We start from the raw sequence: 72,089 nt of genomic DNA on the forward strand, positions 1-72,089 counted from the left end.
GGGCCCACATGGCTTGCACGGCCATGGGGTTCATTTGATGGACTGTTTGGATACCACATGGCCATAAATAAAGGAAGGAGAGAGAGAAACACCCACCTCAAGATCTTCCCCTTCAACTTCTACCATTATGCTCTAACGCCCTTACGAAGCTTCCTCAACGATGGAGATGATGATATAAAGGTTGGATTGGTGAGGATCTAAGGTGGAAGATGGTTGGAGCTTTAGGATGGGTTGGACGTCCATGGTTCTTGCAAATGGAGAATGAGGAAGAAAAAGAGAGGGAGAGAGAGATAAGAGAGAGAGAGAAGTTATGGCTTGTCATAATGATGTAAGGCTATCATAAATGCCTAGGTAAGAAGAGGTGTTGACTTAAGAGGATGAGCCATTATTACTTGTGTGAGGACATGACACCTAAGGAATGGTGTCATAGGGGTAGGTAGGTCCCACAATGTGAGGTCTACAGCCATTATAATGTGCGAACCATAACTTCTGATCTAAGCGTCGCGTTGACACACAAGACGTGGCATTAGAACCGCGGTGACGACGCGGTCGCAAGGGTATAAGTTTCGAGTTGAGCCGACTTTGATATATGGGACACGACTCATGATCGCTCGCAAATGCTAATAAAAGATGGCGGGTCGTCGAAATTCGACCGGGAGGACTGCGGAAGCCTACGAAATGGTACGAGTTAGGATGTGGGTCTTACACTAGGCATGTTATATGATGATGATGTACTCTCCTCATATCAAGGATGGTCCTACATGGCCTACTCATATCAAGAATGGGCCTAACGAGGCCTAAGGGAAGGTCACAATGTGGACATTTAACCATCATTGTCCATCAATGTGGACATTTAACCAACTTGTTCCCAAGGGGTGGCCCTCATAGGGCCAAACATATAGTGGGCCCATGACTTCACACAAGGACCTCATACACAACATAATAGGCCACGTACAATCTCAGTGGGCCTCATACAATCATAATGGGCCTTATACAATCATGATGGGCCTTACATAAGGGTCTTATACATCACAATGGGCCACATCGCATGGGCCTTACACATCACAATGGGCCCCATCTCATGGGCTTAATATACATCACAATGGGCCCCATCGCTTGACCCTCAAATGCATCATAATGAGCCTCATCATATGGGCCCAATATACATCACAATGGGCCTCACTAAATGGGCCACAAATACATCACAATAAGGTGGGCCTTGCACATTCTAAATGGGCCTCAAATACATTGCAATGGGCCACTTCCATGGGCCTCAAATATATCACAATGGGCTGCACAAGTGGACGGCATAGATGAAACACGTACAACATGGTGGGCCCTGCGTTCACATAGCAGGTGGGCCCTACATCCATGGCCAGATGGTGTGGATTTATAGCACATTCATCATGGAGTCCCACCGTCCAACAAGTTGGAAGGTGAGGATATACAACACGTGCATCACGTCCTAGAAATGGATGGACGACCTAGATATAAATCACAAACATCACATGGGTCCCATCTTACAGATGGTGCAGATAATACCCATACATCATGGCCATCCCACACGGCAGAAAACAGATGGACGGCGTGAATATACAATATATACATGAGGTGGGTCCCACCGTTCAAAGGGCTGGATCGTGTGGATGTACAATACATTAGCAAGGTAGGCCCCACCTGTCCAGCAAACGGACACATACATCGTAGGTGGTCCCCACTATCCAGACCACTGGACGATGCGGATATAAAATACATAAATCAAAGGTGGACCACCTCCACTACTAAAATAGATGGACGGTTGGGATATCACATACCTCGGGATCAGACCCACAAAACTTGTTGACATCAATACAACAACTATGTAGATGGTGGGGTTCATATATATGGATGGTTTGGATATAACCCATACATCATGGCAGTCCCCACTGTCCACGTGGATGGTGAGGATACAACACTTACATCATGCAGGGGCCCCATGTGTAGGGTCGGCCCCATAATCCGGATGTGGACGGTGTGGAATAAATCACACACACACACACACAAATATATCATGTTGGGGACCCACCTTCCATGGACGGATGGTGCTAATAAAGCACATATAACACGTGTGGGCCCCACAGATGGACGACATGTATACAACACATGCATCAGGGGTAGGGCCCATCGTCTACAGGTGGATGACGTGGATAAAACACGTACGTCACATGGGCTCCACCATCCAAGGTCTGGACGGTGGAGACAACACCATCAAGGTGGGGTCCACACGTAGCTAAGCTGATATTTGAGTTTTCCCCTCGTCCAGATGGACATGGACGGTTGGGATATAATGTATATCTCATGATGGGACCCCCTGAACATGCTGACGTGAATGCACCAGCAGCTGTATGCTTCGTGGGACCCACAACAGATGGACGGCCTGGATTTCATGCATGTGGCATGTGGGCCCCACTGCCACTGACCAGCATGGGTAAAGAACATACATCAAACGGCCCCTCCACCATCTAAGGTCTGGATGGTGGAGATGTAAGGAACATACATCAGGGCAACCCAAAGAGCTTGTTGATGTTGCACAACGGCGGTCTAGCTGTGTGTGGTGCTCCAGCCAATCCACTTCCAGGTGGGTCCACATGTGTGGGATCCACCAGTTGCATAGATATTTATATTTTCTCTTCATCTGGGCTTGTCCAGACGGACAGGCCCGCAGGCCTACCGCTGGACGATCCAGCAAGGTGGGCCCAACATATGGATGGCATGGATATAATACATACTTCATGGTGGGGTGCATCAAGGTGTGCCACACATATATCACAAAGAGAGAGAGAGAGAGAGAGAGAGAGAGAGAACGAGTGATGGAGGGACCCCGCCACTATGGGTCCCTCTAGGATCTGCAACACATACATTAAAATGTGTCCCATCACAAGTGGGTCTTACATCAAAATCAAGATCTAACGTTATGATCACCAACCGTTTACTCTTCTTCTTAGATCCATGACAAGCTAAGCTCCTTGGCTTCTTCTTTGATGATAGATGATGAAGGTTGAAGGGTTAAGATGAGGGTTTTGGGGGTAGGAAGTGGGCCACACCTAGCTTCTCCTCCCTTGGAATGTTTGAATGTTTTCCTCTCATTGGGTTGCTTGGGATTGAGTGAGAAATGAGAGAGAAATGAGTTGTAAGGGAGAGGGATGGGTGTGATGGGTGATGGGTGGAAAGGGTTGTGTAAGATTGTGACATGAGAGGCATGGGTTGTGTTGACTTTTGGGTGAGAGAGGGATGGGTGTTGTACTTGATTGATTGATGGGATTGATTTGATAGATTGTAGAGATTCTCTTATCGGGATTGCAACGTGTGGCGTTTTCTTGAAATAAATGCGGCCCATAACTCTTGGCCTAGCACTACTAAAAAAAGGGGCAAAGGCTATGGATAAAATCCTTAACCATAGACCTATGGCTATGGTTTTAGTCCGTAGCTAGTCTGTAACACGACCATCGTCGTAGGTGCCATAACAATAGGTCTGGAACCTATGGCTACGGATTTAATCCGTAGCTATAGGTTAAATAGCTACAGATATAATCCGTAGCAATTATATTTGTAGCAAAAACTTCAAACAGCTACGGATATTATTTGTAGCTGAAAGTCCGTAGCAATATGCCAAAATTAAAAAGGCTACACCTGTCTGATTAGTGGCTACGATCAATATCCGTAGCTATTTTGTACATTGAAAAATTAAATCATTTGTTCATTCAATTACCACCTGTACAATCATTCATTCATTCAATTACAATCATTCATTCATTCAATTACAATCCTTCATTCAATCAATTACATCATTCATTCATTCAATTACAATCCTTCATTCAATCAATTACAATTACAATCCTTCATTCAATCAATTAAAATTACAATCAATTACAGTTACAATTACAATAATGCTGAAAATACAAATCTTTAGCTTCATTAGAGAAATGTGCTCGACTTCACCCTGAAATTTTAACAGCTTTGTATATTCCATCATCCTATAAACAGTCATGTCATTCATAAATTAGAATGCCCATTGGGGAATAGAAAGACAGTGACAGAAGTGCATCACGTATAATCACTTTTTTTTCTTAATGAATTAAAAAAAAAAACTCAAAGAGGAATGAAATTGACACAAAAGAAATGGTCTCACCATATGATTATAGGTTTTAGTTTAGGTTTAGGTTATAGGTTTAGGTTAAGGTTAGGCTATAGGTTGTAATTAAGTTTAGGTTATAGGTTAAAGTTTAGGTGATAGGTTTTGGTTTAGGTTTAGGTTAAGGTTTAGGTTTAGGTTATAGGTTTAGGTTTAGGTTATAGGTTATAGCTTTTGGGAACTTGATTATAGGTTAAGGTTTAGGTTTAGGAAATCGGGTTTGGGTTCGGGATCGGGTTTAGGTTTGGGTTTTCAAGTTTAGGTTTAGGTTAAGGAGTTGAGATTAGGATTAGGTGTAGGTTTGGGTTTAAGGATTTGAGAATACATTTAGGTTTTAAGTTTAGGTCTAAGTTAAAGGTTTAGGGAAAGGTTATAAGTTTAGGTTAGGTTTAGATTTAGGTTTAGGTATAGGTTTAGGTTATAGGTTATAGCTTTAGGGAATTGAGAATGGGTTATGGTTTAGGTTTAGGAAATCAGGTTCAGGCTTGGGATTGGGTTTAAGTTTGGGTTTTCAAGTTTAAGTTTAGGTTTAGGTTAGGGAGTTGAGATTAGGATTAGGTGTAGGTTTAGGTTTAGGGAATTGAGTTTAGGTTATAGGTTTAGGGAGATGTTAGGTTTAGGTTATAGGTTTTGGGATTTGGGAATAGTTTTAGGTTATAAGTATAGGTTTAAGTTAGGTTATAGGTTAAGGTTTAGGGATTTGAGTTTAGGTTATAGGATTAGGTTACGGTTTAGGTTTAGGTTATAGGTTTTGGGATTTGAGAATGGGTTCGGGTTTAGGTTATAGGTTTTGGTTTTGGTTTTGGTTATATGTTTTGGTTTAGGTTATATGTTTTTAGATTTGAGAATGGGTTTGGTTTTAGGTTATAGGTTTTGGTTTTGGTTTAGGTTATAAGTTTTGATTTAGGTTATAGGTTATAGGTTTATGTTAAGGTTTAGGTTTAGGTTAAAGGTTTTGGGATTTGAGAATGAGTTCAAGTTTAGGTTATAGGTTTTGGTTTTGGTTTAGGTTATAAGTTTTAGTTTAGGTTATAGGTTTAGGTTTAGGTTATAGGTTTTGGGATTTGAGAAAGGGTTCAGGCTTAGGTTATAGGTTTTAGTTTTGGTTTAGGTTATAGGTTTTGGTTTAGGTTATAGATTATAGGTTTAAGTTAAGGTTTAGGTTTAGGTTATGGGTTTTGGGATTTGAGAATGGGTTCGGGTTTAGGTTATAGGTTTTGGTTTTGGTTTAGGTTATAGGTTTTGGGATTTGAGAATGGGTTCGGGTTTAGGTTATAAGTTTTGGTTTTAGTTTAGGTTTAGGTTATAGGTTTTTGGATTTGGGAATGGGTTATGCTTTAGGTTTAGGAAATCGAGTTCAGGTTTGGGATTGGGTTTAAGTTTGGGTTTTCAAGTTTAGGTTTAGGTTTAGGTTAGGGAGTTGAGATTAGAATTAGGTGCAGGTTTAGCTTTAGGGAATTGAGTTTAGGTTATAGGTTTAGGGAAAGCTTAGGTTTAGGTAATAGGTTTTAGGATTTGGGAATAGTTTTAGGTTATAAGTATAGGTTTAGGTTAGGTTATAGGTTAAGGTTTAGGGATTTGGGTTTAGGCTATAGGTTTAGGTTTAGGTCTAGGTCTAGGTTTAGGTTTAGAGAATTGAGTTTAGGTTATAGGTTTAGGGAAAGGTTAGGTTTAGGTTATGGGTTTTGAGATTTGAGAATAGTTTTAGGTTATAAGTATAGGTTTAGGTTAGGTTATAAGTTAAGGTTTAGGGATTTGAGTTTAGGTTATAGGATTAGGTTTAGGTTTAGGTTTAGGGATTTGAGTTTAGGTTATAGGTTTAGGTTTAGGTTTTAAGTTTAGGTTTAGGTTTAGGTTTGGGTTTTGGGATTTGAGAATGAGTTTGGGTTTAGGTTATAGGTTTTGGTTTCGATTTAGGTTATAGGTTTTAGGATTTGATAATGGGTTCGGGTTTAGGTTATAGGTTATAGGTTTTGGTTTTGGTTTAGGTTATAGGTTTTGGTTTAGGTTATAGGTTAACGGTTTAGGTTTAGGTTTAGGTTTAGGTTATAGGTTTTGGGATTTGAGAATCGGTTCGGGTTTAGGTTATAGGTTTTGGTTATAGGTTATTGGTTTAGGTTATAGGTTTTGGGATTTGAGAATAGGTTCGGGTCTAGGTTATAGGTTTTGGTTTTGGTTTAGGTTATAGGTTTTGGGATTTGAGAATGGGTTCGGGCTTAGGTTATAAGTTTTGGTTTTGGTTTAGGTTTAGGTCATAGGTTTTTAGATTTGGGAATGGGTTATAGTTTAGGTTTAGAAAATCGGGTTCAGGTTCGGGATTCAGTTTCTGTTTGAGTTTTGAAGTTTATGTTTAGGTTTAGGTTAGGGAGTTGAGATTAGGATTAGGTGTAGGTTTAGCTTTAGGGAATTGAGTTTAGCTTAAAGGTTTAGGGAAAGCTTAGGTTTAGGTTATAGGTTTTGGGATTTGGGAATAGTTTTAGGTTATAAGTATAGATTTAGGTTAGGTTATAGGTTATGGTTTAGGGATTTGAGTTTAGATTATAGGTTTAGGTTTAGGTCTAGGTTTAGGTTTAGGGAATTGAGTTTGGGTTATAGGTTCAGGGAAAGGTTAGGTTTAGGTTATAGGTTTTGGAATTTGAGAATAGTTTTAAGTTATAAGTATAGGTTTAGGTTAGGTTATAAGTTAAGGTTTAGGGATTTGAGTTTAGGTTATAGGATTAGGTTTAGGTTTAGGTTTAGGGATTTGATTTTAGGTTATAGGTTTAGGTTTAGGTTTGAGGTTTAAGTTTAGGTTTAGGTTTGGATTTTGGGATTTGAGAATGGGTTCGGGTTTAGGTTATAGGTTTTGGTTTAGGTTTAGGTTATAGGTTTTGGGATTTCATAATGGGTTCGAGTTTAGGTTATAGGTTATAGGTTTTGGTTTTGGTTTAGGTTATAGGTTTTGATTTAGGTTATAGGTTAACGGTTTAGGTTAAAGTTTAGGTTTATGTTATAAGTTTTTGGATTTGAGAATGGGTTCAGGTTTAGGTTATAAGTGTTTGGTTTTGGTTTAGGTTTAGGTTTAGATTATAGGTTTTTGGATTTGAGAATGGGTTATGGTTTAGGTTTAGGAAATCGGGTTTAGGTTCGGGATTGGGTTTAAGTTTGAGTTTTTAAGTTTATGTTTAGGTTTAGGTTAAGGAATTGAGATTAGGATTAGGTGTAGGTTTAGCTTTAGGGAATTGAGTTTAGCTTATAGGTTTAGGGAAAGCTTAGATTTAGGTTATAGGTTTTGGGATTTGGGAATAGTTTTAGGTTATAAGCATAGGTTTAGGTTAGGTTATAGGTTAAGGTTTAGGGATTTGAGTTTAGGCTATAGGTTTAGGTTTAGGTCTAGGTTTAGGTTTAGGGAATTGAGTTTAGGTTATAGGTTTAGGGAAAGGTTAAGTTTAGGTTATAGGTTTTGGGATTTGAGAATAGTTTTATGTTATAAGTATAGGATTAGGTTAGGTTATAAGTTAAGGTTTAGGGATTTGAGTTTAGGTTATAGGATTAGGTTTAGGTTGAGGTTTAGGGATTTGAGTTTAGGTTTAGGTTTTAGGTTTAGGTTTGGGATTTGGGATTTGAGAATGGGTTCGGGTTTAGGTTATAGGTTTTGGTTTTGGTTTAGGTTATTGGTTTTGGGATTTGATAATGGGTTCGGGTTTAGGTTATAGGTTTTGGTTATAGGTTTTGATTTAGGTTATAGGTTAACGGTTTAGGTTTAGGTTATAAGTTTTTGGATTTGAGAATGGGTTCATGTTTAGGTTATAAGTTTTGGTTTTGGTTTAGGTTTAGGTTTAGGTTATAGGTTTTGATTTAGGTTTTAGGTTAACGGTTTAGGTTTAGGTTTAGGTTTAGGTTATAGGTTTTGGGATTTGAGAATCGGTTCGGGTTTAGGTTATAGGTTTTGGTTATAGGTTATGGGTTTAGGTTAAGGTTTAGGTTTAGGTTATAGGTTTTGGGATTTAAGAATAGGTTCGGGTCTAGGTTATAGGTTTTGGTTTTGGTTTAGGCTATAGATTTTGGGATTTGAGAATGGGTTCGGGCTTAGGTTATAAGTTTTGGTTTTGGTTTAGGTTTAGGTCATAGGTTTTTAGATTTGAGAATGGGTTATGGTTTAGGTTTAGAAAATCGGGTTCAGGTTCGGGATTCGGTTTATGTTTGAGTTTTCAAGTTTATGCTTAGATTTAGGTTAGGGAGTTGAGATTAGGATTAGGTGTAGGTTTAGCTTTAGGGAATTAAGTTTAGCTTAAAGGTTTAGGGAAAGCTTAGGTTTAGGTTATAGGTTTTCGGATTTGGAAATAGATTTAGGTTATAAGTATAGATTTAGGTTAGGTTATAGGTTATGGTTTAGGGATTTGAGTTTAGAATATAGGTTTAGGTTTAGGTCTAGGTTTAGGTTTAGGGAAATGAGTGTAGGTTATCGGTTTAGGGAAAGGTTAGGTTTAGGTTATAGGTTTTGGAATTTGAGAATAGTTTTAGGTTACAAGTATAGGTTTAGGTTAGGTTATAAGTTAAGGTTTAGGGATTTGAGTTTAGGTTATAGGATTAGGTTTAGGTTTAGGTTTAGGGATTTGATTTTAGGTTATAGGTTTAGGTTTAGGTTTTAGGTTTAAGTTTAGGTTTAGGTTTGGGTTTTGGGATTTGAGAATGGGTTCGGGTTTAGGTTATAGGTTTTGGTTTCGGTTTAGGTTATAGGTTTTGGGATTTGATAATGGGTTCGAGTTTAGGTTATAGGTTATAGGTTTTGGTTTTGGTTTAGGTTATGGGTTAACGGTTTAGGTTAAGGTTTAGGTTTAGGTTATGTATTTTTGGACTTGAGAATGGGTTCAAGTTTAGGTTATAAGTTTTTGGTTTTGGTTTAGGTTTAGGTTTAGGTTATAGGTTTTTGGATTTGAGAATGGGTTATGGTTTAGGTTTAGGAAATCGGGTTCAGGTTCGGGATTGGGTTTAAGTTTAAGTTTTCAAGTTTATGTTTAGGTTTAGGTTAAGGAATTGAGATTAGGATTAGTTGTAGGTTTAGCTTTAAGGAATTGAGTTTAGCTTATAGGTTTAGGGAAAGCTTAGATTTAGGTTATAGGTTTTGGGATTTGGGAATAGTTTTAGGTTATAAGCATAGGTTTAGGTTAGGTTATAGGTTAAGGTTTAGGGATTTGAGTTTAGGCTATAGGTTTAAGTTTAGGTCTAGGTTTAAGTTTAGGGAATTGAGTTTATGTTATAGGTTTAGGGAAAGGTTAGGTTTAGGTTATAGGTTTTGGGATTTGAGAATAGTTTTATGTTATAAGTATAGGATTAGGTTAGGTTATAAGTTAAGGTTTAGGGATTTGAGTTTAGGTTATAGGATTAGGTTTAGGTTGAGTTTTAGGGATTTGAGTTTAGGTTATAGGTTTAGGTTTAGGTTTTAGGTTTAGGTTTGGGATTTGGGATTTGAGAATGGGTTCGGGTTTAGGTTATAGGTTTTGGTTTTGGTTTAAGTTATTGGTTTTGGGATTTAATAATGGGTTCGGGTTTAGGTTATAGGTTTTGGTTTTGGTTGTGGTTATAGGTTTTGATTTAGATTATAGGTTAACGGTTTAGGTTAAGGTTTAGGTTATAAGTTTTTGGATTTGAGAATGGTTTCATGTTTAGGTTATAAGTTTTGGTTTTGGTTTAGGTTTAGGTTTAGGCTATTGGTTTTTGGATTTGAGAATGGGTTATGCTTTAGGTTTAGGAAATCGGTTTCAGGTTCGGGATTGGGTTTAAGTTTGGATCTTCAAGTTTAGGTTTAGGTTTAGGTTAGGGAGTTGAGATTAGGATTAGGTGTAGGTTTAGCTTTAGGGAATTGAGTTTAGGTTATAGGTTTAGGGAAAGGTTAGGTTTAGGTTATAGGTTTTGGGATTTGGGAATAGTTTTAGGTTATAAGTATAGGTTTAGGTTAGGTTATAGGTTAAGGTTTAGGGATTTGAGTTTAGACTATAGGTTTAAGTTTATGTCTAGGTTTAGGTTTAGGGAATTGAGTTTAGGTTATAGGTTTAGGGAAAGGTTAGGTTTAGTTTATAGGTTTTGGGATTTGAGAATAGTTTTAGGTTATGAGTATATGTTTAGGTTAGGTTATAAGTTAAGGTTTAGGGATTTGAGTTTAGGTTATAGGATTAGGTTTAGGTTTTGGTTTAGGGATTTGAGTTTAGGTTATAGGTTTAGGTTTAGGTTTTAGGTTTAGGTTTAGGTTTAGGTTCGGGTTTTGGGATTTGAGAATGGGTTCGGGTTTAAGTTATAGGTTTTAGTTTCGGTTGAGGTTATAGGTTTTAGGATTTGATAATGGGTTCGGGTTTAGGTTATAGGTTATAGGTTTTGGTTTTGGTTTAGGTTATAGGTTTTGATTTAGGTTATAGGTTAATGGTTTAAGTTTAGGTTATAGGTTTTTTTGATTTGAGAATGGGTTTGAGTTTAGGCTATAGGTTTTGGTTTTGGTTTATGTTATAGGTTTTGATTTAGGTTATAGGTTTTAGGTTTAGGTTATAGGTTATAGGATTTGAGAATGTGTTTGGGTTTAGGATATAGGTTTTGGTTTTGGTTTTGATTTTATGTTTTTATTTAGGTTATAGGGTATAGGTTTTAGGTTTTTGTTTTGGTTTTGATTTAGGTTATAGGTTATAGGTTTAGGTTAAGGTTTAGGGAAAGGTAATAGGTTTTGATTTAGGTTATAGGTTTAGGTTTTAGGTTTAGGTTTAGGTTTTGATTTATGTTATAGGTTATAGGTTTAGGTTAAGGTTTAGGTTTAGGCTTAGGTTTAGGTTATAGGTTTTGGGATTTGAGAATGGGTTCGGGTTTAGGTTATAGGTTTAGGTTATAGGTTTTGGGATTTGAGAATGGGTTCGGGTTTAGGTTATAGGTTTTGGTTTAGGTTTAGTTTATAGGTTTTGGGATTTGAGAATGGGTTCGGGTTTAGGTTATAAGTTTTGGTTTTGGTTTAGGTTTAGGTTATAGGTTTTTGGATTTGAGAATGGGTTATGGTTTAGGTTTAGGAAATCAGGTTTAGGTTTGGGATTGGGTTTAAGTTTGAGTTTTCAAGTTTATGTTTATGTTTAGGTTAGGGAGATGAGATTAGGATTAGGTGTAGGTTTAACTTTAGGGAATTGAGTTTAGCTTATAGGTTTAGGGAAAGCTTAGGTTTAGGTTATAGGTTTTGGGATTTGGGAATAGTTTTAGGTTATAAGCATAGGTTTAGGTTAGGTTATAGGTTAAGGTTTAAGGATTTGAGTTTAGGCTATAGGTTTAGGTTTAGGTCTAGGTTTAGGTTTAGGGAATTGAGTTTAGGTTATAGGTTTAGGGAAAGGTTAGGTTTAGGTTATAGGTTTTGGGATTTGAGAATAGTTTTATGTTATAAGTATAGGTTTAGGTTAGGTTATAAGTTAAGGTTTAGGGATTTGAGTTTAGGTTATAGGATTAGGTTTAGGTTTAGGTTTAGGTTTTAGGTTTGGGTTTAGGTTTAGGTTTGGGTTTTGGGATTTGAGAATGGGTTCGGGTTTAGGTTATAGGTTTTGGTTTTGGTTTAGGTTATAGGTTTTGAGATTTGATAATGGGTTCACTACAAGAAAAGATGGCTTTAGCCTCGGTTCAAAACTGTGGCTAACAATATTAAAAACTGAGGCTAAAGCCTTTAGCCTTAGTTTTGCCTTAGTTATCCAAACCGAGGTTGAAACCCCCGTGGCTAAAGGCTTTAGCCTCAGTTTTAACAATCGAGGCTAAAATGAATTTTATAGCCTCAGTTCTTCAAGTGAGGCTAAAAGAACCTTTTTAGCTTCAGTTTTTTCGAAACGAGGCTAAATCAAAATTTTAGCCTCCATTGTTTCCAACTGAGGCTAAATTTGGATTTAGCCTCAGTTGCCTCCAACCGAAGCTAAAACTATTTTTAACCTCAATTCTCAACAACCGAGGCTAAAGCCTTTAGCTACGGGAGTTGTAGTCTCAGTTTATATAACTGAGGCAAAACCGAGACTAAAGATGGATTTAGCCTCTTTTGGCATCAACCGAGGCTAAATTCGGTTTTTGACCTCATTTCTCTATCAACTAAAGCTAACAATATCATAATCAACAAACGATTGACCCTGTGCATATTTCACCCATTTAACATTCATCAAGACAACAATCAGCACAATATCAACAAAACAATTAATGGTCTATTTAAAGTTTTAAAAACAGACTACAAATGTATTCCTTTCCTAGCCTTCCACATGAACTGTTTCAGTAAGGTCCCTTTGGACCGATCAGATGTCTTCCTTTCCTAGCCACATCTTCTGGCAAGATGTCTCCAACACCAACCTCACTGGCCATGATCACGTGTCCACTATGTGTAATGTAAAAGCGACTGGGGCGCAATCCATTTCGGTCCAATGTCGCTCCAGGATGGCGGCTATCAGTAACTGCATTTATACAATAAATATAAGTTCAAAATACTCATGTCACATGCAGAATCATTAAAGCATGAAGCAGTTCCAGCACAAACTTCACATGATATAAGTGCAGGTCCATCCCATGGCTCAATAAGAGCTGAAAATTATTCGTACATGGCCTCAATTACAGCATAATCATTTTCAAAACTGGAAAACCTCAATTAAATAATCAGACAGTTGTCCATGTTGAAGTCGAAGACCTCGGATTGGGGCCACAGAAAGTCAAGTTCGTGTTTTAGAACCTTGCTCCAGTCATAATTATATCAACGGGAAGTTGCTTACAGTGGATATGGATTATATGAAGTTTATCTATGAATGGCAAAGAGTCATCTGTTTTAGCTCTGCATGCCTAAGATCGGACGGAATAGAACTAGTATAACCTACATGTATATTTCGTGAGGTATTGTTCAGAATTGCTCAGGACCAAAACTCGAGAGGTATTCTTCAGAATTGCCCAGGTCCAAAACTACTCACAGAAAGAGTTACCAGGATCTTGAGACCAAATGCATATGATATAAAGTATAAAGAGACCACCACTGACATTACATGATATATGATCTTACACTCCTAAACACAAACAACTCTCAAATAGTTTTAGGTTACATGATCAAGAAACTGAAAAGAGCATAAAAACCATAGACAATATAAATGATTTAAGATCCAGAGTGTACCACATAACAGAGGTACAACTGATCCATTCCATAAGACTCCAATTGTTCTTACCCACATAACAGAGGTACAGAAACCCAATCATCTTTGACACAGCCTATCAAACAGGGCTGTAGTACAAAAAGGAGTTAGCATCTATCAACATAAAAAAACAACCTACAGTTTGCATCACTCATAGGAAACAAAGGATGTTGCCTATCTACATCAGAAATACTTACACATCAAAGTGTCCAACAACCCCATGTATCGACTATTTCAGCTATAATCACCTTGCAAATCAATAGGTATAACGCTCACGAAACTTCATGAGTCAGTTAAAAGCACAACAAATCAACCTGACGAGTCAAGTTTTGGGCAGAACTGGGGGCTTTCTAAAATCCCAAGTAGAAAAATATTAAATGACATATTAGATTGTTACATTTAAAAAACTAAAGTATATTAAATGACAGAGAAAAAGAAACACAATGAAATCTATTACATTGATGTAAAGAAACACAATGAAATCTATCACATGGATGGTGGGTACAACATTACATGTGAAGTAAGCGTCATAATATTATATTTCCTGTAAATTGAATAAAGAGAAACCAAAAGTAGTCTAATGTGAAATGAGAAGAAGCACATGACATTTAAGACTAACATGAATACTAGTGCCTCAAATAACACATTAATGATAATCCAGAATAAGATGGAAACTAGTACATCAAACAAATAAACTAAGCTACCAATTCTAGCTTATCCAAGGTGATTGGATACGCAAATGATTCTGTAAGGCTATGTATGGATACATAAATGATTTGAATTGCAAACGCTCATCTAATCTATAAATGAGAAAATTGTAACTAATGTGCTAAGTTTAGTTCCCTGTCAATTCAAATTGAAATATCGACTCTACTGAGACTGTGTTTGAATACACAACTGATAAACACATCGAATCAAGAAATTACTATTTTCGAACCAATTTCATGGGTTTAGTTTGCTGTCAATTTAATTCCTCACACTGATTTTCTAAGGATGAATTTGGAACTTTAGATATGCAACTAAGTGGAATTGCAAATGCTCACCCAATCAAGATTGCTTGATGCTTTTATCTTCCAGAATCATGTAGATCTTGCTCATCTAGATGATATTTTTTCCCCTTTAAATATCTTAGAGTTGATCTTTTGTGTTGCCTTGTAAACTTTACAGGTTTCTTATTATTTTAAAGATCCCGATGTCACAGACAGTGATTTTCATGGCTCCTCTAGCCCTGCAGGTATGTTTTTTTAAATCTCATACTGCAATACATCTTAAGTAGCAGTTGTTTCCAATGGAATGATATGCATGACTAGGACCCTATAATTATGATCATGATACTACTATGTGCAGGGAAAGGGTTTTAGTTCAAGTGATGTCTTTATCAAAAGAGTTGTCGCCAAGGTAGGGTACTATGTCAGAAGTGAGTTTCCCTCTAGCTATTTTTTTAAATCACTTTCATTGATAAAGAATTATTCAATATGCATTTGATTCTATATTTCACTTTCATCCTTAAAAAAAAAAAAAAAAAAAAAACCCTGAAGTGAGGCATGGCCCGCATGGCAAGTATGATACTCCAACATTACCATGAATGTAAGCCAATGCCCTACGTATCTACAAAATACGAAAACAGAAGTGAGAAAATTTTCCATTACAAAACATCTCATACAGTTTCTTGTCAGAAAATGAATCAACATAATGCCAGCAACTCAAACACCATGAAAATTTGCATTGGAAATTTAAAAGCTGACATCAACTCATAATAGTCCACCCACCCAAACCCATGGCAATAAAATTGAAGTTTCGAGCAGACATCAAGAATTTACTTGGATTCTCATACAACAAAAAATTTTCATACAGAAAACATGCTCCACAAGTTGGATTAAAAAATTCAACTTCAAATAATTGACAAAAAAATAAAAAATAAAAAGGCCAGTAAAGCATAATACAACCATTGCATTACTTTCCACAGAAACTTTGTGCAAAACAAGGATGTGTAGATTAAAGATAATGTGTATGCACTTAAAATCATCGGCAATTTCCTTACCTGAAAATCCATTGCTGTTGAGATCCAGTTCTTCCAGCTGCATGGAACTCCCAAAGAGCTCAGGTGGTATAGATCCATCTAGCAGATTGTTACCAACCCACAAAACCCGAAGGGATAGCAATGGATGAAACGAAGGAAGCTTCCCTCTGATCTGATTTTGACTTACATCCAATATTTCCAAGTTCTGAAATATCTGCATTGAACAATCCTTAAAAGATTCCCCAGAGCTCCATGAGCCGGGCTGGGATTGGACCATAGAACTGGTTTCCTACAGATCCAAATGCTGCAGAGAAGTAATCGTTCCATGGTAGGGATGAGGCGACCGATGAAAGAATTGCCCGAGAGGCTGAGATTCCTCAGCATTTTCAGTCCATTCAAGGTGGAGAACTTCAAATACAACTGGATCACAAATTCAAACAAGAAAAGAGAAGGAAAATGTGAAAAGAAAAGAGAGGGAAACCATGAATTGTTTGTAGGATTTCCACCACTAACCAATATTATCAGGAAAATCTTGCCGAGAATCTCAATATAATATTACTTCTAAATAATTTCTGTTAAAATCTAGCAACTTGCTTCGTTTTTCATCTTCATGTTTCCATCCAAATGTATCAAATCATTAGTCATGCTAATCTAAACATAAGCTTGAATTGAAAATTTAAGTAACCTGTTATCGAAATGTATGTCAAATTGATCCTACATCTATGATGCATCCTTGCGTTTGCATGCATTTCTACCGGACATATCATGGCCATTTACTTCAGATTGGACAATTCTAATGCTTTTTGCTCTGAATACCAATTTCCAAACGATGACAAGATCCAAACATCCGTACAAAACAAATCAAAGATAGGAGAACTTTGAGGCCTAAGATCTTACCAGAAATCGGCAGGATTTCAACACTTTCTCATCAGATCTAACTTCGGTCCGCAGTCTAACAAAGTTAAAATTTCCCCTAAAGAGATTCCAAAGAAGAATATGCTCGATTCATGATAAGATCTAGAACAATATCCCCCTTCTAATCTATGCATGTCTGGAATTACTTTAGATCTGAAGGAATTTCACTAAAATCAATGCAACATTGGTTTCATCTCTTTGAGATCCAAAAAAAAAACAAACAGATCGAGATTTTCTTCATCTAAAAAAATAACTGATCTGAATTTCTTCTCCACGTTTTCTACATGGAGTAGGGCGAGATTCGTAGAGTAAGTAATCAAATAGAGAGATTCAAAACCGGAAAGAGAAAAGAGAAATCGAGAAAGATCTCTGTAGACGAAACTGAAATCCAAAGCTAGAAATTCCATCGTTGGAGGTAATGGAAGGAATTTACAGAGAAAAATTAGAAATTCCACATACCTTCAACGCCATTTCTCTCCTTTCTTCTCTTCCGCTCAACGAAGTTGAAACTCTAGCTGCGAAAATGACACGTGTTTGTTGGTATATATATGTTGATAGATTGCAAACACATCCCTCCTTTTCTCTTATTTATTGAATTACCACTGATCCGCGCCCCTCGTAAGTACAACGTTTTATGTGCACTCGCTCCATAATATGTGGACTAAAGGAGCGCGTATGAACGATCTCAGCCATTCACAATCGATGAGAAATGGGTTGATTCCATTTGATTATAAATGGTCTACTCTTGTATAAAAATTATAAATGATTGAGAGCAGATTTTTGGCCTCAATTTCTCATCGACCGAGGCAAAAGGTTAGATTTTTAGCCTCGGTTACTTACCAACCAAGGCAAAAGGGTAGACTTTTAACCTTAATTTCTTATCAACCGAAGCAAAATGGAGACTTTTGGCCTCAGTTGCTCACTAACCGAGGTAAAAAGGTGGACTTTTAATGGTGCCCTTCCAATGAATGGCTTGGATTTTACAATCGTGGCCCACCTGTCTAGTGGACCGATTTGGTTCCAGGGATAGTGAATCTATATAATGGTGCCCTTCCAATGAATGGCTTGGATTTTGCAATCATGTGCCATGCTGGTTTATTTGCTGGCGTGTGCGTTAGATGAGTTTTACACGTGTGTGGGCTTAGCAAAGATATATATAAATAAAAGCAAGGAGTGGTTGAGAGGCTGGACCATTGTACTTTTACTTTAAAGAACTAAATGGGTGAAATTATACAATGCTCTGGACAAATGTTTGTATGTTCATACTCCATCTTGTGGAAGTGAAGAACATGGGTCAGTGATCCGAACCGATGAAGATAAGGACCCCACTATAAATGGACAATAAATTAAAAAAATTCTTTGGATGAAGAGATCCTGATCCTTGTAAGAAACAAAATATGGCAATATTCCACATTCCACGGATAGAAGATAGAAGACTATTTTTTTTTTATTTTTATGGGGGATGGTTAGCCAATGGGCTATCCAGAATGAGGTCTTTCGTATCAATGGTTTGGATCATGGGGAAGTCGGCTACCCTTGTAAGAAAAAGAGTAAAAATTGTGAAATATTAATACTTTTTTTTTTATATGAAGTAGACTTTTGGCCTCGGTTCGTAACTGAGGCTAAAAACGTAGAGTTTTGGCCTCGGTTCGCAACGGAGGCTAAAAAGTAGGGTTTTGGCTTCATTTCCAGCAACATAGGCTAAAAAATAGACTTTTGGCCTCAATACCTATGCAATTGAGGCTAAAACAAAAAGGCTAAAAAGTAGACATTTTGCCTCGGTTCCTATGCAACTGAGGTTAAAAAGTAAACCTTTCGCCTTGGTTCCTATGCAATTGAGGTTAAAATGTAGGCCTTTCACCTCGGTTTCTATGTAATTGAAGCTAAAAAGTAGACCTTTCACCTCGGTTCCTATGTAACTGAGGCTAAAAAGTAGACTTTTCGCCTCGGTTTCTATGCAACTGAGGCTAAAATGTAGATTTTTCGCCTCGGTTCCTATCCAACTGAGGCTAAAAATTAGACCTTTCACCTCGGTTCCTATGTAACTGAGGCTAAAAAGTAGACTTTTTGCCTCGGTTTCTATGTAACTGAAGCTAAAATGTAGATTTTTCGCCTCGGTTCCTATGCAACTGAGGCTAAAAATTAGACCTTTCGCCTCGGTTCCTATGTAACTGAGGCTAAAAAATAGACTTTTCGCCTTGGTTCGCCTTGGTTCCTATGCAACTGAGGCTAAAATGTAAATTTTTCGCCTCGGTTTTTATACAACTGAGGCTAAAAGTTAGACATTTTGCCTCGGTTCCTATGCAACTGAGGCTAAAAAGTAGACATTTCGCCTCGGTTCCTATGCAACTGAGGCTAAAAAGTAGACTTTTAGCCTCAGTTACCTAGCAACTGAGGCGAAAAATAAACTTTTAGCCTCACTTCCTTAGCAACTGAGGTTAAAAAACACATTTAGCCTCCATTTTTTCAAATGAGGCTAAAAAATTGAGGCTAAAGGCCTACTTTTTTGTAGTGGTTCGGGTTTAGGTTATAGGTTTTGATTTAGGTTATAGGTTAACGGTTTAGGTTAAGGTTTAGGTTTAAGTTATAAGCTTTTGGATTTGAGAGTGGGTTCAGGTTTAGGTTATAAGTTTTGGTTTTGGTTTTGGTTTTGTTTTAAGTTATAGGTTTTTGGATTTGAGAATGGGTTATGGTTTAGGTTTAGGAAATCGGGTTCAGGTTCGGGATTGGGTTTAAGTTTGGGTTTTCAAGTTTAGGTTTAGGTTTAGGTTAGGGAGTTGAGATTAGGATTATGTGTATGTTTAGCTTTAGGGAATTGAGTTTAGGTTATAGGTTTAGGAAAATGTTAGGTTTAGGTTATAGGTTTTGGGATTTGGGAATAGTTTTAGGTTATAAGTATAGGTTTAGGTTAGGTTATAGGTTAAGGTTTAGGGATTTGAGTTTAGGCTATAGGTTTAAGTTTATGTCTAGGTTTAGGTTTAGGGAATTGAGTTTAGGTTATAGGTTTAGGGAAAGGTTAGGTTTAGGTTATAGGCTTTGGGATTTGAGAATAGTTTTAGGTTATGAGTATAGGTTTAGGTTAGGTTATAAGTTAAGGTTTAGGGATTTGATTTTAGGTTATAGGATTAGGTTTAGGTTTAGGTTTAGGGATTTGAGTTTAGGTTATAGGTTTAGGTTTTGGTTTTAGGTTTAGGTTTAGGTTTAGGTTCGGGTTTTGGGATTTGAGAATGGGTTCGGGTTTAGGTTATCGGTTTTAATTTCGGTTGAGGTTATAGGTTTTGGGATTTGATAATGGGTTCGGTTTTAGGCTATAGGTTATAGGTTTTGGTTTTGGTTTAGGTTATAGGTTTTGATTTAGGTTATAGGTTAACGGTTTAGGTTTAGGTTATAAGTTTTTGTGATTTGAGAATGGGTTCGAGTTTAGGCTATAGGTTTTGGTTTTGGTTTAGGTTATAGGTTTTGATTTAGGTTATAGGTTTTAGGTTTAGGTTATAGGTTATAGGATTTGAGAATGTGTTCGGGTTTAGGATATAGGTTTTGGTTTTGGTTTTGATTATATGTTTTGATTTAGGCTATAGATTATAGGTTTAGGTTTTAGGTTTTTGTTTTGGTTTTGATTTAGGTTATAGGTTATAGGTTTAGGTTAAGGTTTAGGGAAAGTTAATAAGTTTTGATTTAGGTTATAGGTTATAGGTTATAGGTTTAGGTTTTAGGTTTAGGTTTAGGTTTTGATTTATGTTATAGGTTATAGGTTTAGGTTAAGGTTTAGGTTTAGGCTTAGGTTTAGGTTATAGGTTTTGGGATTTGAGAATGGGTTCGGGTTTAGGTTATAGGTTTTGGTTATAGGTTATAGGTTTAGGTTAAGGTTTAGATTTAGGTTATAGGTTTTGGGATTTGAGAATGGGTTCGGGTTTAGGTTATAGGTTTTGGTTTAGGTTTAGGGTATAGGTTTTGGAATTTGAGAATGGGTTCGGGTTTAGGTTATAAGTTTTGGTTTTGGTTTTGGTTTAGGTTATAGGTTTTTGTATTTGAGAATGGGTTATGGTTTAGGTTTAGGAAATCGGGTTTAGGTTCGGGATTGGGTTTAAGTTTGAGTTTTCAAGTTTATGTTTAGGTTTAGGTTAGGCAGTTGAGATTTGGATTAGGTGTAGGTTTAGCTTTAGGGAATTGAGTTTAGCTTATAGGTTTAGGGAAAGCTTAGGTTTAGGTTATACGTTTTGAGATTTGGGAATAGTTTTAGGTTATAAGCATAGGTTTAGGTTAGGTTATAGGTTAAGGTTTAGGGATTTGAGTTTAGGCTATAGGTTTAGGTTTAGGTCTAGGTTTAGGTTTAGGGAATTGAGTTTAGGTTATTGGTTTAGGGAAAGGTTAGATTTAGGTTATAGGTTTTGGGATTTGAGAATAGTTTTATGTTATAAGTATAGGTTTAGGTTAGGTTATAAGTTAAGGTTTAGGGATTTGAGTTTAGGTTATAGGATTAGGTTTTGGTTTAGGTTTAGGTTTTAGGTTTAGGTTTAGGTTTAGGTTTGGGTTTTGGGATTTGAGAATGAGTTCGGGTTTAGGTTATAGGTTTTGGTTTTGGTTTAGGTTATAGGTTTTGGGATTTGATAATGGGTTCGGGTTTATATTATAGGTTTTGGTTTTGGTTTTGGTTATAGGTTTTGATTTAGGTTATAGGTTAACGGTTTAGGTTAAGGTTTAGGTTTAGGTTATAAGTTTTTGGATTTGAGAATGAGTTCAGGTTTAGGATATAAGTTTTGGTTTTGGTTTTGGTTTAGGTTTAGGTTATAGGTTTTTGGATTTGAGAATGGGTTATGCTTTAGGTTTAGGAAATCGGGTTCAGGTTCGGGATTGGGTTTAAGTTTGGGTTTTCAAGTTTAGGTTTAGGTTTAGGTTAGGGAGTTGAGATTAGGATTAGGTGTAGGTTTATCTTTAGGGAATTGAGTTTAGATTATAGGTTTAGGGAAAGGTTAGGTTTAGGTTATAGGTTTTGAGATTTGGGAATAGTTTTAGGTTATAAGTATAGGTTTAGGTTAGGTTATAGGTTAAGGTTTAGGGATTTGAGTTTAGGCTATAGGTTTAAGTTTATGTCTAGGTTTAGGTTTAGGGAATTGAGTTTAGGTTATAGGTTTAGGGAAAGGTTAGGTTTGGGTTATAGGTTTTGGGATTTGAGAATAGTTTTAGGTTATGAGTATAGGTTTAGGTTAGGTTATAAGTTAAGGTTTAGGGATTTGAGTTTAGGTTATAGGATTAGGTTTAGGTTTAGGTTTAGGGATTTGAGTTTAGGTTTAAGTTTTGGTTTAGGTTTAAGTTTAGGTTTGGGATTTGGGATTTGAGAATGGGTTCAGGTTTAGGTTATAGGTTTTGGTTTTGGTTTAGGTTATTGGTTTTGAGATTTGATAATGGGTTCGGGTTTAGGTTATAGGTTTTGGTTTTGGTTTAGGTTATAGGTTTTGATTTAGGTTATAGGTTAACGGTTTAGGTTAAGGTTTAAGTTTAGGTTATAAGTTTTTGGATTTGAGACTGGGTTCAGGTTTAGGTTATAAGTTTTGGTTTTGGTTTAGGTTTAGGTTTAGGTTATAGGTTTTTTTATTTGAGAATGGGTTATGGTTTAGGTTTAGGAAATCGGGTTCAGGTTCGGGATTGGGTTTAAGTTTGGGTTTTCAAGTTTAGGTTTCGGTTTAGGTTAGGGAGTTGAGATTAGGATTAGGTGTAGGTTTAGCTTTAGGGAATTGAGCTTTAGGTTATAGGTTTAGGGAAAGGTTAGGTTTAGGTTATAGGTTTTGGGATTTGGGAATAGTTTTAGGTTATAAGTATAGGTTTAGGTTAGGTTATAGGTTAAGGTTTAGGGATTTGAGTTTAGGCTATAGGTTTAGGTTTAGGTCTTGGTTTAGGTTTAGGGAATTGAGTTTAGGTTATAGGTTTAGGGAAAGGTTAGGTTTAGGTTATAGGTTTTAGGATTTGGGAATAGTTTTAGGTTATAAGTATAGGTTTAGGTTAGGTTATAGGTAAAGGTTTAGGGATTTGAGTTTAGGTTATAGGTTTAGGTTTAGGTCTAGGTTTTGGTTTAGGGAATTGAGTTTAGGTTATAGGTTTAGGGAAAGGCTAGGTTTAGGTTATAGGTTTTGGGATTTGAGAATAGTTTTAGGTTATAAGTATAGGTTTAGGTTAGGTTAATAGGTTATGGTTTAGGGATTTGAGTTTAGGTAATAGGATTAGGTTACTGTTTAGGTTGAGGTTATAGGTTTTGGGATTTGAGAATGTGTTCGGGTTTAGGTTATAGGTTTTGGTTTTGGTTTAGGTTATAGGTTTTGGTTTAGGTTATATGTTTAGGTTATAAGTTTTTGGATTTGAGAATGGATTCAGGTTTAGGTTATAGGTTTTGGCTTTGGTTTAGGTTATAGGTTTTGATTTAGGTTATAAGTTATAGTTTATGTTAAGGTTTAGGTTTAGGTTTAGGTTAAAGGTTTTAGGATTTGAGAATGAGTTCAAGTTTAGGTTATAGGTTTTGGTTTTGGTTTAGGTTATAGGTTTTGGTTTAGGTTATATGTTTAGGTTATAGGTTTTTGGATTTGAGAATGGGTTGAGGTTTAGGTTATAGGTTTTGGTTTTGGTTTAGGTTATAGGTTTTGATTTTGGTTATAGGTTATATGTTTATGTTAAGGTTTAGGTTTAAGTTAAAGGTTTTGGGATTTGAGAATGAGTTCAAGTTTAGGTTATAGGTTTTTGTTTTGGTTTAGGTTATAGGTATTGGTTTAGGTTATAGGTTTAGGTTTAGGTTGTAGGTTTTGGGATTTGAGAATGGGTTCGGGCTTAGGTTATAGGTTTTGGTTTTAGTTTAGGTTATAGGTTATAGGTTTGGGTTAAGGTTTAGGTTTACGTTATAGGTTTTGGGATTTGAGAATGGGTTCGGGTTTAGGTTATAGGTTTTGGTTTAAGTTATAGGTTTTGGGATTTGAGAATGGGTTCGGGTTTAGGTTTAGGTTTAGGTTATAGGTATTTGGATTTGAGTATGGGTTATGGTTTAGGTTTAGGAAATTGGGTTCCGCTTCGAGATTGGGTTTAGGTTTGGGTTTTCAAGTTTAGGTTTAGGTTTAGGTTAGGGAGTTTAGATTAGGATTAGGTGTCGGTTTAGGTTTAGAGAATTGAGTTTAGGTTATAGGTTTTAGGAAAGGTTATGTTTAGGTTATAGGTTTCGGGATTTGGGAATAGTTTTAGGTTATAAGTATAGATTTAGGTTAGGTTATAGGTTAAGGTTTAGAGATTTGAGTTTAGGCTATAGGTGTAGGTTTAGGTTTAGGGAATTGAGTTTAGGTTATAGGTTTAGGGAAAGGTTAGGTTTAGGTTATAGGTTTTGGGATTTGAGAATAGTTTTAGGTTATAAGTTAAGGTTTAGGTTAGGTTATAAGTTAAGGTTTAGGGATTTGAGTTTAGGTTATAGGATTAGGTTTAGGTTTAGGTTTAGGGATTTGAGTTCAGGTTATAGGTTTAGGTTTAGGTTTTAGGTTTAGGTTTAGGTTTAGGTTTGGTTTAGGTTATAGGTTTTGATTTAGGTTATAGGTTAACGGTTTAGGTTATAGGTTTTTGGATTTGAGAATGGGTTCGGGTTAAGGCTATGGGTTTTGGCTTTGGTTTAGGTTATTGGTTTAGGTTTAGAATATATGTTATAGGATTTGAGAATGCGTTCGGGTTTAGGATATAGGTTTTGGTTTTGGTTTTGGTTTTGGTTATATGCTTTGATTTAGGTTTAGGTTATAGGTTTGGGTTTTAGGTTAAGGTTATAGGTTTAGGTTTAGGTTTAGGTTTAAGTTATAAGATATAGGTTTAGGGAATTGAGAATAGGTTAAGGTTTAGGTTTAGGATATCGGCTTCGGGTTCAGGATCGGGTTTATGTTTGTGTTTTCAAGTTTATGTATAAGTTTAGGTTAGGGAGTTAAGATTAGGATTAGGTGTAGGTTTAGGTTTAGGGATTTGAGAATACATTTAGGTTTTAGGTTTAGGTTTAGGTTTAGGTTTTAGGTTTTAGGTTTAGGTTTAGGTTTAGGTTTAGGTTTTAGGTTTTAGGTTAAGGTTAGTTTAGGTTTAGGTTAAGGTTGAGGTTTAGGTTAAGGTTTTAGGTCATAGGTTTTGGTTTAGGTTAAGGGTATGGTCCCTGCAAATATAGATATAAATACAGTCATCCCTTCCAATGCTGTCCAAAAAAAAATAGACAGCTTCATCATGGTCATAATAGTGGTTTCCTCTTTCCAGGGAACCCCGCTCTTCCGAATAGCTCCGACGCACATTCGGGTCTGCTCCATTAATTTCGATCAAATACATAAACACGACCTTTCCAAATAGCCAGGCTCCTCCAATGTCGTCCATAGGAAATGGATAGCTTCATCATGGTCATAATAGCAGTTCCCACCTTCCAGGGAACCCCGCTCTTCCGGATAGCTCCGACGCACATCCAGGTCTACTCCATCAATTTTGAGTAGCGGTTCATAAATACGGCCTGTCCAAATGGCCAGGCCACTCCAATCATGATTCAAAGAAGAGAGCTCGAGGGTTTTCCTTACTTCCATTGTATGCTTCCAAGGTGCAGATGACCCCTGAAAGACACATACATCCTTATGAATCGATCGCTTCTCAAAACTATAGACTGTTTTGTTTTGAAACACGTTCATCTCACCTGAAAACCTGTCACATAATGAATAAATGTAACCACAATGATAACTATTGTGAATGCACTATAATGAAAAAAATATTATTATTATAGATAACTGTAATTACAACATAGATATCATGAACACGATATCATATAATGTATTGTTTGATGAACTACACATGTGCATTCTTGACAAGAGACGTACCAAATGCTTGAATCTGAAATAGGCAGCTCCAATCATCCCACATGCAACATCCACCTGAAAGGAATAAAACCTTTAAATGTGCACTGATTTTAAAAAAGGAATAGAACCCTTTAAATGTGCTGGATTAGAGGAGGAGTCTTGATGAATTTTAAACTCCTCCATCCTACAACTACTTGGAACTGGGTCTTCTATAGATGCCCACTTCTTCCAAAACCATGTTCATGATTCTCACCTGCAAATCCTTGTGCAATCTAACTAGCAATTCTGGAATGCTGCATTTAGCATAAAAATAAAAGCTTCACAAAGCTATAATGGAATCCCCAATTGGCCAAGTGGGTCAACAAATCCTAAAGAAGCATGCACCACAAACTGTAATCACACTATAATAATTAAATTTCGGAAGTAACCTTTGCATGTGCCTTGTAGCCAACCAGTGATTTGGTGACCTTTCATGGTACAAGTGGCCAACCAGTAATAGGAACTGTTGATACGATGGAGTCAAGCTAAAGGTCAAGATCATGTTAGAAAATTCTAACCATCCAATTTGAGTATCACCAGGGGAATGCAGTTGTTAGGCCAGGGCATGTGTGGCCCACCTGATGAGCTGACTGGCCTGATTTTTGGGCCAGGGCATGTTAGTGATGGGACCCACCTGATGGAAGTGCAGATAACATTCGATGTTAGCATTCGTCCTTGAATTATAATGTTTTGATCCTCTCTTTTTTCTCTGACAAATAGCTGCTATTGTTGAGGACTATTGGAATTCTTATTCCAGTTTATATAATGGCAAGACCACTGACTATAATTCAACGCAGGCTCCAACAATAGGTAGCTCCCCTTTTCCAAACCTATAAGCGGGATCCAGGCTATTCACCAGGTAAATCCCAGCAAATTAACCATGAACCAAAAATCAGGTCAGGCCTAGCACCAGGTATGCCACATTATATATGGAAAAAATGATGATATTTGAAACTCATCAATGGCTACACGTGGACCATCTGATGATCATGCTGCAACACATAACACTAATGGGCCCCACTAATGAATAGCTTAGAGCTCGCATGGGGCAAGAGCACAACTTAAATTTGGGTTACGGTCATCCCTTTACTGCACATATATGGGTTATGGTCATGTGTCAATTGAGACCGTCCATCCAGTAGGACCCATCTTAAATCATGTTCACTCTAATTTTTTATTTTTTATTTAGCAGTCCCCAAATTCAAGTTTCAGCTGTTATGATGCATAGAAATGTCTCACTATGACATGCTCAGAATTTTTATTAACAAATAGGAGAAGTGTCCTTTTACATTTACATGCATACACAAGTAATGGAGATTAAATCTAGGAGCTTGATCCAAAATCAATATTCAGTCCAAAGCATTGCAGGATCTTAATAGATTTTTCCAACCTTTAGAATGGGTAGATTATATTCTTTTTTTAAGCTTTAAATCTGATCAATCCACACATAGATTTCCAACTAAAAACAAACAATAACTAAAATATAATTTTCTCAAGATTTGCTAATTTAACTTCACTTGCAATAAGCTTTAATAAAAGGGAAATCATGAAGTGGTGCCCTAGAGTCACTGATGATATACAACCTTTTCACGATGTTAACAAACATCCTACAGGAATGGAGAGTTAGAATTTCAGTCATTTGATGATCATCCTAACTCACACTATCACACATGTATGAATGAGTTGCGTTTTTATTTTAAATATGATCGAGATGCAGCGGAAAACACACGGCATCATAACAGAAATGCAAAATCAGATGTAATAGACATACTTCCATGGCACATTGCCGACAAGCATTCAATCTCCTTCATTGTCTTCATAAATAAGAACATAGTTGGGAGTTACTACCTTGCCTTCTTCATAAATAAGAACAAAGAATTTCAGAACTAAACCATCAGATCTGATGAAATCAACATTAAATCAAATTAAAAAAGGAAAAAAAAATAATCCTCAACCATAAAAATGCTATAAAAAACCATAAAATCAATAGATTTCCAGCAGAAAAGGGGGATTGGGTCATTTTGAGGTGGGATCAAAGCTACAGATATATCCAAATTACATTTGAATTCTTGCAACTAAAATTAAACTATAGCAAATCTGAGCTTCTTAGGACAAAATCAACTAACTAAACCAACCACTATCATAAAAATCCATCTATCAGCTATCATATAGTGCTATCAACAATTTCTGCTTAGGCAACTATCTTCAAGGAATGAATCTGGACTGTCCATAGTTACAAACTTACAACCTATGGGACACCATGAAAGAATCACACTAGTCAGATGATCCTATCCACCTGAAAGCTAGCCATCTTCTATCTAAGTTGTAAGCCATATATGGAAGGTTAGGATCATCTGTTGAAAGTGATTCGTTAGAATCATAAGCAATCCATTATCCATGATGAGAACAAAAAAAAAAAACCCTAATTAGGGATTTTCAATTTCGAGTTCCTCACCTCCAGACACGGTAAATGATGATCAACCATACAAAATCCCAATCTGGTATAGAGCTCCTCCAGAAATAAGGAATTATAAAACCAGAAATGCCAATTAGGGATTGAAAGTTCAAAAAGCCCCAATTAGGGATTTGGAATTTCAAAAATCCCCAATTAGAGATTTTTAATTTCGAAGCCCTATTAGAAAATGAAAAAGAAGACAAAGAAGAGGAAGAGGAGAATACCATTGTCGTTGCCGAGAGAGAGAGAGCTGCTGGTCGTGAGGTCGCGAGCGAGAAGGAGATGGCGAGAGCGAGAAAGGATGAGGATTGTGTGATGACCCTGCCACCACCGACTAGATGTGGATTGCGTGGTAGGGTGGAGAGATCAGAGAGAGGAAGAGAGAGACAGAGGGAGAGAAGGGAGAGGGTGCGAGAGAGAGAGAGAGAGAGAGAGAGAGAGAGAGAGAGAGAGAGGGTGCGAGAGAGGCAGAGACAGAGAGGAGAGGGTGCACACGAGAGAGACAGAGAGAGAGTTTTAGGTTTGGGTTTTGGGAAGATGGGTGCGCGCGACCAAGAGACAGGGAGAGAGGGTGAGGGAGAGCGGGAGATCGAGAGAGGGAAAGGGAAAGAGAGAGATTGAGTGCGAGAGAGAGAGAGAGATGGAGAGAGTTTTCGTCTCTGCGCGCGGGAGAAAATGGCGGACGGGGATGGGTTTTTTTATTTTGGGAGGGGGTTTGGATTATGGAGGGGGGTAGGTGACGGACGACTCCTTGGGGACGTTGCATTTTAGGACTGTGGGGCCCACTGTGATGTATTTCATATATCCACTCCGTCAATTAATTTTAATTATTATTTTAAGTGCTTATACAAAAAATGAGTTAGATCGAATATGTAAGGAGACCACACAACCTATTAACAGTGGAAATTTAATTTTAATTATTTCTTATGGTGTGGTCCACTTAGACATTTAATCTAAATAATTTTTAGGCTCATGCACTAAAATTATATATCAGAATTGTTGGATGGCTTAGATCAAACACATATATTTCAATGGACCCCATGGATCCCCTTAAGCACCATCTATGTTTAATATGGTTTAGGTGAGGAGGTATGCTTTAGCTACAGATCACTTAGGCTTTAGCTACGGATTAAATCCATAGCTATATTGCTACGGATTTAATCCGTAGCTAAAAGCTGTCAACGTCCATAGCCGTTGCTTGATTTTTTGGTAGTGTAGGTATCGCATCGGCGCGTGAGACGCGGCATTGAAACCTCGGTGACGGCATGGTCGCAAGGGCACAAGTCTAGGGTCAAGCCGACTCAGATCTATGGGATACGACTTAGGGTCACGTGCAAATGCTGATTACAAGTCGCAGGTTGCTGGAATTTGACGGGGAGGATCGTGAGAGTCTAAGGAATGATAAAGACTAAGATATGGGCCTGACAGAAATGGAAAAACCCCCATGGACTATGAGAGAGAAGACTTCCTAGGGTAAATAGGAGAATACATAGGATGGAGGCAGGAGGCCTGTCGGTCCTAGGAAATCCTTGATCTTGAGGGATTGCAGGGCTTCTGGGATAGGATTTGTGACCAGGCGTTGGAGCGTTCCTAGCCCTGACCAGTTAGCCTCCCACAAATTTAATTCTCTGCTACCTACTTCCCATTGAACATTATTATTTATAACCGGAAGAAGCTTTTTGATTTTCTTCCATAGAAGGGAGGCGTTGATGGACCATCTACGCTCTTCCGACGTTTCCAGAACCTAGTGATATTTAACTTGAATTAACTGAACCCAAGGCCCGGTTGAAGAACCATGTTTCGCAGCCCATTCCATCTTAAGGCGAAGAGTGGTCATCACTTCCTTTAATTTTCTAACTCCTAAGCCTCCTTCCTCGACTAGGGAGGTAATTTTCTACCAAGCAATCCAAGGCAGTTTCTTCTTTCCATCGGCCTTGCCCTAGAAGAACAGAGAAAATTTTCATTCTAGTGTGTCGAGAACCTGGCCCGAGACGTGCACTGCTACCAATGTGTGAATAGGGATACTACCAAGGACGTGTTTGATCAACATCAATCTTCCCACTTGTGACATGAATCTGGCACTCCACCCGCTGATTTTCTTCTCGACTTTTTTAATGAGGAAACGGAAGTCAGCCTGCCTCACTCTACCCTTGGAAAGCGGCACTCCCAGGTATGGGACCCTTGCGTTGGCTTTAGTGATGCCCAATAGTCGCTTGATGGATTTGACTTTGCCCACTGGTATCTTACCAGAGCATAAGAAACAACTCTTATTATAGTTGAATTTTTGGCTTGATGCATCTTGGAAGGCCTGGAGGAAGTTCTCGATAGTGAGGGGTGATGACTGGCTACCGTTCAGGAAAAAAAAGGTGTTGTCAGTGAACAGTAAGTGGGAAATCAATGAGCTTCCTCGTTGAAGCTTAAACAAATGGACCCAGCCTCTAGTAACCAAAAGCTTGAAATTGCGAGAGAATGCTTCAGTGGCTAGGATAAATAGCCCGGGGGACAACGGATCACCTTGGCAGATTCCTCTTGTTGATTTAAAGAAACCCAACGCCTCTCCATTGATAAGCACTGAGAACTAGTTATTGCCCCAACAGAATTCTGTCAAACGAATCCATTTAGTGCTGAAGCCTAACTTGCATAACACTTGTTTAAGGAACTTCCAGTTTACTCGGTTGTAAGATTTTTCCAAATCCAGCTTTAAGATGATATTGTTCCCTCTAATCTTCCTGTCCAGATCACGCATAGCCTCGTTGACCATAGCGATGTCAGTTTTATTGGCTTATTTTAGGAAATGAGCCCAAAATCAAAGTTATATCCAAAGCTCAAGTGGACTACTCCTATTTGGGAGCATGGATTTGAAACCTTGTTTGGCATCCTAGATTGAGAATCAACTTTAATCCAAAAGTAGCTATTCATAGTACATTTGCAGGGGTTTGAATTTAATTACTAAATCATTTTTAATATCTGTAATTAGTGAACTTATGTAATTTTTGACACAATGGTTGTAATAAGCCTGCTGAAATATATACTTTGCCGAAAAATTATGAAATTCCAAGTCTCAGATGGGCCACAAGCACAAGATCACGTCTGATTGACTAGCCAATGATTTTTTACCGTTGATTTACATGGACAATGTTTGGACGGTGCTGATAATCGTATTAAAGTATTTATGGTAATGGAATTGATAATCTAATTATTTTAGGATATCATTAGTAGGTCATGTGTCCAATAGATTAATAATCTAGTGATACACATGTTACACATGCAACTATGGGAATGATTTGAGATGTAATCCAATGTCTCACCTGGATTTCAAACCCTGATTGAGGGGATTTGAAACCCCAGTTACCTTATGGTGCATGCCAAACAACCCACGGGATTTGAAATCCCCTCAAATCCCCCCAAATCCATTGTGCCAAACGGCCCCTATGAATTGAACACTTACCATTGAATTTTTAGTCGGGCCACAAAGGTTGAGATTTGTTTTTTTCATGTGTTTGTAACCTTATGAAGTGGGTGGATGACAAACAAACATCACTGTGGGTCTTAAGAAGGTTAGGTTGAAATCATTATTTCCTTATTTCCTTTGGTGGGCTCACTTGAGCTTTAGATATACTTCAATTTTGGGTTGAACCACTAGCGTAGATAAGTCACATACATTCACAGTGGGCCAGCAAAGTTTACTCAGTACCATGAAGCGTACTGAGTTACCCACCACGCATTCGTATATTCGGAGCCGATTAGGTGCGACACCGGCCTCACCCAACAGGTGCGGTCCTGACTGTGGGGCTCAACTTGATGTATTAGCGCGACCAGCACTGAGGTGGATTACACAACATGAAAAGGTTGCAATTTGACTATTAGAAATCTGTGGGCGACGAAAGTTTTTGATCTGGTTGACAGTTCTTTTTTTTTTTTTTTTTTACTGACGGAAAATAAACATCACGGTAGTCATTAAGGTGGCCCGGAGGATGTAGGATGTTTTTAATGGTGACGTTCAATCATCACTATTTCCTGTGGAGGCGTACATCTCAACATGAGATTTGAATCTGATTCAATTTTTATTTTTTATTTTTTTGGCTCATGCCAGAAAATGAGGTGGAAAAAACGGATGGACGGCATGGATATATAATATATACATCAAGGTGGCCCCACTGTCAGGGACGTACCGGTTGGGTGAGGTGGGGGCCGCACCTAATCCGCTCCATGTACGTGCATGGGCTGCAGATGATCTTCGTTTCAAATTTCCATTTTTGTGGTGCATTTTTGTCCATTCTAAGGGGTGGATTCATCTGACGGGCCAGGTCATGTTCCCCGTCAGTCCCACCTGATGATCGGCGCAGATCTTCCACATGAGTGACACGTAAGACAGTTTCGTCTGCCTTGCTGGTCTGATATAGTCAACAAACTCGGGCCACCAAACGCAACCAAACTAACGCTTCCTCATCAACAAAACCTCAACGCAACACTCCAACGTTTTCAAAACGGTAGGTTTAACCGCTCATCTTCCTCTCCTCTCTTCTCTCTCCTCTCTTTCCATCTCCCAACTTCAAAAATCATCCTTTAATCTTCCTCCTGTCACTCACTCCTTCCTTCTCCACAGATTATAATGGCGGATTTCCTCCACCAAACACACCTAGACGATGACTCGACCGTCCTCTATTCGAGCTCGGGCTCCCCAAACGAATCCGCAACTCCTTCCTCCTCTTTCTACCAATCTCCACCTCCCCCATCCCTTCAATCCACAGCATGTTCATACAAGCTTTCTGTCTCCAACCTCTCCTACACCATTCATCACAAGAGAAGAATTCCAGCCTTCTTCAGTAATGCCCAGTTGCATCAGCCGAAACCCACCAATGTACTTGAATCCATCTCCTTTGTCGCAAGGAGCTCAGAGATCCTTGCTGTCGTCGGCCCGAGCGGTGCGGGGAAGTCAACGCTTCTCCGAATCATCTCTGGCAGGATCAAGAGTGCGAAATTCGATCCAAAAAGCATCTCACTTAACGACCATCCGATCACCAGCCCTACCCAACTGCGAAGGATATGCGGGTTTGTGACACAGGAAGACAATCTCCTCCCACTCCTAACAGTCAAAGAAACACTAATGTTCAGTGCCCGGTTCCGGCTTAAAGGGATGAAAGCTATAGAGAAGGAAGAGAGGGTGGATCTTCTCATGCAAGAGCTGGGTCTCGTGCATGTCGCTAACAGCTTCATTGGTGATGAAGAGACCCGAGGTATATCGGGTGGCGAAAGGAAACGTGTATCGATTGGAGTCGACGTGATTCATGATCCACCAATCCTGCTTCTCGACGAGCCCACTTCTGGTCTAGACAGCTCCTCGGCATTGCAAGTCATTGAGCTGCTTGCCGCGATGGCGAAAACAAGGCAAAGAACTGTTGTTCTAACCATCCACCAGCCTAGTTACAGAATCATTCAATACATTTCAACGTTCTTACTCCTCTCCCGGGGTTCGGTTGCTCACTGTGGTAGCCTCAAATCCCTTGTGGAAAGCATCACCTACTTGGGGTTCAAGATCCCGGTGCAACTCAATGCTCTCGAGTTCGCAATGGAGATCATCACATCACTTGAAGGTTCAAACCACTCACAAAACTACCTGTCGATCGAAGACTCCGAATCATCTTCTTCCTCAACATGGCTAGATGAAGAGGAAGAGAGCATCCGACACAACATCATCGATGAAAACAGTCACTTTTGTTGTTCTTGGAGATTGTACGAGATAGCATCGCTTTGTCTGCGATTCTGGAAAATCATTTACCGTACGAAGCAGCTGTTCTTAGCGAGAACAATGCAAGCGATCGTGGGAGGGTTTGGGTTGGGCAGCGTCTATCTAAAGGTGAAAGACGACGAGGGAGGAGTTGCAGAGCGGTTGGGTCTCTTTGCTTTCAGTCTCAGCTTCCTCCTCTCATCCACCGTCGAAGCACTTCCGATATTCTTGCAAGAGCGGCGTGTCTTGATGAGGGAGGTCTCAAGGGGAGCGTACAAGGTGTCTTCTTACATGATCGCCAACACCATCGTTTTCATCCCATTCTTGCTGGCCGTTGCCATTCTGTTTGCAATTCCAGTGTATTGGCTTGTGGGGCTCAACCCTTCCTTCAGTGCTTTCATCTTCTTTGTGCTGGTAGTCTGGTTGATTGTGTTGATGGCCAGCTCTTTAGTTCTCTTCCTGAGTGCAGTCTCTCCAGATTTCATTTCAGGAAATTCTCTCATCTGTGCTGTTTTGGGAGCCTTCTTTCTGTTCTCTGGCTATTTCATTCCCAAGGAGAACATTCCACGGTATTGGATTTTCATGTACTATGCCTCCCTCTACAAGTATCCCTTGGATTCGCTTCTGATCAATGAGTACTGGAGCTTGAGAGGAGAATGCTTCTCATGGCAACAACCAGATAGGTCCACATGTTTGATGAAAGGTGGAGATGTGCTGAGGGGTAGAGGGCTGGATGTGGACAATAGATGGATGAACGTTGGTGTCATGCTCGGTTTCTTCTTGTTTTACCGTGTGCTTTGTTGGATTATTCTAGCTCGGAAGGCTTCCAGGACGATGTTTTGATATGTAGACCGTTTGATCCTACCGACGATGATGATGGCCACCAACTTAACGGTTGTGATGATTAGCTACAGGTAGCTGGAAGTTGGTACCCCTTTGTGTGGTAAAATAAAACATGATGTATACGCTATTTCAGAGAGCATTTGTAAAGCCAAAGAAAATTGGAAAAAGAAATATTTGTGATTGGAACTAGACCGGTCCAGGTGGGGCCACTAAAAAAGCCCAGCCCTGTAATGTATAATGACTTGTACGTGGCTGAAATGAACCCATGGTCGAAATCCAGGGGCACTAGGTCCAAGCCAAGGGCCACCGCAGCCCTAAATGTAACTAGATCAATCTAAACCGTCCAAATTGGTGGCTCTACTATAGACGGATAGGATTGCGTGAAAAATCCCTGTGTCCAAGTATAACCCACATGAGATGGCCCACACGTACGCACGCATGTGCATACATCCTCTCTTGGTGTTTAGAAAACTTAGGCTCTAAAATCACCAAAGCCTATTCTTATTAGAAAACTCGATATGGAATAGGCTAACGTAAAATCCATAAGAGCCTTGAAACACTTGTGGTTTCTACAATAAAAAGCTGCCAAAAGCATGTAAATAGAGAAGACTGTTTATGCTCAAGACATACATGCTTCCAATCCCTAGCACATGCCTAAGATGGACTAAACAGGATAGAAGATGAGCTCAGAGGATATACACCATTGGATTCTAGACCATTGATCATGACCGTTCATCTTCAAGCATAGCGAAAGCACAAGGAGAGATATATGAATCAACTATCGAACATACGAGGATATATATATATATATATATATATATAAACCTTACCCGCTGTGGGATGTTCTTTGTTCAATTGTGATGAATTTGCATATCTATGTGAAGCAGGTTGTCAACGGGCTGGGCCTACGAGGGGCTTTGGCTCAGATTTTGAATTGTTTGAGCCGGGCCAATTTAAAAATTTAGCCCGGCCCTGGCTCATTTTCAACCGTGTATGTGTTTCCGATCTGTCTGGAATTCACGATATTCTGCTTAGCTTGGGTTTTACGAAATATAACATAGACTGGACGGTCAATCCTTTTTACTACTTTTCATGTAACTCATGTTGATGCAGAAATATAGTTCACTCTCTCCGAGCTCCGGACACTTGCCCCGAGCCTTGTAAGCCTGCACAGGAGGAAAATAAAGGAGATCCTAACTAGAGCAGGGGACCTCTGATGCCAAAATCAGGTTAGGAATTTGGGTCTAAGTAGTGTAGATAGGTTTCGGGTGAGAGATTTTGCGTACCAGTTCTCGTAGATGAGCCTCTTATTTATACCATTTGATTGGGGTGAACGTGTCCATCATTCTCGGCACGATCTTAGCCATTAAGCTGGAATGGTGTGTGCGCTGATGTCCTCGGTTACTCTATGATCATGGAGTAACATTTAATACCATCGTGCGTTACTGGATTGGGCCTGGCTTAAAAGCACTATCTCGATTGGTCGTCTGGAGTTAGGCAGAGTAGATGAGCCGAGCACAACTATCCCTAATTGGGCTTGGATCATGTCAGGCCAGCTGTAGACAGATATTCCCTGATCAGTGGTAGTGAGTTCAGTCTACGTCATCCGAGCCCATATACCGCTAGGGTCGGACCTTTGTAGTATTATGATCCTACAATGTGAAGTATCTGATGCAGTTGCTCGTCTGGCCGAGTAGACCTTGAATGAAGCTTTGTTGAACCATCTGAGGATCTAGCCAAGCTGAAATGAGTTCAAATGGGGTCGGCTCAAATTCTCCCATAACAGAAGCCCCCCATTCCTTGAGTTTGCAATGCAAGCTCGAGGAGTGAGTTCATGATGGGGAGATGAGCGAGCAGGGCAGTTCTCGTCATTTTCATAATTATGTCGGGAACGGTTCCATAATGACTAGCTTAATTATCGAGGCGTCGGGTTCTTTACAACGGGCGGTTTATTCCCAGGAGAGTGGCTGTAGGACATGTGTTGCGGGTTGATGAAAGGAAACGACCAAATCACCTAGGCATCCGCCTCGAGCGTTGTAACTAGAAAAAGGCAGGCGGCTCTTCACATATCACATTAAATGTTGTTAGCTGTAGCTAGAGCTTGGCCACGGAAGACGTGCTGCTGGGACTAATGGGGTGCCACCATGTAAGGAGTGGTGCTTAGCAAGGGTTGTTCGACTTCAACAATAACTCTAGTCATGATTACTTTTCGACTGGGAGTAGTATAAGAACCACCACTCCACTCATTTAGTTTATCATTTGCTAGCTATCATCCTGCCGCTGTGATTTTTGAAGCGAACGCGATTCTGTGAGTCTTTCGTCTCATGCTCTTTAATTTCTCAGTTTCTTTTTCACCTTTCTACCAATTCCAATGTCGAATGGTTTGGACGATGTCCATGAGGGCTATGCTTTTGAGGGTAATAGCGAACCGGAGAGTATAGACTCTAGGCTTAGGGGGTCGGAAGAAATTTCTACTACTATACCCCTTGCTCCTCGGGCAAAAAAGGATAAGACCTCAAAGGCTGCTGCTCGGGATACGGGCAAGAAGAGAATTTCTCAAGACCCCGCTTTAAGGACAAATGCTAAGCCTGAGGGTGGACGGGATCCAGCTTGTCCTAGTGGGGGTCGGTCCTGGTTGAGTCCCAAATGGCAGTTATCAGAGTAGAGTACTAGATCCCAAGCTCTATAAATATCTGAGCCCCTTCACTGTTTGACACCCTTGGTAATCCAGCCGAGGGTGAAATAACCATCTTCAGCTGTGCTCTGCATTGCGGGATGCAGTTCCCGCTCCATCCATTTGTGTGGGCAATGATGGCGCACCTAAAGCTGGCTCTCGGTCAGCTCGCCCCAAACACCTCGAGGTCAGTGTTCATTGCCTTCATCATCTAGCATCAGCTCAAGAGCACGGATCTGATGCCAGATGAGTTTATGTACCTCTACTAAGCCAAGCACGACTCGTTAGAGATGTGCTGGTACTACTTCTTGATGAGGTAAAATCATGGCAAAGGCCTCATCACCTATCTTCCATCTTCCAATAAAGATCGGAAGAACAAGTGGTTTTGGGCTTTCGGGGAATGGGAGGCGCCCGCTGCCGAGCTCAGCAGTCTTCGAGAAAGAGTGCCCATGAAATTCTCTAAACCAAGTTAGATGTTGTAATAGAGCTTGCATCTTTGCTTCCATGTATTTATTTTTGTGGTGTAATGATCTGATTGACCTCTGTAATCTATGTAAAGGGCTCGCCAGAGATCTCCCCTGCCCTTCGAGCTCAGGTCGTCAAAGCTCGGGTGCTGAAAGAGGAGCAGCGCGTCTAACATGAGCTTATTACCCCCACGAACCTCTATTAGTCGAGTCTTTGTAGATAGATCCCCCTTTTCTCTGCGCTTGGTAAATGTTTTGTTAACGACTTTTTTTTTTATCGATGGAGTTTATTCTGAACTAATATAGCTTTACAGGGATGGTCGAAGCTTTGGGCTCCAAGGAGAGGAAACATCCCCCTCTTCTCCACGAGATTCTCCGCTCCGAGCCCCGGGTGAAGGTGCTGGAGCATTAAAAGTGATTAAAATAGGAAAGGCATGAAAGGGGAGGAAGAGTTGTGCGAGTTCTGAGTTGCACAAATCCTAAGTTGCGCAAGTTCTAAGTTGCGCGGGTCCTTAGTTGCACGTGTCCGTGCAACTCGCACGAGTTGTGTTGAGGCACATAGGTTCCCTTTGAAGAAAGAGAACTTAGGGATGCGAGGTGGGGTCCATGGAGCAAGAATCGAGGGCTCACATGTACGAATGCCTATAAATACCCCCCTCATTTCATGGATTGAATGTTCAGGAGATTAGTCTCTCTAACAAGTATTGAGGGCAGAGAGAAAGGAGGAAAGAAAACTGCGCAACTCATACAAGTTGCGCGGTTCCACACACTCGCCAGCCGTGCAACTCTTGTATGAGTTGCACGGATTATCTTTGAGGGCAGCCATTATGCTGAAATTTCTGACAGATGATCAAGTTATTTCAAATATTTCTAAGGAATCCCGACAGGGGAAACCCACACAACTCGTCTCCCTTAGAGATTTGATGGAAATGCATCGGAATGCTGTTAAAATTTACATTTCAATTATACTTGACTTCATGTATTCTTTTCTTTGTTAAGTAAATTCTATCTTGGAATCAAAGGATTAAGAGGATGTAATGAACTCAGAATAAATGAAATTGATGAATATTCCCTTTGTTCTATCTTTATCGACGTTAAATAAGAAATTCTCCTAAATGAAATGCATTTCGTTTCTGGTCGAAACAAAATGGCGACTCCGCTGGGGATTTTTCTCTTATTTAATGTTGATTTAAGGATCACTTAGGGGATTCTATCGTTGTTTAGTGTCTTATAAGACGCCAAAATGGCGACTCTCAGTGGAAACATCCTCCCTTTCATCTCCAAAATAGAATTTACTTATAGATAAATAACAACTAATATTACATATGATATCTGACATGAATGTACGGATTCAGATTATAGTAGAAGAATGGGTGACCATTATCCTCTTGAACAAACAAGTAAAGCTGCGATGGTCACATTACGTTCCAGAAAAAGGGTAAATAGTCCTTACAGACATAATGCAGAGGTAGTAAGGAAAGAGATACACGAAGAGATCCATGACAATACCAGAGAAAAAGGGAAAGATAAAGTGGAAGAGGTGGTGGAATTCCAGTAGTTTTTCATTAATCTCCACACATGTCCAAATATGATGAGGGAATTGTTGGCGTGCAGAAGAAATCGAAAGATTCCCTTTTCTTGAGGATGAAGCCTTTGAAGGATTCATGGTGATAAGGAAAAAAAGAGTTAAAGAAATTTTGGCAGAGTTTCGAGACAAAGATTTATCACACCGAAAGTGAATGAGTTGCGTGGATGAGTTGCACGGTCGAGTTGTGTGTGACAATAGCGCGGACAGTCTGCGCACAAGGTGGGTTTGGTTGGAAGATTTAGTTTTTAAAGTGATGAACAGTTGATGGGCTAGTATTTATAGGCTCAAGGCACCGTCAAAGAGTTGCATGGGTGAGAAAGTTGCACGGGTGAGAGAGTAACGTGGAGCCACGCAAGTTAGATTTTCCATGACAAAGTTTGATCCTTCAAACTGATTTAGAAAAATCAAATTTTGGATCAAGGGGACATCTGTTGGAGTATCAAAAGTGATTAAAAAGGGAAAGGCATGAAAGGGGAGGAAGAGTTGTGCGAATCCTGAGCTATGTGAGTTTTGAGTTGCGCGGGTCCTTAGTTGTGCATGTCCGCGGAACTCGCTTGAGTTGCACTGAGGCACACAGGTTCCCTTAGAAGAAAGAGAACTTAGGGACGCGAGGTGGGGTCCATGCTGCAAGAATCGAGGGCTCACACGTGCGAATGCCTATAAATAGTCCCTCACCTCCTCATTTAATGGATTGGATGTTCAGGAGATCAGTCTCTCTGACAGGTATTGAGGGCAAAGAGAAAGGAGAAAAGAAGACTGCGCAACTCACCAGCCGCGTAACTCTTGTATGAGTTGTGTGGATTATCTTTGAGGGCAGCTGTTATGCTGAAATTTCTGACATATGATCAAGTTATTTCGAATATTTCTAAGGGATCCCAGCAGGGGAAACCCGCACAGCTTGTCTCCCCTGGAGATTTGATAGAAATGCGTCGGAATGCTGTTAAAATTTATATTTTAATTATACTGACTTCATGTATTCTTTTCGTTGTTAAGTAAATTCTATCTTGGAATTAGAGGATTAAGAGGATGTAATGAACTTAGAATAAATGAAATTAATGAATATTCCATTCGTCCTATCTTTATCGATGTTAAATAAGAAATTCTCCCAAATCAAATGCATTTCATTTTTGGTCGAAACAGAAGGTCACTGCTCGGAGAAAGAAGGGAACCTCTCGGGCTGAGGCCGGACCTGCCACCATTCATGTCTGCGCCCCTGAGGTGCCCTCAACTATCCCCTCTCATCCGCCTAGGATGGAAATGGAAGTAGTCGGGGGAATTGCCATCCCGTCTCCCTCCCACTCAGAGCTTAGGAGGGAAATTATGGCAGTCGTTGAGCACCTCAAACTTACGCTCATCGAAGCCGACTTCCTAGCTAGCGGAACTAACTCTCTGCCCAGAGGCGGGGATGTGCCAATGGTCGAGCCCCAGGCCTCGGCTGCCAGTGGTATCAGCAGGGCTGCTGAATTTGCTCCCCTTCCAAGATCTGGAGACTTTTTGGTCGGGCTAACATATGTCTTGCCTAGTCAACTAGGCGACAAAGTATGCTCCCGAGGCAGAGATCACTAACCGCCTCTCTTACTGTCACGACTCTTTTATGACTGACATAGCTTCAATCTGCTATAAGGAAAACCCTTTTTCTCTATTTGATCTGCCTTGTTTTCAATCCCAAGCTTTTTTTTATTCTATCCATTTTTTAGGCGGTGCCCATGTTCCTGTCAACTTGGGGCAGGTTGCAGGAACTGAACAAGGAGGCGAAGATTGAAGCCCTCCGAAAGGAGAAGTCCGAGATGGAGGAGTTGCTGAAGACCTTGACTGAGGACTAGGAGGAGTTACGGGGTTTACTAACGAAAGGCCAGGTGAAGGAATTGTTGTTCTAGGGGGAGATCAACGGGCTCCAGTCCCATTTGGATTCGGTTGACTTCGAGCTGAAGAGGGTGAAAGCCTACCGAGGCTCGGCTGAGGATGATAATGCCCAGTTGGCGGCTGAGCTAGGGTAGGCCAAGCTTGATGTGGATGTCAAGGTGGAGGCAACAGTTGAGAAGTCGTTGGCTACTCAGCGGGCCGAGTTCGATGCCTCGTTCGCCTTGATTGTTGCAGCCACTGTCAAAGAATTCAAGTCCTTGGTGAAGAGAACTGCTGAGGCCGAGAAGGTCTACAACTTGAGCTACAATGCCTATCTCGATGATGTAAGAGACCTCTATCCTGACCTCAACCTCGACGCTCTAACTGTCGACAATTTTGAAGAGGGACAGGCTGAAGACGCTTCTCCTTCCGACCAGCCCCCCAGTGCCAATCTTCCTCCTCCTCATGCCGACTGAGCCCTGCCCTATCTCATTTATTTTTATTTTTTTATTGGATATTGTAGTGCTTTGGCGCCATTTTGGTTAATACACATATTTTGGTCGATATACTTGTTGTGGATTGTGTTACATTTATGTCAATTATGTAGATTATGTATATTATGTAGAATATGCTTGTGATGTTGTCGAATGGTTAGCCGACCTCTTCTTTAAGGGTTAACTCATCAAAGGGTTCCATCTCTGCACGTGAGAGATGGTCCTTCGTAGCATGCTTAGATAACGAATCGGCCACTCCTTTAAGTGGTCGGCTCGTCAGTGGGATGGGACCTCGTCAGTAGAAAGGAATAGGGCAATTTCATGTAGATAAATGCATCTTTATTCCAAGTGTAGATTCATCACAAGTAGTGTCGATCCTTACATTAATTCCCTTAGGAATAGTAGATCTTTGGGTGCTCGGTATTCCATGGGTGCGATAGTGGACGTCCTTCCAGATCCTCAAGTCGGTAAGAGCCGAGCTTGGCCGAACTGACTACTCATAGGGTCCTTCCCAATTTGGTCCTAGGGACCCTACTCTAGGCACCGCGGTGTTCTAAAACACACGGTGGAGGCTGAGGTCTCCCCATCGGAATCACCTCGTCTTGACCCTAGAGTTGTAGAAATGAGCGACCTGTCGTTGCCAGTTGCAATCTGTACCTCAGTCGTGTTCCTTAATTCCTTAAGTAAGTCGAGGCTTGTCGTCATTTGCTCATTATTTTCACTGTCCTGATAGGATCACACTTGAGTGGTGGGGAGTTCTATCTCCATGGGGACAACAGACTCGACGTCATAAGAGAGGGAGAACGGGGTTTCTTCTGTCACGGACTGAGTTGTAGTCCTATACGTCTAGAGCACGAACGGGAGCTCCTCAGCCCAGTCACCCTTTACTCTTTCCATCTTGGTCTTGAGAAGATTCTTTATTATCTTGTTCACTACTTCTACCTGGCTATTGGATTGAGGATGCCGAGGTGAAAGTAGGTATTCCTAATGCCGAACCTCTAACACATACCCCTAAATCTCTCGTTGTCAAACTACTTCCTGTTGTCTGACACAATGGTGTGCAGAATGCTGAACCGACAGAAGATATTCTTCCAGACGAAGTCTGTTACTTTCTACTCAATAATTTTGGTGACGAGCTCGACTTCAGCCCACTTAGTGAAGTAATCAACTGCTACAATAACATACTTAGTCTGCCCCTTGCCTTGTGGCAGGGGTCCGATGATGTCGATCCCCCACTAAGTGAACGACTATGGCCCACACTGGTGGGTCAGCTCCTCTATTGGTAACCTAGGGACGGCTGCAAACCTCTGGCATTTGTCACATTTCTTAGCAAAGCCTCTAGTGTAAGACCCGTGTCCTAATCCGTACCATTCTGTTAGCTTCTGCGGTCCTTCCGGTCAAATTTCGGCAACCTTCGCACCGAATTCGGTGTTTGCGCACGATCCTAAGCCAGGTCCCGCGCACCGACGTCGGCTCGATCTGAAACTTATGTCTTGACGATCGCGTCGTCGCCGCGGTTCCAACGCCGTGACTTGCGCACCGAACCGATACCCAGGTAAGAAGATGCCGATCAGCGTTTATTCCGAAGAAACACCGCGCGTTGCGGATTTCGAGGGAATCTCTACGCAATAAGTCCCATCAATCATCATTAAATGCAACCTTATCTCAAGTACAACAACCCATACCTCTCTCTTCACAAAGTCAACTCTCTCTCTCTCTTCACCCATCCCTCCTTTACTCACTTTTCAAACAAACCCATGCCCCATTAATTACACCCATCACTCCATCACCTCATATCACTCCCATCCTGGAGGCCCGGGCTATCTCATCGTTGATAGAGTTTAGAATAACATTTGGCGAAGAAGAAAGAGGTCCAATTCGCCAGCCGTGCAACTCTTGTATGAGTTGCACGGATTATCTTTGAGGGCAGCCATTATGCTGAAATTTCTGACAGATGATCAAGTTATTTCAAATATTTCTAAGGAATCCCGACAGGGGAAACCCACACAACTCGTCTCCCTTAGAGATTTGATGGAAATGCATCGGAATGCTGTTAAAATTTACATTTCAATTATACTTGACTTCATGTATTCTTTTCTTTGTTAAGTAAATTCTATCTTGGAATCAGAGGATTAAGAGGATGTAATGAACTCAGAATAAATGAAATTGATGAATATTCCCTTTGTTCTATCTTTATCGACGTTAAATAAGAAATTCTCCTAAATGAAATGCATTTCGTTTCTGGTCGAAACAAAATGGCGACTCCGCTGGGGATTTTTCTCTTATTTAATGTTGATTTAAGGATCACTTAGGGGATTCTATCGTTGTTTAGTGTCTTATAAGATGCCAAAATGGCGACTCTCAGTGGAAACATCCTCCCTTTCATCTCCAAAATAGAATTTACTTATAGATAAATAACAACTAATATTACATATGATATCTGACATGAATGTATGGATTCAGATTATAGTAGAAGAATGGGTGACCATTATCCTCTTGAACAAACAAGTAAAGCTGCGATGGTCACATTACGTTCCAGAAAAAGGGTAAATAGTCCTTACAGACATAATGCAGAGGTAGTAAGGAAAGAGATACACGAAGAGATCCATGACAATACCAGCGAAAAAGGGAAAGATAAAGTGGAAGAGGTGGTGGAATTCCAGTAGTTTTTCATTAATCTCCACACATGTCCAAATATGATGAGGGAATTGTTGGCGTGCAGAAGAAATCGAAGGATTCCCTTTTCTTGAGGATGAAGCCTTTGAAGGATTCATGGTGATAAGGAAAAAAAGAGTTAAAGAAATTTTGGCAGAGTTTCGAGACAAAGATTTATCACACCGAAAGTGAATGAGTTGCGTGGATGAGTTGCACGGTCGAGTTGTGTGTGACAATAGCGCGGACAGTCTGCGCACAAGGTGGGTTTGGTTGGAAGATTTAGTTTTTAAAGTGATGAACAGTTGAATGGGCTAGTATTTATAGGCTCAAGGCACCGTCAAAGAGTTGCATGGGTGAGAAAGTTGCGCGGGTGAGAGAGTAACGCGGAGCCACGCAAGTTAGATTTTCCATGACAAAGTTTGATCCTTCAAACTGATTTAGAAAAATCAAATTTTGGATCAAGGGGACATCTGTTGGAGTATCAAAAGTGATTAAAAAGGGAAAGGCATGAAAGGGGAGGAAGAGTTGTGCGAATCCTGAGCTATGTGAGTTTTGAGTTGCGCGGGTCCTTAGTTGTGCATGTCCGCGGAACTCGCTTGAGTTGCACTGAGGCACACAGGTTCCCTTAGAAGAAAGAGAACTTAGGGACGCGAGGTGGGGTCCATGCTGCAAGAATCGAGGGCTCACACGTGCGAATGCCTATAAATAGTCCCTCACCTCCTCATTTAATGGATTGGATGTTCAGGAGATCAGTCTCTCTGACAGGTATTGAGGGCAAAGAGAAAGGAGAAAAGAAGACTGCGCAACTCACCAGCCGCGTAACTCTTGTATGAGTTGTGTGGATTATCTTTGAGGGCAGCTGTTATGCTGAAATTTCTGACATATGATCAAGTTATTTCGAATATTTCTAAGGGATCCCAGCAGGGGAAACCCGCACAGCTTGTCTCCCCTGGAGATTTGATAGAAATGCGTCGGAATGCTGTTAAAATTTATATTTTAATTATACTGACTTCATGTATTCTTTTCGTTGTTAAGTAAATTCTATCTTGGAATTAGAGGATTAAGAGGATGTAATGAACTTAGAATAAATGAAATTAATGAATATTCCATTCGTCCTATCTTTATCGATGTTAAATAAGAAATTCTCCCAAATCAAATGCATTTCATTTTTGGTCGAAACAGAAGGTCACTGCTCGGAGAAAGAAGGGAACCTCTCGGGCTGAGGCCGGACCTGCCACCATTCATGTCTGCGCCCCTGAGGTGCCCTCAACTATCCCCTCTCATTCGCCTAGGATGGAAATGGAAGTAGTCGGGGGAATTGCCATCCCGTCTCCCTCCCACTCAGAGCTTAGGAGGGAAATTATGGCAGTCGTTGAGCACCTCAAACTTACGCTCATCGAAGCCGACTTCCTAGCTAGCGGAACTAACTCTCTGCCCAGAGGCGGGGATGTGCCAATGGTCGAGCCCCAGGCCTCGGCTGCCAGTGGTATCAGCAGGGCTACTGAATTTGCTCCCCTTCCAAGATCTGGAGACTTTTTGGTCGGGCTAACATATGTCTTGCCTAGTCAACTAGGCGACAAAGTATGCTCCCGAGGCAGAGATCACTAACCGCCTCTCTTACTGTCACGACTCTTTTATGACTGACATAGCTTCAATCTGCTATAAGGAAAACCCTTTTTCTCTATTTGATCTGCCTTGTTTTCAATCCCAAGCTTTTTTTTATTCTATCCATTTTTCAGGCGGTGCCCATGTTCCTGTCAACTTGGGGCAGGTTGCAGGAACTGAACAAGGAGGCGAAGATTAAAGCCCTCCGAAAGGAGAAGTCCGAGATGGAGGAGTTGCTGAAGACCTTGACTGAGGACTAGGAGGAGTTACGGGGTTTACTAACGAAAGGCCAGGTGAAGGAATTGTTGTTCTAGGGGGAGATCAATGGGCTCCAGTCCCATTTGGATTCGGTTGACTTCGAGCTGAAGAGGGTGAAAGCCTACCGAGGCTCGGCTGAGGATGATAATGCCCAGTTGGCGGCTGAGCTAGGGCAGGCCAAGCTTGATGTGGATGTCAAGGTGGAGGCAACAGTTGAGAAGTCGCTGGCTACTCAGCGGGTCGAGTTCGATGCCTCGTTCGCCTTGATTGTTGCAGCCACTGTCAAAGAATTCAAGTCCTTGGTGAAGAGAACTGCTGAGGCCGAGAAGGTCTACAACTTGGGCTACAATGCCTATCTCGATGATGTAAGAGACCTCTATCCTGACCTCAACCTCGACGCTCTAACTGTCGACAATTTTGAAGAGGGACAGGCTGAAGACGCTTCTCCTTCCGACCAGCCCCCCAGTGCCAATCTTCCTCCTCCTCATGCCGACTGAGCCCTGCCCTATCTCATTTATTTTTATTTTTTTATTGGATATTGTAGTGCTTTGGCGCCATTTTGGTTAATACACATATTTTGGTCGATATACTTGTTGTGGATTGTGTTGCATTTATGTCAATTATGTAGATTATGTATATTATGTAGAATATGCTTGTGATGTTGTCGAATGGTTAGCCGACCTCTTCTTTAAGGGTTAACTCATCAAAGGGTTCCATCTCTGCACGTGAGAGATGGTCCTTCGTAGCATGCTTAGATAACGAATCGGCCACTCCTTTAAGTGGTCGGCTCGTCAGTGGGATGGGACCTCGTCAGTAGAAAGGAATAGGGCAATTTCATGTAGATAAATGCATCTTTATTCCAAGTGTAGATTCATCACAAGTAGTGTCGATCCTTACATTAATTCCCTTAGGAATAGTAGATCTTCGGGTGCTCGGTATTCCATGGGTGCGATAGTGGACGTCCTTCCAGATCCTCAAGTCGGTAAGAGCCGAGCTTGGCCGAACTGACTACTCATAGGGTCCTTCCCAATTTGGTCCTAGGGACCCTACTCTAGGCACCGCGGTGTTCTAAAACACACGGTGGAGACTGAGGTCTCCCCATCGGAATCACCTCGTCTTGACCCTAGAGTTGTAGAAATGAGCGACCTGTCGTTGCCGAGTTGCAATCTGTACCTCAGTCGTGTTCCTTAATTCCTTAAGTAAGTTGAGGCTTGTCGTCATTTGCTCATTATTTTCACTGTCCTGATAGGATCACACTTGAGTGGTGGGGAGTTCTATCTCCATGGGGACAATAGACTCGACGTCATAAGAGAGGGAGAACGGGGTTTCTTCTGTCACGGACTGAGTTGTAGTCCTATACGTCTAGAGCACGAACGGGAGCTCCTCAGCCCAGTCACCCTTTACTCTTTCCATCTTGGTCTTGAGAAGATTCTTTATTATCTTGTTCACTACTTCTACCTGGCTATTGGATTGAGGATGCCGAGGTGACAAGTAGGTATTCCTAATGCCGAACCTCTAACACATACCCCTAAATCTCTCGTTGTCAAACTACTTCCTGTTGTCTGACACAATGGTGTGCAGAATGCTGAACCGACAGAAGATATTCTTCTAGACGAAGTCTGTTACTTTCTACTCAATAATTTTGGTGACGAGCTCGACTTCAGCCCACTTAGTGAAGTAATCAACTGCTACAATAACATACTTAGTCTGCCCCTTGCCTTGTGGCAGGGGTCCGATGATGTCGATCCCCCACTAAGTGAACGACTATGGCCCACACTGGTGGGTCAGCTCCTCTATTGGTAACCTAGGGATGGCTGCAAACCTCTGGCATTTGTCACATTTCTTAGCAAAGCCTCTAGAGTCCTCTTGAATCGTTGGCCAAAAGTATCTTTGGCGGATAATCTTCTGCGCCAGGGCTCGACCGCCAGAATGATATTCGCAGATTCCTTTATGAGTTTCTCGGATAACATACTCGGCCTCATCTGGTTGCAGATATCTTAGATATGGTTGGGAGAAGCCTTTCTTATACAGAGTATCCCTTATGATTGTATATCGCGCTGCCCTGAGCCTTAGGCATCGAGCCTCTAGTTTGTCCTTAAGCACACTACCATCTCTAAGGTATTCAACTATTGGATCCATCTAGCTCGCGGTCATCTACACAGGGTGGACGATTCTATGGTCGAGACGATCGATGATCTGCTCATTGAGGAATTCCACTAGGACAATCCTTGGAATACTCCCTTTAGTCACCTAAGCTAACTTCGTCAGAGTTTCAGCCTAAGAATTCTCAACCCTCGATATCTAATTGATGTCGCAATCCTGGAACTTACTCATGAGTTTTGGAGCTTCACCCAGATAGGCTACCATCCTGGCTTCCTTACCCTCATATTTTGTCATGCCCCAAACTAGGAAATCGGATTCACAGGAATCCCGATCACCGAATCCGGTGTCGACAGCCTCCGTAGTACCCCATTCTCGGCTCCTAGCATCCATACACCAGATTCCGATCCTGGGATCCTACAACGAAGATTTTTTTTATATACATTTAACTCATAATAAGCACAACCACAAGATTACCCAATTCACAAAGGCAACATCATCATCACATATCCACTAATATAATCATTTGAGTACAATGCTGAAAGGGAAATACATATATCGAAATCAAAGCTCCAGAAGACAACTGCACGCTCTAAGCTCACACGGGTCTTACACCACGCATCTATCGTGCATAAGCTTATAGAAAGCTTAGAGGGTGGTGAAAGTGTGTGCACAAGGTAAGTGCCAAGTATTCAATACAATGCCATGAATCAGATAATGGAATAAATAGAAATACTGACAAGATACGATATCAGAGTAAGCAAAATTATACTGGTATGCTCATGAGTCATACGATATCAGAGTACGCAATTCAGATCAGCCATATAAATGAGTCAAAGAGAGCCAAATATCAGATACCGAGGGTACAATGCAAGATGTAAATCCTGCTAAGTCCGTCTAGGCCATATAAATGCAGAAACATAGTAACCCAAAATGCTAAGTACTACAGATGCAATGTAATATACGGTGTGAATATAATGACCATGCTGGAGTATGAAGTCGGGATGATAGTACATAGTATCGCAGACTACGGGGTCCACCACAAAGGACTTCTATCCAAACCACCCATACCTAAATTTGGATAGTCGGACTCAATGTGGTAAACTCCTAATCTCGGGTTAGTCGTGCAACCAAAATCCTGGTTATGCGAAGGTATACATAACAAATAGTTACGCACCACCGGGAGTGGATAGTGAAGGAATGAATGAATGAATATACAATTCCTACTCAATAAGTCCACATATCGTATTACTCTTTGGGGAATCACCGGTCTATTACACTCTAGGCAGATTGTCGCCCCATCGCGCGAATAGGGTAAGTGGAAGAAACCCCACTATCCGCCCATATCGGGCCGAGCTCCATAGCAAACCCATTCCTCGGGTCGGACTCATCCTAGCATTGCCCCCTCCTCTCGGGCGGGTCGGTACCCCCTTCCAACCGACTACGACACGGTGGGAGACGCGGCAACGGTATACGGCCCTCATGCGCTCATGCATTCCACTTGGTCAGACATTGGAGAACCTCCGGAACCAAGAGGGTTTAGGGACTTTCACCCGGGGATATCTATAGCACCCCATGTAGAATAGATTTTTAGTGTCCCATCGGCCATCTACAAAATACGAGGAGGCTACGACCACGATGTTGCTAGGGCGTACAATAATCACCTCATACAATGCAATATGCATGAGTCATACAATCCAGTCATGCATCAATCTTGCGCATACCATGTACTCATGTGAGACAATCTCCGCCTATCAGAGAGTCTCATAACAATATGCCCAATGACATATGCAATGGTCATCCACATCTCATAACAAACATGCAGATGATGCGTATGGGCATGTATCGTGATGCTATGCTATCATATACTCATAATCGGCATCTATAACTGGCACCGACAATCAGCATTGACAATCGGCCTTGACAATGTAGACATTTAACCAACATTACCCGCAAGGAGTGGCCCACATAAAGCCTAATATATAGTAGACTAATGGCCTCACATAAGGACTTAATATATAACACCATGGGCCTTACTCAAGGGCCATATATACACAACAGGTGGGCCCTGCTCATGGGCTTCAAATACATGAAATGTGAGCCCTACACATGGGTCATGAATACATCAAATGCGTCATACATCATGGGCCTAATACATATCACAATGGCCTTGCCCATAGGCCACGAATACACCACAATGGGCCTTGCCCATGGGCCATGAATACATCACAGTAGGCCTCGACTACGGTTCACATATACATCATATAGGTCTCGACAATTGGAATTGACACTCGGAATCGGCCTCAACAATCGGAGTCGGCCTATACAATCGACCTTGATAATCGAAATCGACTTCAATACTCGGCCTCGACAATCGGGATCGATCGATAATGAATCGGCAAATCGGTCACGACAATCGGGATCGTTCGTCTGAGTCGGCAAATCGGTCACGAAATCGGGATCGATCACGACAATCGGATCGATCGATAATCAGAATCGGTAAATCGGTCACGTCAATCGAAATCGGCAATCGGCCACGACAATCGGATCAATCGATAATCAGAATTGGTAATCGACCTCGTTGCAAGGCGAAGTCCATAGATGAACGGCTGATGATGGATCAAACAATATCAATGGGGCCAAAGCGTTTGGGTTAACCCACTAGAGAGCGATGAGAATGGGCCTATCTAGGCCTAAGAGAATGTCACAATGTAGATATTTAATCATCATTGCCCATCAATGTGGACATTCAACCAACACTGCTCCCAAGCAGTGGTCCACATAGAGTCAAACATAAGGTGGGCCCAAATATCCAACAAGTAGCCTCAAATAGTCATCATAGGTGGGCCTTACACAAGTAGCACGTGAGCTTACACATCATGATGGGTCGATACATTGGGCCGCACCATTAGCCTAATATACACATCACAGTCGGCCTCTAACACAAGCCACATATACATCACTATGGGCCACATATACATCACATTGGGCCACTCCCATGGGCCTCGAATACATCATAATGGGCCTCGCTCATGGACCTCGAATACATAACATCGGGCCTTGCCATTTGGGCTGGAAATACATCATAATGGGCCACAACCCATGGGCCTTAATGCACAATGGATGGGTCCTACACCTGGGTCTATTATGCATCACAGATGGGCCCTACACATGGGCCTCATGCACAACAAGTTGGGCTTATCAATGGGCCCTAGGGAGAGTGACAATGCGGACATTTAACCAACATTAATCTTATAAATGTGGACGTCAAACCAATATTGCTCACAAGCCATGGTCTGCCATAAACATCATTTCACAAACCATGGTGGAATCACACATACAATGGACCTTATGTACATCCCATTGGGCCTTGACCCATGGGTTGCCAATACATCAAATGGGCCTCACAACATGGGCCTCATGTATATCAAGGTGGGCTTCAACAACGGGCCACAAATACATCAAGGTGGACCTAATCACATGGGCCTCATATATATACCAAGGTGGGCCTCAATGGATGGGCCATAACTACATTAAGATGGGCCTCCTCAAATGGGCCTTATAAATATCAAGGTGGGCCTCAATGGATGGCCACAAGTACATACATACATATATATATATATATATATATATATATATATATATATATATATATATATATATGAATCATATCAAAAGACCAACCGATCTTCACTTCAAATAACAGTGGTGGGGATCCACTTGAACCATAGATCTGACTCATTCTTTAGCCCCTGCCATAAAATGAGCTTTCAAATTGGTTGGACGGTTTGGATGCAACCCATGCATCATGGGGGGTCCCATAGGTGGATGGTGAGGGTAAAATAGGTAGGGCCCACATAACTTGGTGACGTCACATACCAAGCTGGTATGTTGCACGCCAACCAATTTGCTTCATAAGGTGGGTCTACATGTGTGGCCCACCATAACATTTATTTTCCATCCAACATTGATAAGGTCACACAAACCTGAGAAAAAGAAAAAAATAAATTACATAATGATCCAAACTTCAGTGAAAATCCCAAATGGATTTCAATGGTTGACGTAGTCGCAGCCATAGTCTCGCTGTAGTTGGAGCGTGCAGCGGAGCTTCTGGAGTTTGCTTCTTTTGTTACATTGTATTTTCCCTTTTTGTCGCATTGTACTAAAAAGTTTTTGATCATAGTGGATTTTGTGGTGGTGTTCTTGTGGTTATTAGTTGTGGGTTATGCTTTTGTTATGCTCATTATGAATCAGACTGATGATTTGAAATCCTCCTTGTAGTATCCCAGGATCGGAACCTGGTGAATGGGTGCCGGGATCCGAAAATGGGGTTCTACGGAGGCTGTCGGCGCCGGATTCGGCGATCGGGAATTTTGTGAGCCCGGTTTCCGAGTTCGGGGCGTGACATCTAGAGTCCTCTTGAATCGTTGGCCAAAAGTATCTTTGGCGGATAATCTTCTGCGCCAGGGCTCGACCGCCAGAATGATATTCGCAGATTCCTTTATGAGTTTCTCGGATAACATACTCGGCCTCATCTGGTTGCAGACATCTTAGATATGGTTGGGAGAAGCCTTTCTTATACAGAGTATCCCTTATGATTGTATATCGCGCTGCCCTGAGCCTTAGGCATCGAGCCTCTAGTTTGTCCTTAAGCACACTACCATCTCTAAGGTATTCAACTATTGGATCCATCTAGCTCGCGGTCATCTACACAGGGTGGACGATTCTATGGTCGAGACGATCGATGATCTGCTCATTGAGGAATTCCACTAGGACAATCCTTGGAATACTCCCTTTAGTCACCTAAGCTAACTTCGTCAGAGTTTCAGCCTAAGAATTCTCAACAACCCTCAGTATCTAATTGATGTCGCAATCCTGGAACTTACTCATGAGTTTTGGAGCTTCACCCAGATAGGCTACCATCCTGGCTTCCTTACCCTCATATTTTGTCATGCCCCAAACTAGGAAATCGGATTCACAGGAATCCCGATCACCGAATCCGGTGTCGACAGCCTCCGTAGTACCCCATTCTCGGCTCCTAGCATCCATACACCAGATTCCGATCCTGGGATCCTACAACGAAGATTTTTTTTTATATACATTTAACTCATAATAAACACAACCACAAGATTACCCAATTCACAAAGGCAACATCATCATCACATATCCACTAATATAATCATTTGAGTACAATGCTGAAAGGGAAATACATATATCGAAATCAAAGCTCCAGAAGACAACTGCACGCTCTAAGCTCAACGCTGCTGCAACCTAATAACACCTGCACGCATCTATCGTGCATAAGCTTATAGAAAGCTTAGAGGGTGGTGAAAGTGTGTGCACAAGGTAAGTGCCAAGTATTCAATACAATGCCATGAATCAGATAATGGAATAAATAGAAATACTGACAAGATACGATATCAGAGTAAGCAAAATTATACTAGTATGCCCATGAGTCATACGATATCAGAGTACGCAATTCAGATCAGCCATATAAATGAGTCAAAGAGAGCCAAATATCAGATACCGAGGGTACAATGCAAGATGTAAATCCTGCTAAGTCCGTCTAGGCCATATAAATGCAGAAACATAGTAACCCAAAATGCTAAGTACTACAGATGCAATGTAATATACGGTGTGAATATAATGACCATGCTGGAGTATGAAGTCGGGATGATAGTACATAGTATCGCAGACTACGGGGTCCACCACAAAGGACTTCTATCCAAACCAGTCCCATACCTAAATTTGGATAGTCAGACTCAATGTGGTAAACTCCTAATCTCAGGTTAGTCGTTCGCCCAACCAAAATCCTGGTTATGCGAAGGTATACATAACAAATAGTTACGCACCACCAGCCCGAGTGGATAGTGAAGGAATGAATGAATGAATATACAATTCCTACTCAATAAGTCCACATATCAGTACAGTTACTCTTTGGGGAATCACCGGGGTCTATTACACTCTAGACCAGATTGTCGCCCCATCGCGCGCAATAGGGTAAGTGGAAGAAACCCCACTATCCGCCTGCCAATATCGGGCCGAGCTCGTCGATAGCAAACCCATTCCTCAAGCTGGTCAGACTCATCCTAGCATTGCTCCCTCCTCTCGGGCAGGTCAGGCCGTACCCCCTTCCAACCGACTACGACACAGTGGGAGACGCGGCCTAACGGTATACGGCCCTCATGCGCTCATGCATCCACTTGGTCTAGACATTGGAGCAACCTCTGGAACCAAGAGGGTTTAGGGACTTTCACCCAGGGATATCTATAGCACCCCATGTAGAATAGATTTTTAGTGTCCCATCTGGCCATCTACAAAATACCTGAGGAGGCTACGACCCTGATGTCGCTAGGGCGTACAGTAATCACAATACACAATGCAAAATGTATGAGTCATACAATCCAGTCATGCATCAATCCTGCGCATACCGTGTACTCATGTGAGACAATCTCCGCCTATCAGGGAGTCTCATAACAATATACCCAATGTCATATGCAATGGTCAACCACATCTCATAACAAACATGCAGATGATGCGTATGGGCATGTATCGTGATGCTATGCTATCATATACTCATAATCGGCATCTATAACTGGCACCGACAATCGGCATCGACAATCGGCCTTGACAATGTAGACATTTAACCAACATTACCCGCAAGGAGTGGCCCACATAAAGCCTAATATATAGTAGACTAATGGCCTCACATAAGGACTTAATATATAACACCATGGGCCTTACTCAAGGGCCATATATACACAACAGGTGGGCCCTGCTCATGGGCTTCAAATACATGAAATGTGAGCCCTACACATGAGTCATGAATACATCAAATGCGTCATACATCATGGGCCTAATACATATCACAATGGCCTTGCCCATAGGCCACGAATACACCACAATGGGCCTTGCCCATGGGCCATGAATACATCACAGTAGGCCTCGACTACGGTTCACATATACATCATATAGGTCTCGACAATTGGAATTGACACTCGGAATCGGCCTCAACAATCGGAGTCGGCCTATACAATCGACCTTGATAATCGAAATCGACTTCAATACTCGGCCTCGACAATCGGGATCGATCGATAATCAGAATCGGCAAATCGGTCACGACAATCGGGATCGATCGATACTCAGAGTCGGCAAATCGGTCACGACAATCGGGATCGATCGATAATCAGAGTCGGCAAATCGGTCACGACAATCGAGATCGATCAGTAATCAGAGTTGATAAATCGGTCATGATAATCAGATCGATCGATAATCAGAATTGGCAAATCGGTCACAACAATCAAGATCGATCGATAATCAGAGTCGGCAAATCGACCTCGTTGCAAGGCGAAGTCCATAGATGAACGGCCGATGATGGATCAAACAATATCAATGGGGCCGAAGCGTTTAAGTTAACCCACTAGAGAGCGATGAGAATGGGCCTATCTAGGCCTAAGAGAAGGTCACAATGTAGATATTTAACCATCATTGCCCATCAATGTGGACATTCAACCAACACTGCTCCCAAGCAGTGGTCCACATAGGGTCAAACATAAGGTGGGCCCAAATATCCAACAAGTGGCCTCAAATAGTCATCACAGGTGGGCCTTACACATGTAGCACGTGAGCTTACACATCATGATGAGTCGATACATTGGGCCGCACCATTAGCCTAATATACACATTACAGTCGGCCTCTAACACAAGCCACATATACATCACCATGGGCCACATATACATCACATTGGGCCACTCCCATGGGCCTCGAATACATCATGATGAGCCTCGCCCATGGACCTTGAATACATAACATCGGGCCTTGCCATTTGGGCCAGAAATACATCACAATGGGTCACAACCCATGAGCCTTAATGCACAATGGATGGGTCCTACACCTAGGTCTAATATATATCACAGATGGGCCCTACACATGGGCCTCATACACAACAAGTTGGGCTTATCAATGGGCCCTAGGGAGAGTGACAATGTGGACATTTAACAAACATTAATCTTACAAATGTGGACGTCAAACCAACATTGCTCACAAGCCATGGTCTGCCATAAACATCATTTCACAAACCATGGTGGAATCACACATACAATGGACCTTATGTACATCCCATTGGGCCTTGACCCATGGGCTGCCAATACATCAAATGGGCCTCACAGCATGGGCCTCATGTATATCAAGGTGGGTCTCAACAACAGGCCATAAATACATCAAGGTGGACCTAATCACATGGGCCTCATATATATACCAAGGTGGGCCTCAATGGATGGGCCACAACTACATTAAGATGGGCCTCCTCAAATGGGCCTTATAAATATCAAGGTGGGCCTCAATAGATGGCCACAAGTACATATATATATATATATATATATATATATATATATATATATATATATATATATATATATATATATATATATATATATATATATGAATCATATCAAAAGACCAACCGATCTTCTCTTCAAATAACAGTGGTGGGGATCCACTTGAACCATAGATCTGACTCATTCTTTAGCCCCTGCCATAAAATGAGCTTTCAAATTGGTTGGACGGTTTGGATGCAACCCATGCATCATGGTGGGTCCCATAGGTGGACGGTGAGGGTGAAATAGGTGGGGCCCACATAACTTGGTGACGTCACATACACCAGCTACATAGCTGGTATGTTGCACGCCAGCCAATTTGCTTCATAAGGTGGGTCCACATGTGTGGCCCACCATAACATTTATTTTCCATCCAACATTGATAAGGTCACACAAACCTGAGAAAAAGAAAAAAATAAATTACATAATGATCCAAACTTCAGTGAAAACCCCAAATGGATTTCAATGGTTGACGTTCAATCCACTTTGCTTTTGCGGGGTGGCCCACCTAACTGACGGCTGGATGGCAAGGATAGAACACGTGTATCACAGTGGGTCCCACTGTCCAGTGGTGTGGACGGTGGGGCAAGGACACATACATCATCAGGTGGGTCCCACCATCCAGTGTTGTGGACGGTGCGGACACAACACATGCACCAGGGTAGTTTCCACCGTCCACAGCCGTGGACGGTGTGAATAGAACACATACATCAATGGTGGGTTCCACATGGGGCCCACTATAACATTTATTTGTAATCCAACCCCTTAATAAGGTCACACAGACTTAGAAGAAATGGCAAAACAAATTTCATGGTGATCCAAAACCTCTGTCAACCCAAAAAGGGTTTCAAGGGCAGATGTTCAATCCCACTGTTTTCTATGACGTGGGCCACCTGCATCCCACCTAGAGCTGATTTGAGGTGGTCCACTAATTAGAGGGACTTCATGAAAATACACGGCATTTGATGATGACACACATCATGGTGGGGCCCACGGTTGGGACCAGGAGTGGATAAAACACATATTAGGTGGGTTCCACCATCCACAGCCGTGGACGGTGTGGCAACACATACAACAATGGTGGATTCCACGTGTGTGGCCCACCATAATGTTTTCCCGCCATCCAACCTGTTGACTAGGTCACACGGACCTGAGTGAAAGGAAAAACACAAATTTCATCTTGATCCAAAACTTCTGTGGCCCACAAAACGGTTTCAATGGCAAAAATTCAATATCACTGTTTCCTGCAGTGTGGGCCACCTGAGCTGTGGATGGTGCTGAAATTTAGAGGGGGCCCACTGCCGAGAGTGGCCCACCTCGTGAACGGGTTGGATGACAAATAAACATCAAGGTGGGGCCCACGGCTAGAGCCGTGGGTTGCTGTCCGCCCGCCCGTCCGCTGGTGCGCAGGCAGCGCCTGCTGCCTTCTGACAGCAGCAGCGCAGCTGCTGCATCTCTTCTTCCTTTTTTTTTCTGCGGTATTTCACATGTGGGGTGTATAGAAGCAAAATAAGCCCAATATTGAGCATATTTCGGTGTATAGAAACATGGAGGGTGTTTCAACAATAAATACATTATTTATTATGCTATGGCCCACTTGAAAGTCAGATTGGTCCCATTTTTCGGCTCAACGCCTAAAACGATCTAAGGAATGGAATGGACGACTTGGATGGGCTCAATGCATCAAGGTGGGGCCTGTATGGGCGGTCCACCTAAAAGCTTTAAAAAACAAAGTACATATATCCTTTTTTTTATACACTCACCGTCTGCTCACACTTCACAAACCACGTCCAGCGTCTCTAGATGCTGGACGGTTGAATATAATACATTATTTAAGGTGGGCCCCACCTACAGATGTGTTGCCTAGGTGGGCCACCACAAGGTCGGATAATGTGGATAAGACATGCATCAATGTGGGATCCATCCGAGTGGGCCACATGACTACACCATCACAAAGAAATAAGGAAAGAGAGAGTGAGAGAAAGAAGCACCCACCTTCAAAACTACTACTCCTTCTCCGCACTAGGGCAATCTAGCTCCAAGGAGAAAGAATCAATGGTTGAGATTGGATTTTAGAGGTTGGATGATGGGGTATAAAGCTTCATGGTGGGTGGAAAAATGGAGGAAAGCTTGGACGTGAGTTGCTCTCATGGAGCTTGGGAGAAATGAGAGAGAAATGAGGAAGAGAGAGAGAGGTGATAGGTGAGAGATGTGAGTGATGGATAGGTGTACTTGATGGGTGGAGAGAGAGTGTGTGTTGACTTTAGAGGTTGCTTGAGGATGGGTGTTTGTACTTGACATGATGGGATGGAGTACTTGACACTTGATGCGATTGATGGGACATTCTCTTGGGATTGCAACGCACGGCGTTTCTCTCGAAATGAGCACGGGCCCACATCTCTTGGCTTGGGTATCGTCTCGGTGCGTGAGATGCGGCATCGGAACCACGGCGATGGCGCGGTCGCAGGGGTACAAGTCTTGGGTCGAGTCGACTCGGGTTGACGGCGAGTGAATCAGGGTCGCACGCAAATACCGGTTGAGGGTCGAAGGTTGCCGAAATTCGACCGGGAAGACCGCGGAAGTCTATGGAACGGTACGGTCTCGGATACAGGGCTTACATATTTTTCTGAGATTTGATTTATGATGAGCTAAGAGTCGCACCAGACGTCGAGGGCTTGGACACCCAATGTGATTGCTAACTTGAGTCCAACCATTAGAGCCTTATACTCTGCTTCATTATTTGAGGCTCAAAAGCTAAGCCTTATGGCATACTGAATAGTCATCGAGTCGGGTGCTACGAAGACAATTCCTACTGCTCATCTTGAGTTTGATGACCCGTCCACGAACAGGGTCCACTTATCCACAATCATTATTTTTGCTTTGGCATCCTTGGTAGGCGGAGAGGCCTAAAGGATCATGAGGTTCTCTGTCAGACCGACAAGCATGTCCAGGTCAAACGTTCTAGCTTCACTACGCTAAGTGGTGGACTCTGCTATGAAATTGACCACTGCTTGATCCTTGATGGTGGTCCTCGGCCAATGTTCGATGTCGAACTTACCGAGCTCAACTGGCCACTTAGTCAAGCGCCCAAATATCTCAGGTTTTTGGAGTACCTGCCGAAGAGGCTGGTCAGTGAGGACGACTATAGAATCGGTTTTCACAACCCCAAGTGTAGGGTCACGATGTAGTAATAATCTTGGTGAGACTGAGGTCGAATCCACAGGGACTAATCTCGTGAGTATTCTGAAAGTAACTAGAACTAGAACTAGAAGAACATGTATATCTAAATCTGGAATATTTGAAAGTAATTGTGAGAGATTTAATGAAAAACTTAAGAAATTTAAAGGTGGGAAACTAGGGTTCCAAGGAACCACTTGTAGAGATTAGGGAGATTTATGCTTGATTCAAGTCACATGATTAGAATCAGAGTCCTATCCTATCCAATTGGAAGACATCTCAGTAAAATCAAATCTGAACTTCCTTTGACCTAATTCTCAATGGAAGAGTAGTGTGAGAACTAGAAGTGATTCTATCACAAAGCCATGCCCATGAGACAATGGTTCACAACAAGATTTACCAATCCCACAATCAATTCGAGAGAATTGTAAAAGTTAGAGAGGATTTGATCATCCAACCATGCCCAAGGGACGATGGTGAACAATACGATTTCCTAGATTCACAATACCAAAACAAGAAAAGAACATACTCAAAGTTATCATAGATCCATTGTAATTTGAGTCATAATAAACCATTAAAAACTAAACGTATTCCTTATAATCAAACTAGAATAAAAGTAAGTTCATCATAAACATGAATCAAAGCAATAGAAACATCCCATCACGCTACAAGCTTCACATCTTAGCCCTAGCCAAGAGGTTTAGCCAACCATAGACATGATTGAACTAAAATCTCAAAAAGAAAACATGAAAAAATAAGGAATAAAGGAAGAAAAACCTTTGGCAATAGCTCTCCACCCTTGTGCTTTACTCCTCCAAACCCTAGATGATGCTTAGGAGCACCTTAGAGACTCCTATTTATAGTTTCGCACCAACTCCTTTCGCACCAACTTGGAAAAATTTAGAAACTGCCTCAAATTTACATAACTTTAATATTATCTAAGGGTCTTCGATATGTCCTTCGATATTATTGACAGGTCTTCGATAATATCGAAGATCGGTCCAAAATGTCCAGAGAGTTTGGCCAAAAATCCTGAATTTCTCGATATTATCTACAGGTCTTCAATATGTCCCTTCAATATTATCTACAAGTCTTCAATATTATCGAAGGCCATTCTGATAGTTTTTCAGAATTAGACTTTTCTGGCCCTGGAATCTATTTTAAGGATGATTTTCAGGCTTCTTTATCTTCATTTTAATTATTCGATTTCCTTCCTTCATCACTTGGTTTCCTTGGATCTTTGGCATGTAAATTCTTCAATCTTTGTCTCCTAAGATCCATCCCTTGACTTAGTGATTCTTGAGCATTAAATCCACGTTTTTGACACTATTTTCAATCTAAGCTCTTAAATTCACCTTGCAATACAAACATGAGTAAAATAAAATATTAAGCATTATTATGTTCATAAAACCAAGATATAAGTGGGGTCCAATATGCAATATTTGACCATCAACACAATCCCCAACCAACATTTTGCTAGTCCCGAGCAAAGTATGCCAAAAATGAACCTTAATGCGTATTGTTCAACCATTTTTCAGAAAACAATCTTTTGCGTAATCAAGTATGAATGAGTAGACTCAAGATGAGAAAGTGAGAATTTGAATACCTAGAGCCGAATCACATAAGCAATCAATCAGATAAGTCCTTTATTAATTAAGTCAGAGCATAGTTCGCATATCAAGTGTTTCAACGTGCTAAGTGAAAATACTCTAAGTGAAAATACTATCTTCTCATAATGTTATCCATGCTCATTACTTCAAGATTAGTTGAAAGCATAAGTACTGATTCTGAACTTATCCCCTTTTCTTTCTTTTTCTAGTCTTTGATTTTATATCGACGGTTATTTGTATTCATTTAGTCTTCTTCAGATATTACATCCTTTTCAAAGACATTTTTCATTCCCCTTAAAGGTGTTGTCCTTCTTCATTCTTTTCCAGACTTTGCATTATTTTTGCATTCTTTTCCAGTCTTTTTCACCACACATGACCTTTTTTTCGATCTCCTATTTTTTAAAACTGGTTCTTTCTTCTTTTAAGGTGGATAAAATTCTCTAGACTCGGTTCTCAATATCTTTCAATGATCATCATACTAACAATAAAAAAATCTAGTACTATTCACAGAAAACAATATAAATAACATAATATTCTAACTTACTCTTAATCAATTAAATGTAAGAACCATATTTGATAAATTACTTAGATGACTAGACTTCAGCAATTTAGAATTTAATCTCAATCTTATCATCATACTCAAAACATTCTTAAATACACAACTTATTATTTTTCAAATAGATAAACATTGAAATTTTTTTAAAATTTTACAAATTTTGATCAAAACTAGGAAAACACTGATTAGTTTACCTAATCTCCCATCCCGAACCTAAAATCTACACTATCCTCAATGTAAAAGAAATGAGCATGATTTACAAAAGAGATAACGTAATTGCAGGAAAGTGATGGAAAGATAGTACCTGATGAAGGAATTTTAAAGCTTTTTCTAAAGGATCTTAGGGTGAAGGTGGGTTAGCACAAGAATTAATCAATCCTAAACAGCATAAAGCCGACTATCCTAAACATAACATGAAAGTAATAAACCTAACTATACCTCCGTCAGACTAGGAGATGAATCCTAGTAAACATGATCATTCAGACATATAGACATATCCTCTGAATCAAATTTCTCAACAAATGGCTTTAATCAATTTCCATTCACTTTGAATTCATTGCCATTATTTGGATTCTTTATCTTGACGGCCCTATGAGGATAAACATTGGTAACAGTGAAAGGGTTGGACCAACGAGAACTAAGTTTACCCGGAAAGAGATGTAACCGAGAATTATACAAGAGAACTTTCTGACCTGGTGTGAATGATTTTTAAAAAATGTGTTGGTCATGAAACACCTTAATCCTGTTCTTGTAAATTCTCGAGTTCTTGTACGCATCATTCTAGATTTCTTCAAGCTCATTCAACTAAAGTTTGTGTAGCGAGCCAGTGTTTTCCATATTGAAATTCAAAATTTTGATCGCCCAGTAGGCCCTATGTTCTAACTCCACAGGCAAGTGGCAAGTCTTCCCATAGACAAGCCTAAAGGGGGACATTCCAATAGGGGTCTTAAATGCAGTACCGTAAGCCCATAAAGCATCGGTCAATTGGATTGACTAATCCTTATGGTCAGGGTTAACCATCTTTTCTAAGATGTGTTTAATTTTCCTATTGGAAATCTCAGCTTGGCCACTTGTTTGTGGGTGGTATGGAGTGCTCACTTTGTGGGAGATGCCATATTTCTTCATTAAGTTCGCGAATGGCCTATTACAAAAATGTGAGCCCCCATCACTAATAATGGCTTGAAGCGTTCCGAACTAGGAAAGGATGTTCTCTTTTAAGAATTTAATGACCGTTTGATGGTCATTGTTCCGCCATAGAATCGCTTTGACCCATTTAGTGACATGGTTTATGGCGAGCAAAATATATAAATTTCTAAAGGATTGGGGGAATGGTCCCATGAAATCGATGCCCCAGTAATCAAATGTTTTAATGATCAGAATGGGGTTTAGAGGCATCATATTTCTGTAAGTGCTAAGTTGTAATTCTAGCACCCTGAGTTGTCAAATTTTATTGTGCCAAAACACTTCAGCATGTTTGACTTGTTTTGATAGATGGAAAGTCCAACTTCATTCGAAGATGAGCGTGGTGTTATCTATATCGACGTTATATGTGCTACAAGTATGCATGTTCAACTATAACAACAAATTGAAGATCATCAAGTCGAGGTACTCAAGCCCAAGTGCACTATCTCAAGCTTATGTTCAAGCTCAAGTACGGTTGCTCAAGCTTAAGTCTTAAGACACAAGTTCGAGACACAAGTTCAAGTGCACGAGGTCAAGCTTCATGTGCTTCAAAGTGACCTATCTACCGAAGCGACCGATGTTTCAATTTCAATACTCACATTTAAGGTATACTTGACCCTAGAAAGACCTTAGGATTAGGTCATTATCATTGCATATTAAATTTGGGTAATTTTACTTTATTTATGCTTTACTTCAACTAGTCCTAGTCATGGTTTTACTAGTCCAAGCACTGGTTCAACCAGTCCAGGGTTTTTCTCGACTAGTCTACATTTAAATTCAAATTTTCAGAATTTTCTGTTAGGTCCTCGACCAGTCGAGTACCCTGCTTGACCGGTCGTGAAGACTGGTTCAACCGGTCCAGCAACATGATTTTTATTCACTCGACCAGTTGAGGGTCTGTTTTATCCGATCACGTCAGAAAATTTAAAATTTCGTTCGACGAGGACCAGTCGAGTGAACTGATTTACAGCCTATAAATTGAGGACATTTCTCAAAATTTTTCATTCATTCCAATCGAATTCAAGCCACCACTCTGAGAGATAAGTCCCCACTACTGAGAAGTTATTGTGAGGTATTTAAAATTTATTTTAATAACTTTTTGGTTTATTTAATTTCTTGATCTCTTGATTCCATTATATTTGATTTAAAAATGGGATTTTGATTTAACCCTTTATGAGATCTAAGAAATTGAATCCAAGTAGCCTAAGGTTGGATTTAATTTTAAATTCATCTAGACCTAAAGCCCCTTCTTCTGTGAGATTGAACATTGAACTTTATCATCTACAAAGAAGCAGTTTTACCAGCTACATCGAAAATTTTTCTTTAGATAAGTATTGATTTTATTTAATGTATTTTTGGTTTGTGAGAATCAGACAGGAAAATCTCTATTTGTGGTTTTGACTGAGATTAGCCAGGAAAATCTCAGTGTGGGGTTTTTAATTGTGATAGCCCATTGAAAAAATAATTGTAAAGGTTTTAAGGTGAACCTTGGAAAACCTTCTTTCTTAGTGAGAGCCAATATCCCGTGGGTGTGGATATTAGGAGTGGAGTAGTTGTGTGCCTACTTCCGAACAGTTGGTGTACACACACGAACCACTATAATTCTTAGAGTTGTGGTGGATGATTGTATTTGTTTATGTGTATGATGCTATCTCAAGCTCTTAATATGTCAAATTTGGATTAATTTCAAGCTCTTAAAGGCTAATAGCTCATTCCTTTGGATTAATTTCTTGAGCTAAGCGATCTCAAGCTCTTAATATGTCAAATTTTGATAGCCTTTCCATTACTAGGCCACCACTGTTTGATGGCTCCAATTATGCTATTGGAAAGCCAGATGAGAATCTTTCTGAAATCCATCGATGAGAGCATGTGATAAGCCACATTGACTAGATGGAACCCACCTACGTCTGAAGTTCTAGGCATCGATGGAATAAAGACTGTTACAGAAACACCTTATTATGTGTGTACCACTCTTCAGAAAAGTGAGAGTAGTGTCAATGCCAAAGCTTTGTGCAATCACTTGTGCACTATCACCAGATAAGTTCAAAAGAATTATATCTTTTAATACTGCAAAACAATGTTAGGATAGCTTAGAAATGACACACAAGGGTATGACTATTGTTAAAAAGTCAAAATTTCAAATCCTCACCACTAGGTTTGAGGAAATACATATGGAAGAAAGTGAATCATTCATGGACTTCTATACTAAACTGAATGACATAGTTAACTCAATATGGGGTCTTGGAGATAGCATCCCAGAAAGTAAAGTTTGTGCAAAGATACTGTGTTCACTTCCTGAAAGGTTCAATTCTAAGGTGACAGCCATTCAGGAACTTCGAGACACGGATAATATGAGGGTGAAAGAGCTTGTCGATTCTCTACAAACCTATGAGTTAAATTTCAAGGCTCCTAAAGGAAAGTTGATAGCCCTTAAATCATCTAAATGTATTTCTCATGATAATAGTAACTCTGATTGTGAAAACTCAGAGGATGATATGGACTTATTAGCCAAGAAGTTTTATAAAATTTTCAAAAGTAAAAAAAAATAAATAAAAAAAGAAAGAGTTGATTTTCAAAACCCTCGGAAAAGAAAAAGAGTAGAACTAAAAATTGGAAATCACTAAAAGACAGCCAATGCTTCAACTGCCATGAATATGGGCATTAGGCAAATAAGTGCCCCAAAAGGGACAAGCCAAAGAGAAAAGATATGTTGGCCACATGGGATGAATCATCCTCCTCTGAAGCTTCTTCTAAGTCGGATGATTCAGATCCCGAATCTACATGTGAAGTCAAGGCCCTAATGACTCTAGCCAGAGTCACTTCTACAGATAGTTGTGATACATCTGAATATGAAAATCTGAGTGACCCTGAAAGCGAAGATGATCTTCAAGATGCCTACAATGCCCTATACAGGGAAAGTTTTAAGATTGTTGTCAAGATTAAACTTAAAAAAAAAAAGTTAAAAGAGGATTTTGAAAACTTAGTTTTAGAAAAATTGCATATTTCTGATTGTTTTGAAAAAAACTAAATGTGATTTAGATTTCAAAACATCTCAACTTAAAAACCTAGGATCAGAAAATGAGAAACTAAAAATGGAAGTCTCTTCTCTCTTGAGTTCAAAGGATACTTGGAGGTATGCCCAGGGAGACCCTAAACTCGAAAAATTACTAACTTGATCAAGAAAATGTGGAGATAGATTGGGTTTGGGCTATGATAAAAATATGCCTCTAAAAAGTAAGATTACTGCTCCTAAGTTTGTTAAAGGAGAGTCGTCCAACTCAAAAGAGAAAAGCTTGAATCAAAATGGTTTTAAAAATCCTAATACTTTTCAAGCTACCAAACCTAATATCAACCACATCAATCTTAGAAATCAGAATTATAATCCCTTAGCTGAGAAGATTGTTGATTTACTTAAGGAGCTTCTGAAAACTAACTTGAATGGTAGAACTAATAATAACTACAAGTGTAGAAAAATCAACAGTGCTCTAAAACCCAAAATGGTGATGAAATGGGTCCCAAAGGTTACTTGTCTGGTTGCCCACACTGCTTTCGAGGCTTCAAGTCAATCAAAGTGGTACCTAGACAGTGGTTGCTCTAGACACATGACATGTGACAAAGATTTGTTCACAACTTCAAAAAAATGACCGACAGGTCAGTCACATTTGGTGATGAGAGCAACTACAGAATAATTGGCCAAGGTGCGGTTCAACTTTTCAATCTTCCTCCTTTTGAAAATGTTTTATTCATAGAAGGTCTTAAGCATAATCTTTTAAGTATTTTACAAATCTGTGATAATAAACATAATATGGAATTCACTAATTCAGTTTGTGAGATTTCTAATGAGAAAGGTTGTGTGATATTGAATGGTCGAAGAACATCTGAAAATTGCTATATTGTAAGTAATACTAGCTCGTCTAAATTATCATGTTACATGGTCCAAACTAATGAGATCGAATTATGGCATAAGAGCCTTGGACATGTACACTACCGAAATCTATATAGACCAAGCAAGGCCGATCTAATAAGAGGTCTACCCAAATTGAAGAAAATGGATAATATTTATGGCAAATGTCAAATTGGGAAATAAACAAGGAGTAGCCACAAGAAAGTAAACTCCTTTGACACATCTAAACCCCTTGAACTCCTCCACATGGATCTCGTTGGACCTACTAGAACAAAGAGTCAAGGTGGAAAGAAATATTTTCTGGTAATTTTGGATGATTTTACCAGATATACATGGGTAGCTTTCATGAGAGAGAAGTCTGAAACTCTCGATGAAGTGAAAAGAATACTTAAGCGTATCCAAACTGAAAAGGAAATGAATATATCTAAAATTCGAAGTAAATATGGATCGGAGTTTGAGAATAGTAATTTTGAGAAGTTCTATAACAATCGCAGGATATCGCATGAATTTTCTACACCTAAGACACCTTTAAAAAATGGGGTTGTTGAAAGGAAAAATTGTGTGCTTCAAGAAATGGCGAATGTTATGTTAAATAGCATAAAGTTACCTAAAAATCTTTGGGTTGAAGCTATGAACACTATATGTTATTTAATTAATCATGTTTACATTAGAAAATCAAAAGATAAAATAGCATATGAACTGTGGTTTAATAAAAAGCCCTCAGTTAAATACTTTCGAGTTTTCGGCAGTAAGTGTTATATTTTGCATGATCGCAAAAATTTAGGGAAGTTCGACACTAAAGTGACAAAGGGATCTTCTTAGGGTATGCTCTAAACAGTCGAGCGTATTGTGTTCTCAACAAGAGGAACGGTGTCATTCAGGAATTCATAAATGTTGTGATTGATGATCACCTGAATACACCACCTCTAAGTTCAGAAGATGATGAAGTCAATTTTATAGATAAACCTGACTCTTCATCTAGTCAAGTCAACACTGAACTTCAATCAGTTAAAGACCATCCTACTGATCAAATACTAGGTAATCCTCTCATTGGTGTGCATATGTGAAAACAATTAGAAAACATATGCAATTATGTATGTTTTACTTCCCAAATTAAGCCGACTAATGTAAAAGAGGCTCTTGCTGATGAAAACTTGATTGTAGCCATGCAAGATGAACTGAATCAATTCATTCAAAATGATGTGTGACATTTGGTACCTAGACCAGCTGATAAACATATCATTGGAACCAAGTGGATCATTAAAAATAAATCTGATGAGTTAGGGAATATTATAAGAAGCAAGGCTAGACTGGTTGTACAAGGGTACACACAGATAGAAGGGATCGATTATGATGAAACCTTTGCCACAGTAGCTCGTCTTGAATCCATTAGATTATTCATATCCATTACTTGTTTCAAAAAATTTAAAATTTATCAAATGAATGTCAAGAGTGCTTTCTTGAATGGTGATTTACATAAGGAAGTTTATGTAGAACAACCAAAGGGTTTTAAAGACCCTAAATACACTGATCATGTTTATTGCCTCAAAAAGGCACTCTATGGTTTAAAACAAGCTCCCAGGGCATGGTATGAGAAGCTAAGTTTTTACTAAGTCATAACTTCGTTATGGGCAGTGTTGATAAAACCTTATTTTGTTAAGAAATATAATAAACACATACTTATAGTGTAGATATATATTGATGACATTATTTATGGCTCTACATGTTCCAACCTGTTTACTGAATTTATAGAGTTGATAAAGTCCAAGTTCGAAATGAGCATGGTTAGAGAACTAAATTACTTCTTTAGTCTGCAAGTAAAACAACTTAATGATGGAATTTTCATTTTTCAAACCAAGTATGCTCTAAATTTGGTTAAGAAGTTTGGTTTTGAAAGTGGTAAGCATTTTGATACTCCTATGAGTACAACTCTTAAGCTATCTAAAGAATCAACAGGTAAGATTATAGATCCTAGGTTGTATCGCAATATGATTGACAACCTGTTATATTTAACTGCGAGTCGACTTGATATTGCATTCAGTGTAGGAATCTGTGATAGATATCAATCTAAACCTAAGGAATCCCACTTGATTGCTGTCAAGAGGATTATTAGGTATGTCGCAAGTACAGTTAATTTAGGTCTATGGTATCCACTTGATACTAATGTTCAATTAGCTGGATACTCAGATGCTGATTGGGTTGGGAATATAGACGATTGAAAATCCACTAGCAGTGGTTGCTTTTATGTTGAGAACTATTTAGTTTCCTGGCATAGTAAGAAAGAAAGTTCCGTATCCCTATCCATAGCTGAGGCTGAATATATAACAGCTGGAAATGCCTGTACTCAGCTTGTGTGGATGAAAAAATGTTGAATGATTATGGGATTGTGCAAGATACAATGATTCTATATTGCGATAACTCTAGCGCAATCAATATCTCTAAGAATTCCATTTAGGATTCTCATACCAAACATATTGACATTAGGTATCACTATATTTGGGAAATAGTGGAAGAAAAAATTATTTCAATAAACTATGTGCATACTGAAAACCAACTTGCTAACATATTCACTAAACCACTTGACAGAAATAGGTTTTCTAAATTAAAATAGGATATTGGTATGTGTAATTCTTCTTGAAATGTTCATGATTACAAGCTTGTACTATTGTGTGTTTTGTGTGATTTTAAAATTTGAGAAAAATATATTATATATGTTTTTTTTATGCTCTCACGACTAGTCGAGCACATACTCGACCAGTCATAGCATGACTGGTTGAACATGTACTCGACCAGTCGTGGTGCACGGGCTAAACCCCTTTTTAGGGTGAAAAATCACTTTTTCTCTAAAATCTTCTTCTTCTTCTTAAGCCCCTTCTTCGACCTGCCAAACCCACCTTCGATTCTTGCAAGCAAGTTGTCCATTTTCAATTTCCTTTTGGATTTAGGTTCTTTAGGTCTCATCTTGCTTAAATATTATTTCTATTTCAAGTTTTATTGTGGTTTGTTGGGTTTTCTACCTAAAAATCTGTTGGGTTTGAATTCTTTAAATCCTTTCTTGTATTTTCTTGTTTACTCTTGCAATGGAAGGTAGACCGAAGAAGAAACCTACTCGTGCATCTTCTTCTCATTCCATTTTGGTGCGTACTCTTTGACCACCTAAAGAGGACCTAGAATATGTGCAGGATATCCATCTTCACAACATTATTGTTAAGTGGACCGTCAATGCTAACCATATTGTTCAATTCAGTATCATTACCCTCCTTGTTGCTGCAGGATGGGATAACATTCTGAATTGGGGCGGACCGACATATTGTTCCAATGCGCAAGCACTGTATGTGTGCATAAATGATGTATCTATTGAAGATCTAACCTTCATTATCATGTTTAGAGAAGGCTCATATAAAGTAGATCGTCACTTAATTTTTGGGTTGATGGACATTCTAGTGAATGATGAAGGAATTCTTATTCCAACTTTGGCTAAAAAATTGAATGATTCGGAAAGACGTTTATTAACCAGAAATTTATGCAACATGGACTCAAAATGGAGTTCCGGAAATGCACTTCGGGCCAATCAGATGTTTCCTAGATACAAAGTACTAGATCACATTTTTATTTCCAATATATACCATAGATCTGGTAACAAGCTGAACTGACTACCTTTATAGTGTGCATTCCGGTGTGTCTTCCTTCGCTAATCTACTATTTTATTATCCAATTTCAATTTCATCCAAGGCATAATGATATTTCATTTACTTATTTAATGACCACTCTTGCTTTACACTATTTTGTGGTCATGCCACCTGGACAAGCTCCTACTTCTCATCTTCCTTTTAACAACTCAAATATCAACAAAATGAATTTGAGGTTAGCACCTGGTCAAAATGAAAGGGATGTTGGAAAAGTTAGAGAAGAAGTTGGAGAAGAATATGCGCTACCAATTGAAGTCAATATGGAAGATATTTTTAATAAATTAGAATCTGATGAAGTTAAGGCTGATCCTGATTTTTAGCCTTCTGGTTTTGATGAGCGCCTTCGCTCACTACAAGAGGTGGATGGACTAAAAATTTTCCAAGATAAGCAAATGAAGTATATGCGTAAGTATTTTAGACACATAAATAAGGGATTACACCAGATTGATCCATCCATTCCACCTCCCTCTTCATCTAGTTCTGATTAGTTTATTTGCTTTTGTTGGGCATGTAATACTTTAACTTTACTTTGCTTGGTGACTCTGAATCTTAGACATGTTTAAGTTAGTTTGATGTTGATACTCCTATTATTATGGTTTAATTTGCTAACTTTCACACTCCTTACTCTCTTCACTTATCAGCTACCACATTTCACATATTTTTATCTTTTCTTCCTTTATCATTTTGTAACAAAAGGGGGAGAAATTGGGTAGATTGCTTTGATTGCTTTTATCTTAATTTATTTTATGATAATGTGGTTATTTAAATGAGATGTAGAGATGTGGATATGCATGCGCATGTATTGTGTGGAAAGGACTTTTTTTTTGGAAATGTATATGTTTCTCTTAATACAGGTCTCTATTGAGCTCAAGTTGAAGGGTAGTTGATTAAGGGGGAGTTGCTGTTAGATTTTGTTTTGAACTGAGTGAATCTGTGTATCAGAATAGGTTAATCTTCTGTAAGTTGGTTTTGTCACAAATTTGATAAAGGGGGAGATTGTAAGTGATAAGTTGTAAACCTAGCACCTTGAGTTTTTAAATTTTGTTATGCCAAAACACTTCAATATGGTTGACTTGTTTTGATAGATGGAAAGTTCACCTTCATTCGAAGATGAGCATGGTGTTATCTATATCAACATTATATGTGCTACAAGTACGCATGTTTAACTACAACAACAAGTTGAAGATTATCAAGTCAAGGTACTCAAGACCAAGTGCACTATCTCAAGCTTAAGTTCAAGCTCAAGTACTTTTGCTTAAGCTTAAGTCTTAAGACACATGTTCAAGACAAAAGTTTGAGACCCAAGTGCAAGTGTACGAGGTCAAGCTCCATGTGCTTCAAAGTGACCTATCTACCAAAGTACCGATGTGTCAATTTCAATACTCACATTTAAGGTATACTTGACCCTAGAAAGACCTTAGAATTAGGTCATTATCATTGAATATTTAATTTGGGTCATTGTACTTTATTTAGGCTTTACTTCGACTAGTTCTAGTCTTGATTCGACTAGTCCAGGCACTGGTTTGACCAGTCCAGATTTAAATTCAAATTTTCAGAATATTCTGTTAGGTCCTCGACCGGTCGTGGAGGCTAATTCGACCAGTTGAGTGTGACTTGACTCGAACTCCAGCAATGTGATTTTTATTCACTCGACCAGTCGAGCCGGTGACTTGACTAGTCGAGGGTCTGTTTTATCCAATTGCACCAGAAAATTTGAAATTTTGTTCTGCTGGGACTAGTAGAGCCAAACCCAGGACCAGTTAAGTGAAC

General features: G+C 40.1%; 2 protein-coding genes and 1 long non-coding RNA gene across 3 annotated transcripts; 1 reads left to right on the top strand and 2 right to left on the bottom strand.

Annotated features, from left to right (window-relative positions):
* Positions 1-12,262: 12,262 nt before the first annotated feature.
* Positions 12,263-16,724, bottom strand: LOC131251249 (probable inactive receptor kinase At5g10020). The gene is made up of 3 exons (XM_058251867.1): positions 16,053-16,724; positions 15,356-15,754; positions 12,263-12,594 (listed from the first exon to the last, which is right to left on the bottom strand). The coding sequence occupies exons 2-3, from the start codon at positions 15,609-15,611 to the stop codon at positions 12,416-12,418; spliced, it is 435 nt and encodes a 144-aa protein (XP_058107850.1). The 5' UTR covers positions 15,612-15,754; positions 16,053-16,724; the 3' UTR covers positions 12,263-12,415.
* LOC131251250 (uncharacterized) lies at positions 13,118-13,561 on the bottom strand. Its single transcript, XR_009173687.1, has 2 exons — positions 13,512-13,561; positions 13,118-13,428 (listed from the first exon to the last, which is right to left on the bottom strand). It is a non-coding gene; the product is annotated as an uncharacterized LOC131251250 (long non-coding RNA).
* Positions 16,725-32,106: 15,382 nt separating the features above from the next.
* LOC131251251 (ABC transporter G family member 23) lies at positions 32,107-34,561 on the top strand. Its single transcript, XM_058251868.1, has one exon. The coding sequence runs from the start codon at positions 32,187-32,189 to the stop codon at positions 34,143-34,145; it is 1,959 nt and encodes a 652-aa protein (XP_058107851.1). The 5' UTR covers positions 32,107-32,186; the 3' UTR covers positions 34,146-34,561.
* The last annotated feature ends 37,528 nt before the right edge of the window (positions 34,562-72,089 follow it).

The sequence above is a fragment of the Magnolia sinica genome, chromosome 7 (assembly GCF_029962835.1).
Source record: "Magnolia sinica isolate HGM2019 chromosome 7, MsV1, whole genome shotgun sequence".
Classification (NCBI taxonomy): domain Eukaryota; kingdom Viridiplantae; phylum Streptophyta; class Magnoliopsida; order Magnoliales; family Magnoliaceae; genus Magnolia; species Magnolia sinica.

What these genes read in the sequence shown, in the direction of transcription:
- LOC131251249 (XM_058251867.1), bottom strand. Translation starts at nt 15,611, where the DNA reads ATGGTCCAATCCCAGCCCGGCTCATGGAGCTCTGGGGAATCTTTTAAG. An exon ending in CAACAGCAATGGATTTTCAG is followed by an intron (nt 12,595 to 15,355) that starts GTAAGGAAATTG and finishes GTATAAATGCAG; the next exon opens with TTACTGATAGCCGCCATCCT.
- LOC131251251 (XM_058251868.1), top strand. Translation starts at nt 32,187, where the DNA reads ATGGCGGATTTCCTCCACCAAACACACCTAGACGATGACTCGACCGTC.